Below are 72,089 nucleotides of genomic sequence, written 5' to 3' on the forward strand. Positions count from 1 at the left end.
ATGATCACCGATTCAAACTTTCCCATAACTGCAGCCACATCACAAACTACAGCCGCAAGTTCATGATGAGGGTTAGGGCCTGTAGTCAGCAGCATTGTCCTCAAGGACTGAGCAATTGTTTCCACCTCAACCTTCTTGATCCTTAGATCATTAGCAATTGAAAGGCCATCATTAAGGGCATACAGTTCTGCTGCGAGAGGAGAAACTGCTGAATATTTGCAGGAGACACCCACATACCAAGTCCCATCAGATCTTCTAAGAACACCCCCACCTGAGGAAATAGCTGAATTCATCCATGCTCCATCGGTATTGATCTTGATATACCCCTCGTTAGGAGCTTCCCACTTCAAACTTGAAGAACTCCCAACCACTACTTTACCCTTGTTTTTCTTATCCTCCACCTGGGAAATATGAAAAGAGAATTGAAAATCCACAAGGAATTTAGTAAACAAAGAAAATGAGCTAATTGTCTTATTTTCAAAGACCATATCATTTCTTTGCAACCAAATATGCCATAAAGCAGTGACAAAAATTAACTTCCATTTATTGTCCAACCCCAAATTATAATTTAACCAAACTTTCCAATTTTCATTCTTGAAAAGCTTAAAATCAAAATTCTTGGGTTGATACACTCTTGCGAAGATGTCATTCCATAATATTGAAGAAGTAAAATAGTCACGAAATAGATGAATGTGAGTCTCATTATATAAATTACATCTAGAGCAAACTGGGGAAATTAGAGGCATATAAGAAGAAATAGTATCAGCTACTAGCAAAATAGCATGCGTACAATTCCAAGCAAACATTCTATACTTAAAAGGAGCTTGTATTTTCCACAATGATTTCCATGAATTAATATTCTGGGAAACAGAACAAGAATCCTTAAGTAAAAAATGATATGCTGATTTTATTGTAAAGATTCCACTTTTGCTAAGATCCCAAGTAATAAAATCATCCAAATCATGAATTTTAGAGAAGGGAGTAGCCTTAATTTTAGGAATAATATCAGGTGGCAAAAGATGTTCAATATCATTTAAGTACCAACCACCATTTCTGATAATATGAGCAACACCCCAATGACCATTAGAGTTAGGAACTTCTACATCCATGATAGTATATAAAGGAGCATTACCCACCCAATGATGAAACCATAGAGAAGTGGATTTCCCATTCCCAATTCCAACCCTTAAACCCGAGGCTAACAACTCCCTCCCTTTTAAATATCCTTCCAAATTTGTGACTGAGAGGAGTTAGCATGACAATCAAAAAGGGCACTATGTTTTAAATATTTTTCATTCAAAATCCTAACCCATAATTTCGATGGATTAGTTAACATAGTCCATCCTAATTTATCCATAAATGCAATATTCCACAACTTAAGTCTTCGAATGCCTAATCCTCCTATTTCCATTGGCTTAGTGACATGACTCCACCCTAACTTTGTGGTATATTTTGTCCTATCAACCTTGTTCCATAAAAATTTCCTACAATGCCTTTCTATATCCTCACAGATTGAAACAGGTAAAAGACTTGTTTGCATCAAATACACTGGAAACAAAGATAAGACTGATTCAACAAGACTGCACCTTCCTGCCAAATTAAGCAACTTAGATTGCCATCCCTTAATATGATCAAAAGTTTTATCAAGAAGGCCAAAATAGTCACTCTTTTTTAGCTTATTAGGATTAATCTGAACACCAAGATATTTACCAAAAGAAGTTTAAACTGAAAAATTAAATTCTTGTGTTAGATCTTTCCTAACATTAAAACACATTTTTTTGGGAAAAATTACAGAAGATTTGCCTTGATTAACCTTAAGACTAGAAATGTTACCAAAACTGTTTAAAACCTCCATGATTATTTTAATATTGGACTTAGATGCTTGGCCAAACAAAAAAACATTATCGGCATAAAAAATATGTGAAAGATGAATAGAGCTTGTTACCTTGACTGGTTTCCATTGTTTTTGAAGCACTTTTTCCTCAATCATTAAGGATAAACGCTCAAGACACAGAACAAATATGTAAGATGACATTGGATCACCTTGTCTTATTCCTCTTGACGGTCTAAATTCTGATGTTATTTCTCCATTCCACAATACAGAAATTTGTGGAGTAGTAATACAGAATATGATAAGTTTGACAAAATTAGGAGGGAAATTAAAACCAATAAGAGTTTCCTCTATGACATTCCACTCCAAACTATCATATGCCTTGGTTAGGTCTAACTTCAAAGCCATTATATTTTTTTCTTTTTTTGCTTTATTAAATAAATGTGTCATTTCTTTAATAATAATAACATTATCCTCTATGCCTCTTCTTTTCAATAAACTTGACTGTAAAGGGTTTATTGAAGCAATAGTTATTTATTGATTTTTTTTTCTTCTTGAATGTATGCTAATTTGTTGTTAATATATAATAATGTTCATGTTATACTTCGTATATACCAATGTTGGTTTCTTGAATGTACGAACATTAGGCACTAAGAACAATTTTGTGTACCTTTTTTTTACTTGATTTATGATTTTTTTTTTTTGAAAGCTATGATTTTATATATATGTATACGTGTATATTGGTTTTTTTTAAAGCTATGATTTTATATATATGTATACGTGTATATTGGTTTTTGGAAAAAATATAAAAGAATTAAAAAACTCATAGTTTGATTCCGGCTTGAACCAAACAGTAACAAAGGGAATCAATGAGTAGTTCATTCCGTTTTCTGGACATAGCCAAACGACAAGGCTAAATTTGGGGAATCCATTCCTATCTCTTTTATTCCCTTTCTTCATTCCATTCTGATTCCCCTGTGCGAACCAAACGGCCCCTTAATGAGTATTCAATGATGAACTTTTATAGGTGGATATTAATTATGTATATTAAAAGTAAAAAAGTAATAGCCCAAAAAATGAGAAAAGAAAAAAAAAAAGGCTTTTGGGGGATGGGTAATTGGATTCTTACCACTGGGCTGCGAGGAAGTATGTTAAATATTGCTACATGCCTATGTAGTGTTTAATTTTAAAAAGGTGTATAGAAAAAAAAAATCTAATCACACCTTTAATTTTGCTTTGGATTATATATATATATATATATATATATATATATATATATATATATATATATATATATATATATATATATATATATATATATATATATATATATCATGGTCAAACAAATAAATAAGTAAGATTTCCTTTGGTCTAGATCATAAAGTAATATAGTAGCCACAATTTTTGTATGGCCATTGAATATCCTTTCAACAATGTATTATTTTAATAATTTTTTTCGGCAAAGATAATTAAGGATAAATTTAGGAAAAACAATTACCATGATTCAAGGAAACTGTTTTTTTCCCCTAAAAAAGGAAACTATATTTTTTGAAACCATCACAACGTAAGTTTCAATTTTTATTTGCAAAAAAAAAAAAAAAAAAAAAAGCAATTTTTTTGGGGGTAAATAATATTACAGTACGGAGTATTTTTTTTGGCTAATTAGTTTTTTTCAAACTTGAGATAAAAAAGGATACATATATCCTGTTAAAAATATTCCAAAAAATCACCCTCTATATTTAAAAAATAAATAAAAATAAAACAAAGAAAGTAAATTTACCTAAAATCATGCCTCTGAAACGTCTTGTTCAGTTTTTAATTTTTTTTAAAAAAATAAAAAAATATTATTCATCTTCAACCTTTATTCAACTTTAACAATGGCGGATTGCTATTCAAAAAAAATGATGAAAAAACAATTGCGGATGAATCTTGAACTTATATCAAACTCAAGCACAATATAATTTTGACTAATAGTAAAACAATTATTATTATTCGAATCGTTAAATAAATTACTTTACTTGAAAAGGGTGGGGGTGAAGAGACTACAATAAGAGATTATGAACGAAGTTTTCCATTGATTTTGTACTCCATGTATAAAAGGAAAAACGATTATATGAAGCCAAAATTTTAATTACATGATGATCAATTTAATTATGAAATTAAATAAAATATAAGAATTTAATTAATTTTGAACTAGAAGAATGAATGTTGTAGGTTGAACATGAAGGTTTTAGATAATATAGGTTGAAGATGAATATAAGATATTTTTGTTCAATTGTATAAAAGAAGCAAAAAAAAAAAAAAAAAAAAAAAAAAAAAAAAAAAAAAAAAACCTTTTGAACAAATTAATTAACCAAACTAGAGTTAATGACTTGATGACTATTTAATGACTAGACTTGATGACTGTGTAATGAATTGATGACTAGATTTGATGACTGTGTAATGACTTGATGACTAGACTCGATTACTGTGTTAATGACTTGATGACTAGACTTGATGACTGTTTTGTTGAGGTATCGAATTGGACGGCTAAAATTAGTCAATTAAAAAATAAATGGATGAGATTTAATCTCTTACCGTAGTCGTCCATAGTCGTCCGTAGTCATCTATAGTCGACGACTACGGTAGAAGCTTCGCTGAGTTAGAATATTACTTGCAATTTAAAAAATTTTGTAAAGAATTGATGAACCCAAACTTACTTTTCTGCATTTATTGTGAAAAATAGGAGCTGTAAGGAACCAAAAGCCAACAACACCTTTAAAGGAAGATATGTAGAAGTCAGCAGCACCACCAATTGAAGTGCCTATCTTGTCTTTGGATGAGCTAAAGGAAAAAACTGATAACTTTGGTACCTGTTTCTGGAAATAGAATGCTCCTGGGAGTTTTAGGGTAGTAAGGTATCAAGATGTCCTAGAGCTTGTGTCCGATTGTCCAAATGTTTTTCGGCTCTACCTAGCAAAGGTCTGTCTAAGAGCTCCGCCTTGATGTCCGAGAACTCGGCATGCAAAATAGAGAAGGTTAGCTGCCCCGGGGCCGGGAAAGCTCCTCTGATTCTTAAGTCAGCACATGTACTTTCTAAAGAGAGAAAGTAGAGAGAGAAGGTTAGAGAATTAGAAAAAAGTTACCATCATTAATAATTGGAGAGCTATTTATAGATGTATTTTCAAGTGGCAGAAGTTGTACTCAGTTGGACAGATTAGGGGTAAATCCGTACTTTGCTCTGACTAATGATGGGCTGGATCATGGGTATTTTTGTAATTCCAAGTTAATGGGCTTAGGACAATAGACTTGGCCCAAACATTTAGCCCCACACATGATATGGGAACGAGATCGCATGAAGTTTCGGATATCACGCGGAATGAAGATGAGAGACGCTGTCACATAGGCCGGAGTGGATCTTAAGACGTACGCGAGGGCTAAAACAAGCCCCAAGTGTATCTGAGGGCTAAAAATGAGCCCCAAGCAACTTGCAAGGGTAAAAACCAGCCCCAAGCAATGCATTGAAAGTACTTTAATTGAGATGACTGAGCAGTTTTGAGAGCTAAGCTTGATGACGGCTTATGGATAACGGATGGTTTTTCCCTTTTCAGAATATTTTCTTCAGGCTGAGCCCCATGTATATTGCTCAGGGCATGACTTATCTTGATAATATATTGAGAGGTAAGCCTTACGCTTAGCTAAGAGCCCATTTAGCTAAAGATACTGATATGGACCACCCTTTTTCCATTTCAACAACACGTATCCCTCTTCCTTTATTTGTCTTATGCAAATAATTAAAGTAGTTCACTTTTTCTTTTAATTCCTGGAAAACTTGTTGTTTCTCTTTGAAAATATCAATCGGTTTGCTCGTCTGTTGGAGGTCTGAAGTCTTGGTAGGCCTAGCCAAGAGAAGAACTATTTTCTTCTGTTTTAAATTGTTGTATTCGAGAAGATAGATTTGAGGGCTTTGAATCATCAAGCCTAGCTCTCGGATTTTCAGGCTATAATGTTGTTTTTTGGAATGCCGAACGGCTGAGGGGTGGCGCCCAGCCAAGCAAGCCGAGGGGGGAGCTGGGTGTAGCTTTGCGCTCGGGTTACTAAGATCCCAGGGCTTTATATGTTGTGCGCTCGACTTCGTCACATAGCTGAGGCGAGGGAACAAGGCCGAGCTGAGGGATTTTGTAAGTGGTATGAGGCCTAGCTGAAGGGTAGGATGAGAGATTAGAGCTAGGAGGAGCTATTGTGTGAGAGGTGAGATTTTCTTGAGTTGTAATGAGTAGGCAAGATGAGTGGAGGGAGGAGATGAGGGAGTAGACTTGTTGAGGGCCCATAAATAAGCATGCTGAAGGCCTTGAAGGGCTTGCTGAGAGGGTTGCTTGGTGTGCTGCTTCCAAGCTGGGCCCTCGGATCCAAGTACTTGGTCTAAAATTTCATTTTTTTCATTTCAATTTTTTTTTTTTAAATATATCGAAAGGTAGGCCGAGGTATGCTTAGTTGAATGCCGAAAGCCTAGGCCTACATTGTCCGAGGGCATTGCTTGAAGGAAAGCCAAGGGAAATGAGCTATTTTTTTTTTCTTTTATGCAGATAGACTGAGAGCTTGGGTGTTGAAGAAGAAAAAGTCAAGAGCTTTTATACCCTGGGCAAAGGTACTCAACTGAAAATAAAAAACCCAAGAAGCTTATACTTTGGGTCAAGGTCGGTGCTTTGAAAAATAAAAACCCAAGAAGCTTATACTTTGGGTCAAGGTCGGTGCTTTGAAAAATAAAAACCCATGAAGCTTATATCCCGGGCGGAGATAATTTGAGAACAAAACCAAGTCCTTTATACCCCTAGGCAGAGGTACCTAATAAATAAACCAAGTACTTTATACCCCATGTCGAGGTACTTTTAAAAATATCCCCAAAACCTTTATACCCCAAGAGGAGGAAGGTGGAGCTGAGAGAATGACTCAATAGGCTGAGCGGATGGAGGCCAAGTTGATAGTGTTACCCAATAGGCCAAGCAGAGGGAGGCCAAGCTGAGAGAGTAAATCAATAGGGCGAGCAGAGGGAGGCAAAGCTAAGAGAGTAACTCAATAGGGAGAGCGAAGGGAAGCCAAGCTGAGAGAATAACTCAATAAGCTGAGCAGAGGGAGGCCAAGCTGAGAGAGTAACCTAATAGGCCGAGCAGAGGGAGGCCAAGCTGAGAGAGTCATAAAGTAGGCCTAGTGAAGGGAGTTGAGGGCCTCTTCTAGGCTGAGAGATGGCGAGGGCTTGGCTTATCATGCTGAGGGTCAAGCTCACTCGAGGCCGAGGGCCTTGCTTCAAATACCAAGAGTGTGCTCGATTTGGGCCAATAATAAATTAATGTGCAAAGCAAAGACACGGCCAAGCTAAGATATTATTGAATAGGATGAGTGGAGGGATGCAAAGCTAAGAGAGTGATCATTAGGCCAAGCAAAGAGAGGCCAATAAAAGATAGGCCAAGCTGAGAAAGTCATTGATTAGGCCGAGCTGAGGGAGGCCAGTCTAAGGGAGAATTACTAAATAAGTCGAGTTGAGGAAGGCCAAGGTGAGAGAATGATTGAATAGGCCAAGTGGAGGGAGGCCAAGTTGAGAGAATCACTTGAATAGGTCAAGCGGAAGGATTAAAGAGCCAACTTTAGGCTGAGAGATGTCAAGGGCTTGACTCGCATTGAATAGATCTTCCAGCCTTGATGTTTTAACATTTAATTTTCTTGTGATGCACTTGGATATGTTATTTGCACTTGGCATCATCCCTTATATGTATGAGACTTTTATTCTGACTTTGCAATTGTAGGGAATAATTTCAAGCTTTAATCCCACTAGCTTGAACCCCACTTTGATCATACACTTAAGTACGGTGGCGTCCAAAAGGGAAGAAGATAGAGCAAAAGAGTCGCCAACAAGTTTTAGGAACTTGTAAACCGTTCACAGGGTGAAGGTTACACCCCTTAACGATCCAAGAGATCGTCATCTCCATAAGGTCTAGAACCAAATAAGGGTTCGGGGATGAAGGTACAAATCCAACCTAAAAGAGATTGAACCTGCCCTAATAATAGGCCTCTACTTTATTCAGATCGTATTCATGTGCACTTTTTAATTAACATGCAATCAATAGGATTAACCCTAAACCTGTTTATCTATGTTGGTTGAATATTAATGCACAAATAAATCTATTATTGGCGATCACTTGAAATTATAATCAAATTAACCCTAAACAAGATTATTAATTATCTTATTAAGCGTGATTACAAATACAAAATTCCCTTTAATCATGCAATAAAAGCCGTGATTAAGCAATAACAATAAATATCAAGCAACATAATAATCATAACAATAATTATAATTATAATCATAATCAATAATAATAGCAATAATATCATCATAATCCATAACCATTATAATCATAATCATGTCCATGTTAAAGCATAATAAAAATAGCAAGATCCTAGGCATGATACTAACAAGATTAATAACAAACCCTAGCATGTCACTAAGCATTAAAAATCAAATCTTTAGCCCTAACATGTTACTAACAATCATAAATATTAGGAAGAACATAGGAAGCATCATAACAATCATATTTAATATTAAAATTACCCTAGACATGATACTAGGAATATCATAATAACAATGTAAACATGATTTCTACATCATAATATCAATTAAAACCATTAAAGCACTTACTTTGATGCTTCGTACCTCTTTCTAATAACAAAATACACACGTTAGTAATTTCAAGGAAAATAATAAACAAACAATCAAATTAAATAATTGAAATAAAGATTTGGGACCAAACCCTCAGAAATTAAACCTTTCACGTCTAGGGCGAAGGCTACTTCGAATATGGCTAGGTGTTTCTAGATCTTGCAAATGCGGAATTTTGTTTTTGAGAAAAGGCTAGTTTAGAAAAAGAGAGAGAGAGAGAGAGAGAGAATAATCAAGAAAATCTTGATGAGAGTTGGTGAATGAAAATGGAGTTTTAATACGTTATTTATAGAGAAAATCAGCCAAAAAGATAAAATTAACAAAATAGAGTGACGCACAAAAAACAGAGCTGGCGCAAGCCCTGGCGCCAGGCACCAACACTAGCGCCAGGCGCCAGTGGCTAGCGCTAGACGCCAGGCCTGGTCCCAAGGTCCAATGCCTGGGGTCAGGCGTCAAGCCTGGTTTTAACGTGTTTTTGAAAATCAGATAAGTTTGCCGTACTGGAAGATAAAATCATATAATTTCCTCAAAAATGCTATTTGATTTTGATTAAACTCTGAAAAGTCAACAAAAGTCAATTTATCAATGCTAATTGAATTAGGAATGAAAAGAACCTTCTAGAAGAATCTAGAAGACTAAAACCATTCCTAATCGCATTAGGAATGATAAATCATATTAGGCCCTCCCCTAGATCATTGGGCCGTATATAAGGCTCAAACCGGGCCCAGTTTGGTAAATTGACCATAACTTCCTCAATATTCATCGGAATTGGGCTTATAATATATCGTTGGAAAGCTCTTGTGAAGCCCCATCCAACTACACTATTAGTGGACCCATATCATTGACCAACTAAACTGGATTGGCTGTTTTCTTAAAATAAGTTTTCAAAAACAGAGAGAAGAGAAAAGAAATAAAAACTTCCGCAACACTAGACCTTCCACACTTTCACTTCATTCGATTATCATTCAACGTGAAAGGTACTCATCACCGGGTTTGGTTTTGGGGAGACACATTTGGGTGTCTACAGAAGCCCCCACTTTGACTGAGTTTGGAGAAACGCAAGTTTCGAAAACGAAAGTCAAAGTAGCGATAGGGACGGAGAATGATTTAGAACGTTCTGCGATCCTAAATCACTCTTGTAACGCCGATACCTGCAAACTAGCGTTAGTTAAATAGATAAAAGAGTTAAGAAACGCGTATCTTGCAACGTCGAGCACACGTCTCTGAAAGTAACCGATTCGTTTTAATGACCTCCTGCAAGCCAAAGAATGCCATCCCGCTTGAAAACCGCTACGCCTGTAACTGCTTCCAAATTTGGAAGATTGCTTCGCCTTAAACGATCCTTCTCCGCTTTGATAATATTCCACGTCCAAGGGAATACCATCGAAGATTGCTTCTCTTGAAACAATCCTCAGTTGTTTGTGACAACTCTCCAAAATCTAGGGAATGCCACCTTGCTGTTTCGATGTTCACTCATCTCTAAACAAAGAGCTTCTTTTGGATATGTTCACGCGTCTCTGAACAAAGAGCTTCTTTTTGATATGACTCCAATTTCCGCTGTGATAGTCTTCAAAAAGATCACTGCTTTTATCCTTAATGCTTTTATGCTTGTACGTCGGCGCTTTGTTGCTTGTGAACCAGTATGTCGACAATCCTCTTTTATTTGGGAATAGTTGCCAACACAACTCTTGTATGATGTATGACAATCCGATTTAGGGAAAGTTGTCAATGTCATGTAACAATCCATCCTTGGAAACGTTGCCACGATGAAGCGACAATTCGTATCTGGGAAAATTTGCCAAAATCTAATTTTTGGGAAAAGTTGCTAATGCTTCATAACAATCTTTCATAAGAACTTTGCTATGATCGACAATCCACATCTTGGAATATAACTATTGAAAGCAATCCACCTTGGAAATTTTCCATTGCTATGCAACAATCCTTTTAGGAAAATATTGCCACACTTTGCAATCCGTGTCTTGGAACATTTGCAAAAAAGAGTCGACCGACAATCCACTTCGGGAAAATTTTCCATTTGATGAAATGAATGACAATCCACGTTGAGGAACCTTTGCCGAAATTTATGATGAGTAGAGACCTACGACAATCCTTTGGGAAATTTTTTTCATAAGGAACTGGGTGTATGACAATCCAATCTCGGAAAACTTGCCAATCGAGCCGATGAATGTATGACAATCCGAACTTGGAAAAACTTGCCAATAAGGAAGGAGCACGACAATCCAGGCTTGGAAACTTTTCCAGACATGACAATCCAATCTTGGAAAACTTTGTCGTTTAATAAGAATGCGCGACAATCCATATTTGGAAATATTGTCGTTTAAGTGCTTGCTTTTGAACCGATTGTAATGAGCCAGTGTTTTAGGCGCTTAAGCTAAGTGTGACGATTTTTTGCCAGGTCAATCACGTACTACGATTGTAATGAAGCCGACTACTAATCATGTCAATTTGCTTATAGGGGCTAACTGGCGTACCAAGGAACCCAAAATTTCTGCATGAGGTCGAAATCACCTTTTTGAGAGGCTTCGAGCTCTGTCGCTGCTGAAATATCTCTGGAGCCAAGAATTGGAGTAGGGTCTTCCCTATTCTGCTGCACCTGTATTTATTTTAGACTATAGAACTTTGCCAATCTCTTTAATTATCTTAGGGTTGACGTAAGGCTTAATGTTGCTTGACTCATTGACTTGACACGACTCAAGGTATAAACTTGATTCACTATGATTGACTGACTCGAGGTTGACTCGACTCGAAGTAAAATGACACGTGTGACTCGTGACCCGTGTGTGCATAGTGTTGACTCAATGTGACTCAAAAATGCCAAAAGAAAAAAATTTCCGTCATTTTCATGGAGGGTACCGACTTTATCCCGGAAAAGAAAGACGCGAAAAATAATCGAAGTTTTGAAGGTGCATGTTGAATGAGCTTAGTCAAATGTTATTTGATACTATCTCTCAAGGTGCAAGGATTAATCCATCCTTGGATATCTCAACTGTTGACTCAATGATGAAAGCATTTATGTAACTTAGGCACGGAGGCTAAGCACTTCATACTTCGTGATGCAATGATGATTATGATTGATGAGTGATGTTTATATGACAAGCTTCATCGTTAAGATTTCATGAAAAAGGGTTCCTAAGGGAAGTATATTTGGTCATGTATCTGTGCAATGTGTGATAGTGACACTAAAGCTAGGCCGCAAAGGCTAAGTGTGTGGAGAAAATATTATTGAAAAGAGTTAATGGTGGTGACTCTTAGGCTAGGTAAGCTAATGATATAAGGATCAAGCCCCCAAGTCTAGCTCTAAGTGAATAGGGATGAGCATTGGAGATCCCTTGATATGATCATGGTGTAAGTGTGTGAATGTGAATATGAATGCATTTTTTATTACGGCCGCACCTCAATGTGAGGTTGCCTACGTATCCGTTAGGAATCAGGTCGAACGTAGCTCTAGCCGAACCTTGCACAAGTGTGTATACCTCAAAAAGGTCTTTAAGGGTTGTAACGTGGTTAGGCTAAAGGTTGAAGAAGAAGGGGATAAAGGCTCAAAACCCTAGATAAGCCCGCAAGGTGTGCAACCTTGCTTTTGAATCTTTGTATTTTTATGCTTGAATTTCTATTATTTTTTTAGCTCTTTTATCTTTTGCTTCAGCATCTATTTTATTTTTATAAGCATGGGTAATCCCGATCATGCGGTCTATCACTCACTTGGTATTCATGTTTCTCAGGAACGGTACCGAGCACTCGATAAGAGACGCAATCTGAGACGTGTTCTTATCGAAGATATTTTCATATCAAAGACATTGGAACACTTACCCTTTTGTACACTTGTATTTATTTTTCTGCTTTTTCTTATTTTTGCTATTTTAATTTTTTTTGAATCACTCAAGTCTTTTTTAGAATTGCATAAGTTGCACACCATCCCATCCCAAGGTTAGGTAAATATGGGTTGAAAAAAGAAGGGTCTATCGTTAGACGAGGCTCAAAGTGGTTTATGAAGAAAGGATTGCATATTTGAAAAGTGAAAGGAGATATGATGTGGCTACAAGGGGTGCCTCAAATCATTGGTATACCTTGTACTTAGTTCGACATGGTTTTTTTTTTTTAATGCAATATAATGAAAAGGAAATAAATGCTCATTTTTATTAAAAGAAAAGGGAAAAGAAAGAATCTACAAAATTAATCTAAGGGAAAGGAAAAGGTGTCTATGCTAGACTTATTGGGGAAAGGAAAGAATGAAAAATAAATAGAAAAAAGAGGTCACGAAATCTTGTCGTTGAAGCTCGCCTCTATCTTGTGTTGTTTGCTCCGACATCATCTAGTCTTCTCGCTAGCTAAAGGCAATGGGATCTTATTTGCTTCTATGAGATCTTGAATGAGGTTTTGAAACCTGTAGCATTCATCAATAGTATGACCACGCCCTCGATGGTACTTGCAATAGGAGTTTGGATTCCATCTCGAAGATCAATTTTCTGGTGTTGGATCCTCGGTAGGGCCAATAGGTTTGATTAATCCTCGATCATAGAGATGATCGAAAGCAGCATCGTAGGTCATTCCAATGGGTGCGAACTCTCGCCTGGGTTTCCTTTTAGATCCTTGATTGTCCATGGCTAAGACATCATTATGGTCAAAGGTACTAACATTATTACTAGAGTGGGCGTTTTCGGAAGAAGAAGGATTTTCGTTCTTCTTTCCGTTCCAGCCACCGTGGTTACTATTGTTAGTAGTGTTTTGGGTGTTTTTGTCCCTCGGGAGAGTTACAACACGAAGACTGGTCCGGGGTGAGCTGTACCTGCAAAACAAACGAAGACACCAGATGGGTGGTGCTCCGCCTCCGACGCAAAAGTTAGAAACTTGAAGGGAGAAAAAGGTGCAGAAATTTAGGTAGGGATCTGCTCGGATTCCAAGCTCAGGATGTCTCTATCAAAGAGTAAATGTGTAATAAATGATCAAAACGTCCCCTTAAAAAGAGGGATATCTCCCTATTTATAGGGTCTTTGGGATTTGTGCCCCTGATTAGGTCACTATACCCTAATCAGTGGTGGGCTGCGCCGCTTTGCGGCTTTTCTCGGGATTTGGGCCTGAAGGCCGCCTTTTTTCCCTTATTTTCTGGAGTGACACGTGTCAAGCAGAGATTGGTGCACTTTGGGCCATCCTGAGGCTGACACGTGTCGTCCTCTGATTAGACCACGTGGCGGGGTAAAATTACCCTAAGCATTTGCCCCTCACAGATGTGACGTGGCACGCCACATGGCTTTTGTGACATGTGTCACGCTCCGATTGGCGGTAATTTTACCATTAAAGAGTAACCGTTCACCTTCCGGGTAAATTACGGAAATGCCCCCGTTTTTACCCTCTATATATAGTCGTTTACCCTCATAATTTTGGTACGCTTATAAAATTTTTTATAGAGAGAACTTTGAGAGAGCAGACGTCACCCGTTTGAGTCAGGCGCAAGCAACAAAGCTCGTCTTCCAGAGACCCAGCCGGACCCGCCTAGTTTCAGATATCTCTTCAAAAGGTACCGTCTCTGCTTCTTTCAGCTCTTTTTCTTTTTTCACCGCTTGTACATATTTCTTGCAATAAATGGATGCATCACCAACACACACGGCACAGCCTAGGTTAGAGTCCAGCCGGTCACCAGGGACGACTAAGTCAAGGACTTGGAGTGTCGTCTCGGGGTGTTGGGACCACCCTTTGCCTCAGATTCCGACCAGTTACGTGTCTGTGCAGGACACAATGGCTCGGATAAAGCAGACGACAACTGATCCAAATTACAAGAGCGAAGGCTCAGGCGGCCAAACGCATGAGGGAGAAACGTCTGGTCAGGGAGGCCAGACGGCTCTGGAGAGATCCCCTCCGAGCGCCCCTTCAACTCCTGCTGATTCCTTCTTGGAGGAATGCGACCAAGGCGGCGACGAGGCCGCCTCTGCCCCCTTGAATCAAAGTGAGGAGGAGATGGAGAGCGACAGCTCCGCCTCTACCTCTGAGAGTAGTGACGACTTACCCCCGCTTCCGGATCGCGAGGAGGAAGAAAGGAAAAAGTGGAACGAGAAGGATGATCCCTTCAACATCCACGTCTCCTCTAAAGACCGGATCCAAATGGAGGAGAACTTGAAGAATTTCACCCAAATACACCCGCTAGGAGACGGGTATAGAATCCGGGTGTCGCCTTAGAATAGCACCATCGCCTGGGAGAACGATGAACAGAACGCCAACATCTATTTTGGCTGTTATGAGGCGGCGTTCAAGGCTGGTCTCCGCTTTCCCCTTCACCAGACGGTGAAGGCAATTTTGAGAGGCTACGACCTCGGAATCTGGTAACTTACCCCCAACTCTTGGACAAACATTCTGGGGTATGTTGCCGCCTGCGAGTTTTAGGGGCTTAACCCCGGCTGGGAGGCTTTTGCGAGTATGAACTATCTTAGCAGAAGCCTAGGCGGCTGGAGGGCGTGGTACACTCTATCCACGCAGCCTCAATATATGATGACCTTGGACAAGGTCTCGAAGTTCGATGGCTGGAAGCACATGTTCTACCTGATGTCAGCCCCAACCAGACGGGAAAATTATGAATTCCGTCTGTACAATAAGAAGCCCGACTTGTTAAGCAGGAAGTGCGCTCTTCCCCGGATCCCAGAGGAAGATTTTAACAAGATAATTGAGGCAAACTTTTTCGGCCTCACAGACGCAACTCTGTCAACCGGGAAACAATAAAAGTTCCCAAGAACTGGATCCCCAAGAGCGCCTGGTTCAGGGATGAGTGTTTCCTAGCCGCCTGCGGGCTAGGGCACATGTTTACAAAACGTATGCGCCCGAGTTTATATCCGTCTGTAGTAATTTTCTATCGGAATTGATTTATGATATTGAACAATTTCTTTCTTTTTGCAGAAGAAGCATTAAACATGTTGTAGTCAGAGAAAACTCCCAAGCGGTCTTCTGCAACCATCCGCAAAGATCTTGCGGAGAAAGTTGCGGCTGAGGTCAAGGCCAAGGTATCAAACGCCTGACCCTTTCACAAATTGATCCTTTAAAATCATTTTTCCTGGATGCTAACCTTAACTTTGGTTATTTTTGCAGGGAGGAGAGGTTGGAAAGTCGTTTGAGAAACAACTCAAACGGGCTAGGGAGGAGAACCCTGCCATTCTCAACAAAATAAAAAAATCCACCTCTGCATCAACTCCTGGTGCCTTAGCCGGGCATCAGCAGATGCGGATAGCGGGGTGACTCGAGAAGGTAGGCAGCAGCCTGTGCCTTGATCTTGTCTACCCCTTATCGGCAGTCGCGGGGTTCACCACGCCTGTAAGCGGTTCCCGCTTGGCCGGCTCTGAAGGTAAGAACCCTTTTGAATCCCCGCTTGAGCTGGGGTGGCCTTTACGGGTGAAATCGCACTCTTAACAGACGTCATCTTCAGACGGCCGACAACAAATAGGTGTCGCCTTAGTCTCGCACTCATCACGTATTGATTGTGGTGCAGATCAATCTCCCCGCTGGCTAGACGTCTAGAAGCATGCCAAGGCCATGCTGGAAGCCGTCCGGAAGAGGGATAAGGAAAATATCCCTAGGATAGAGACGTTCAATCTTGAACGCATTCTATCCCTTCTGGCTGAGGTAAGACACTTGTCAATCCAATTTTGTTTTTTCCAAGTGTTTTATCCCGCCTGCCATACTTATACCGCCTGTCTTTTTGCAGGCCATGCTGCGGGTGGACGGACTCAAACGTCCTTATTCCCGCAAACGGGAAGAGGTAAAAAGGGCCAAGAAGTCCGCCATAGACGCTGATAATATTGCTTTACACTCGACTATCGTAAATGAACTTGAAACTAAAGCAATAATTATGACACAGGCGTCTAGAATCCAGCAGCTGGAGTCAGATCTGAACACGGCCAATCAGCGGGAGACGGATGCTGAGACGGCTAAGAAGGAGGCGGAGGAGGCCCAAAAGAAGGCGGACGAGAGCGCCAAAAAGGCTGGTGAGGCGCTCAAGAAGGCCCAGACGGACCTTGGCACACTTAAAGGTGTTTCCGAAGAGAACACCAAACTGAAGACCAAGGTTCAGAGGCTGGAGAAGGAGGCTGCTCAGGCTCAGATAAACTTTGCAGCAACCCTGGAGGCGGAGCAAAACCGCCTTGTTGCTGAGAGTGACGCTGACAATGACGCCCGGATGAAGATCACCTGGGCTGCCCTGTACCCGGACGTGGATTATGGCGTCTGGGCATTGGCTCACAGGTACGCCGAGGACGTGGTGTACTTGCGAGAACAAGGTGAGCCAGAGCCTGCCTCTTTCGAAGCCTGGGTCAACTCCAACAACGAGCCGCCCGCGCCTTAGCTTCCTGGTCCTAGTGAAGCACGGGAGATACCCGCAGATGATGAGGAGAAGGAAGACCGGGAGGCACCGTCTGCAGGCCAGAAGTGACCATTTAGCGGCAGTATGCCAATCTCTGCTTTTTTTTATTTTTTCTTTTATTCAGCGGCTGTATGCCAAAACTTGCTTTTTCCGGCCTGCGTGCCGAGTATCCTTGTATTTACAGGCTGTGGAGCTGTGTTAATTAACAATTTCTTTCTTCCGCACGGGGTCCGGTTAACATTTTAATCCACTACTACCGTTTGGTTTGGTGAACTTTATTAAATGCACCGACTGAGTCGGTGTTTATCATTTTGCATCTGAATTTTTATTTTGTGCAAATTTTTATTTTTCATTTTTGCCTAACTTATCAAAAGCATGCGGCGATTTTTCATTTTTGCCTAACTAATCAATAGTCCGGCTGTCCTTGCCCCTGGACGGCTGTGTGGTTGGTTTCAAGTGGAGTTGGTTGATTGACTTGAAAACGTCTGATGCTGTAAAGAGCATGATATGTTTGCAAGTCGATTAATCACAATAGTGATTGCCCCAAACCAAGTGCACAGCCGTACACCAACAAGCGTTCCAGTTACTACACAGACGACGTTTGTCCGTCTAGGTTGAGATTTCATAGCCATTGAACAACTCTTTTGCCCCAATTGGGGTGGGAAGTGCAATTTTGGAATAGATAACCTAAGTGAAACCTTCAGCCGGTGACCGACTGATGCCCCATGGCATCCGGTATTCGGCAACTTGATCATTCTTCACAGGTCATTTTGGTTAGACGGCTATGAGTTGACCAATTAGGTCGTTCAATCTTTGTCGTCTGCATGGGTACGTAGAACCGACAAATAGTCTGTTCTCTACGACGATTGCACCCGGAGGGGTGTCGCCGGACGCCTTTGTCCATGTTGGGATAGGCGATTTTATAAAATGAGCAACCATCCGGCCATTTTAGCCTCTGGTCTTGTTTGAGACCGGTTGTATAGCCACTAAACGTTTTTGTGCTTAGTTTTTAAAGTATTGAATTTACACTAAGTATCGAACTCAGTTTTTTTAAACAAACGAGTCTGTCTGGGTATTACCCAGGCGGATAAGCAATTATTTAATCTTACCAGGTATCAAACTTGGTTAGGTAAAAGAAAAATTCGTCTGAGTATTATCCAGGCGGATAATCAGACTTAGTTAAATGAACAAAGTATCAAACTTAAATAAACACGCGATCCGAATATCCGAGTATTACCAAGGCGGTCAAGCAAAGGTAACCTTTACTAAGTATCGAACTTAGTTAGGTAAATTAAAAATCCGTCTGGGTATTACCCAGATGGGTAATCAAACAATAACTCAATTTTTCAAACAAAGTCTGAATCTTCATTAATTGACTCACTGTTTACAAAAAGTTTACATTCTCAGAAGTAGTACTTTTTTAGATTGTCTACATTCCAAGTTCTAGGCAGGCGCCTGCCGTCTGGAGTTTCCATGCGGTAGGTGCCGTCCCTTACTTCTTCATATATCCGGTAGGGGCCTTCCCAATTTGGGGTTAGCTTTCCCTCCATTTTTCGTAACACTAAGTCGTCAACTTTCAAAGGACGCTTGTGTACTTTTTTGTTGTAGGCTCTCGTCATTCTCTGACGGTAAATCTCATGACGCAAGGCGACATTGCCCCTGTGTTTTGGGAGTGAATCCAATTCCAGGCGCATTGCTTCCAAAATTGCCTCTTCATCATATAGCATGACTCTAAGAGTCGGCTCGTAATCTTCGATGGGCAAGACGGCTTCAGCACCGTAAACCATGAGAAATGGGGTTTCACTGGTTGCCCCCTTTGCTGTTGTCCGGATGGCCCATAGGACATGGATTAACTCTTCTGCCCATAAGCCTCCGGCTCTTTCTATTTTCTTCTTAATGCTGTCTGAGATGAGTTTATTGAAGGCTTCAACTTGGCCGTTTTCTTGGGGCCGGCCAACGGATGCAAAATAGCTTGAGATCCCCTGATCTCCCAACCAAGTTTTTAGCCGAGGCATCTCGAACTGGGGACCATTATCAAACACCATAGACATAGGTACCCCATACCGGGTGATAATGTTTTTCCAGATGAAGGAAATCACGTCTGAGGTTTTGATGTTTTTAACCGCCTCAGCTTCTACCCACTTGGTGAAATAATCCACAGCCACTAAGATGTAGCGCTTTCCGCCTGGAGCAAGCGTGTAAGGACCTAAATTGTCCATGCCCCATTTTGCAAACGGGATTGGGCTGTGGATGGCCATCAGATCAGTAGCCGGACGGTGAATGAGTTTGCCAAATTTTTGGCACTTGTCACATTTCTTCACCAACTCCTTGGCGTCTGCCTCAAGAGTGGGCCAAAAATAGTGTCGTCTGGCTCTGACGGCTAGGGACTTGCCGCCTATGTGAGAGGCGCAGAATCCCGAGTGCAAGTCTTCGAGAACTTCTTTCCCCTTTTCTGGGGTGACACACTTCAACAAAGGCTTCAGAAACCCCGCCTTGAAGAGTTCTCCATCTTTCAACTCGAATCTTGCAGCTCGCTTTTTCAGAACGCCTGCTTCCTGTGGCGAATCAGGAAGTGTGCCATCTGAGAGATAGGCCCGGATGCCATCCATCCAGGTAGAGCTTCGGTCCAGAATTCCAACGGGATCCTCATAGATGCTTCTCTTTTCCAAAACTTCCCAGAAGACTGACCGAGGCGTATCATGGCAGGCGGAAGACGCCAGTTTTGACAATGCATCCGCCTGATTGTTTTCCGACCTAGGCACCTGATTCAGCCGGAATTCCTCAAGTGCCTTGGTCTCCTCTTTGACTGCCTAAAGATATTTAATCATAGCCGGATGAGTAGCCTCGTAGCTTCCCTCATACTGGCTAACAACCAGTTGAGAATCAGAGTAGGCGTCAATTTTCATAGCCCCTGCCGCCTTACACATGCGAATACCGGCTAGCAGGGCTTCATATTCCGCCTCATTGTTAGAGGCCTGAAATTTAAAGCGTAGTGCATATTCAAATCTGTCCCCCTCAGGAGACTCGTAGTTTACGCTTGCACCACAGTCGTTCTTTGTAGAACTCCCGTCTAAATACACTTTCAAAACCTGATCAAGATTATCCGGAGCCACCGGACGGGTCATTTCAACAATGAAGTCGGCAAACGCCTGACCTTTCACTGCCTTTCTTGGTTCGTAAGTGATTTCAAGACTTTGCATTTTAATAGCCCATTTCAACATCCTCTTGGATGAGTCCAAGGTAGACATTGGCCGCTTGAGTGGCTGGTCGGTGTAAATCACTACCGGATGTGCCAGAAAGTAGGGCTTCAATTTTTTGAAAGCCATATACAGAGCAAGGCCAAATTTTTAAACCATGGGATACTGGAGTTCAGCATTTTTAAGAACATGGCTAATGAAGTAGACCGGGAGCAGCACGCCGTCTCGCTCAGCAAGGAGAACGACACTGAGGGCATGATCTGAGACGGCTAAGTACATGTACAACGTCTCCCTAAGTAAAGGACTGACCAACCTAGGTAGAGAATGTAAATGCTCTTTCAACCTCTGGAATGTCGTCTCAGCATCATCCCCCCATTCAAATCTGGTCTACTTTCTGATTGCTTGGAAGAAGTAGAGGCACTTGTCGCCTGACCGGCTGAGGAACCTCCCCAGGGCGGCAAGACAGCCGGTAAGTCTCTGCACTTCCTTGACAGAACGGGGTGACTTCATGTCTATCACCGCCTGTATCTTTTCAGGGTTATCCTCTATCCCCCTTTGATCAATCAGGAATCCGAGAAACTTCCCAGACTCAACACCAAAGACGCATTTCTTAGGATTTAACATGACCTTATGCCGCCTGAGGGTGGTGAATTTTTCTCGGAGATCAGCAAGGTGATCCGTCTGGAGCTTGGATTTGACTATCATATCATCAATGTACGCCTCCACATTCCTCCCAATCTGATTAATGAATACCGTATTAATCATTCTTTGGAAAGTGGCAGGCGCATTTTTCAAGCCAAACGGCATCACAGTATAACAGAATAACCCCTGATCAGTGACGAAGGCCGTCTTCTCTTGATCTTTCTTCCACAGGGGCATCTGATGGAAGCCGGAGTAGGCATCCATGAAGCTCATCAAGGCGTGACCGGCTGTAGAATTGACCAGACTGTCGATCTTTGGAAGCGGGTAACTGTCCTTTGGACACGCCTTGTTGAGGTCTGTGTAATCAACACACATGCGCCAGGTCCCATTCGGTTTCTTAACAAGGACCACATTGGCCACCCAGTCGGGAAAATTACAAGGCCAGATGAACCTAGCGTCTAGCAGATTTTTGACTTCGGCAGCTGCCGCCTGACTTCTTTCCTCACCGTGGTTTCTTTTCTTTTGCCGGATGGGCTTCTTTTTAGGATCCATGGCGAGCTTGTGGACAGCAAGATCCGGGCTGACGCTTGGCATCTCTTCCACTTCAAAGGAAAAAATGTCTTTGAATTCCTTCAGCAGAAGGTGCAAGTCTGCACCCAAAGTAGCATGAGCGACCGTCCCAACCTTTACAGTATGTTCCGGACGGCTGTCATCCAGAACGAGATCAATGCTTTCACCAGCCGGTTGGGGACGGAGCTCATCTGAGCATTCATCGGTCAGTGATTGCTATTTTTTCTCCTTCTTCACCTCCACCAGCAGAGGTGCCTTTCTTTTCTTTCCGGCTGCTGGTGGGGCAGGTGCTGGATCAGCATCCTTGACATTGTCAAGGTCAATTGGTTCCTGATCTCCTGGGGCCACAGTGTCCCTGACGGCTGAGAGATAGCACTCTCGGGCCGTCTTCTGATCCCCATTCAAGGAACCAACAGAGCCGTCATCCCTCTCATATTTGATGAGCATCAGAGACGGGATGATTACTTCCTTGGCTACGTTGAGGGTTGGCCGGCCAAGGATAATGTTGTAGGCGGTCAACTCCTCAACGACCAAGAATCTGACGACAATATGTCGTCCCTAGCCTTTCTCTCCTAGCCGGATGGGCAAGTCAATTCTTCCGGCTGGGTAAACCATCCCACCCCCAAAACCAACCAAGGGGTGGGTGACCGGATGCATGCTGCTGACATTGTATTTCAGCTTTTGCAGGCACCGGAGGCTGATGATGTCAGATGAGCTGCCGGTGTCAATAAGGATCCGTCCAACCAGCTGGTTGGCAACCTTACATTCAATGACAACTGGGTCGTCATGCAGACGGCGGACGCTGCCCCTATCCTTCTTATTAATCAAGACGTCTGGGAAGGAGACGCTTGCAGACGCCTGCTCATCCTCATCCTTGTCCATCTTTCAAAGATGGCTTTTGGTGCCCCGGATGGTAGGGCCACCACAAGAAAATTCGCCTGCTATTGTGTAGACCGACTCCTTATCGGTATCCGAGCTACTAGCAGGTTGGGGGGTAGTCTTGGAGGACTGACCCTTGTTTTTCTTTTTTTCCCCGGCTGGGGACTTTGAAATGTAGGACTTCAACAACCCTTTGTCAGCCAGACGGTCCAACGCCCGCTGAAGACTGAAGCAGTCGTTGGTGTCATGGCCAACCTCCTCATGGAACTGACAAAATTTATTTTTGTTTCGTGACTGGACAAAACTCTTCATAGGATTCGGCTTCTCAATGGACAGCCGGTCCTTTACCTCCATGAGGATGGAATTGCAGTCTTTGTTAAACTCGTACTTGGAGACGTACGGTTTAAACTCTTTCTTTTTCTTCTAGGACGGCTGGTCAGAGTCAGTAACAGCCCAGACTTCTTTTCTTTTCTTGCTCTCTTCTTTGTTTTTGGCCGGCTGAGCAGACCGGCTGTCTTTCGGTTTGTCGGACTTCTTGGAGTCCGACTGATTACCAGGCGAGCAGAGGTCGGTAGCTTGAATGTAGCTTTCCGCCTCCCTCAAGGCCGCCTGTAAGGTGAAAGCCCCTTTTCTGACTAGGTCGAACTTAAAATTCGACCTGTCTCTTAGACCCTTAAAGAAGTCTGTAAAAGCTACCTCGTCAGACAATCCTTGGATCTGAATTCTGATCAGATTGAAACGCCTGACATAGGAGCGCAGCCCTTCTCTCTCTCCCTACTTAACAGTGCTCAAATCAAGGCTTGTTTTCTTAGCAGGGATGTTCATTGAGAAGTTGGAAGCAAACAGGAAGGCGAGCTTCCTGAAACTGTCGATGGACCCGGCCGACAAGTTGTCAAACCATTATTGGGCGATGCCCTTCAATGTAGCCGGGAAGCACCGACACCAAGTGGCGTCATCCAACCCCTGTAGATACATGAGGTTGGTGTAAGCCATGAGGTGGTCTTCCGGATTGGTGGTACCGTCATAGGTACCAACCAACACATTCTTAACCTTGGATGGCTGAGCCGCTTCGGTTATCTCCCGGGTGAACGCAGAAGGCTGTTCACCCAGGTGTAGCAGACAAAGCTTCCAGTCCAATGGCTGGACATTTGGATATGCCGCCTGACCTCCAAAGAGGGCCGGCTGCATAAAGTTAGGGGATACTGTCCGTAAGCCTGAGTAGGCACGTACGGTACAGCTCCAATCATGTGAGGGCCAGAATGGACGGTATTACCGCCTGTCTGACTCTCATGCAAGGAAGATGCATTCCCGGCAAAGGTATTGTTGAAGCTGTCTGGAAAGTTCGACGTTGAAGCCGACTCAGACAGCGACTGGTTTCTCTTCCGGTTAATGATCTCCCGGGCATCAAGAGTTGATTTTTTACTTCTCACCGGCTGTTGAGTCCGGCGGGAGTTATTGTTATTCCCCTTGGGGAGAAGAATTTTTGACTAGTCAATGGTCCCACCTGTCTTCTCCTTTGGATGGGGAGTTGGCTGCCGATTTTTTTACTGACTTCCCCTTTTCCAGAGGAGTCTTCTTAGCCGACTGACCTCTACTTGGACCAGCCCGGCTCTGGGTGATCAGCTCTTTAATTTCACCCTTGAAACTCGTCATGAATCTCATGAGCTCGTCCCGAGTGACAGGCGCTGATCCAGCTGTCGTTTGGGTTTCCCCTTCCGGCTGCCCAAGGGCTCTACTTGCACCCGCCTGGGAGGCACCCCGCTCCAGAGTCTCCTGGGCCGGATGCGCTTGATTCTGAGAGAGCCGTCCTCGGCTGTAAAGGTTTCGACCTGAGGATCTTCATCCTCATAGTCTGTAAAGACTTCTGGGTTCACCCAGACGGTTAGGGGGTGGTACAGACTCTTGAACCATCTTCGAGGTACTCTCCCCATAGACAGCGCCAAACGTTTTGGGTGTTTTTGTCCCTCGGGAGAGTTACAACACGAAGACTGGTCCGGGGTGAGCTGTACCTGCAAAACAAAGGCAGACATCAGATGGGTGGTGCTTCGCCTCCGACGCACAAGTTAGAAACTTGAAGGGAGAAAAAGATGCGGAAATTTAGGTAGGGATCTACTCGGATTCCAAGCTCAGGATGTCTCTATCAAAGAGTAAATGTGTAATAAATGATCAAAACGTCCCCTCAAAAAGAGGATATCTCCCTATTTATAGGGTCTTTGGGATTTGTGCCCCTGATTAGGTCACTGTACCCTAATCAGTGGTGGGCTGCGCCGCTTTGCGGCTTTCTTGGGATTTGGGCCTGAAGGCCGCCTTTTTTCCCTTATTTTCTGGAGTGACACGTGTCAAGCAGAGTTTGGTCCACTTTGGGCCATCCTGAGGCTGACACGTGTCGTCCTTTAATTGGACCACGCGGCGGGGTAAAATTACCCTAAACAAGTAGCTTTTTGCTTTGCGAGGTCGTCTTCGATCTCGATACCTATGTCATAGACGACCTTGAAAGTATTCAAGTTGTGTTGATATATTAAATGTTTCGAATACTTCTCTTGGAGATTCTTGATAAACGTCCTCACAGACTCCTTTTCGGTGGGGACCTCAATCATCTTAGCGGAAGTTTCCCTCCATTTATTAAAGAAAGAAGTAAAACCTTCATTCTCTTTTTGTCTTAGAATCTCAAGTTGTCTATGGTCGGTTTCAACTTGGATATTGCACTTGTACCTATCAATGAAAGCGTTTACTATCGAATCCTAGGTAGAGGTTTTCTCTTTGTCAAGGGAGAAGAACCATTGTTGGGAAACGGTTTCGAGAGATAGTGGGAACAGAGAGGGGAAATCCTTCTTATCGATTCCCTTAATGTTCATTATAGTTTCGAAAGCTCTTAGATGAAAATAAGGGTTATCAGTTGCCTTGAATTTAGGGATGTCAGCGGCGTTGAACTTATGCGGAAGAAGTTCCTTGTCCAGCGAGACCCCTTGTGAACTCATGCCCTGAAATTTATAGTCACTAGATAGCTTGCTTAGACTCTCTTGCATGAGACTCATTTGTTGTTGCTTCACGGGATCATCGATCTTGAGTGTGAGTAGCTTCAGTGTCTCAGTCACGTTAGTCAATTGACTCCTAAGTTCATTAATTCCTCTTGAGTTGCCATTATCTTCTTAGCCTTCCTCTTTTGACGAATCGGTTTATCAAAACGTGAGACTTGAACAAAGAGGTTGTCCTTGATTAATCGCCCTTCTTTCCTCGACCAAGTACTGTGGAAAAGGAAATTGGGGATATTTATTGTTAATTATTTGACTCAAACTTCATTCAAAATGCAATGGATGGAGGAAGTGAAGAAATATTGGAATAGAATGTGAAAAAAAAAAATATGATGGAGGTGGAGGGATATGAAGAATTAGGAATAGAATGTACCCCCCAACTCAAATGACGGAAAAAAACCGACTCATGCATGAACCTAATACATGGTCATGGTGATGTGTACTCAAAGTGTGTGCTAAGACTAGTGAATGTAGGTGACATGTTAAGACTCGTGTCATGACCATGTGGCTAGACTATGTGACTAGACTCAAGCAAAGACTAAGTTAAGACTTCACGTATATGCATTAAACTGGACAGACTGTGGTATTTTAGTCATAACTTTTTATCTGTGACTTTTATTTGGATGAAACCAACGCCAAATTAAAGATAAAACTCGGGGCTACAGATCCATAGGTTGTACGACTCTTAGTTCTTCCTAGAACTCCGGCTATGAGCAAAATAAGTTGACGTTTGTGCAATATACGGGAATAAAAATCCGGGTTGACTTAAAGGAACTATGACTCGATTTTATGTTTATTTATTAGTTCAAATTAATTAATTAATTAATTAATTAAACAAAGTCCTTTAGTCATTAATCAATTTATTTGGTCTTAACACAAGTCAAACAAACGGTTAAGAAAACATAGAATATATGCACAATAAATAATGCACAATTAGTCAAGTAGGCACAATATGATGCAATGAGTTCGCAACCTAACCATGGCTCTAGTTCTCTAAAGTTCGGGATATGGTTTAGTCAATAGAGGGTCCATGGTTAATTGTCCGGATGCACCGCGCAGAAGCCTAACCATGAAGGGTTGGCGCGAGTGGATGGGACACCGCGAGCTTTAGAAAAAACTCGCTTCCATGGTTTGGTGAATTCAACATCTCAGATGTACCCTTTGTTGCACGGAGCGTTCAATCGGGTAGATGGAGCATGAATTCCCAAAGGGTTATGTCCATATGTAGAACACATATGGGTTTCAGAAAAGTGAGAAAAATTCAATCATGAAGTAGGATCGAGCAAACAATATGAAAAACCGGTCGAAATTAGAACGCATATTTCTGCCTCGGTATTGGGGGAAATTGGCGCCCGCAAACAGAGACTGGCGCCAACTTTTAACTGTAGCGCCTGGCGCCAATACTGGCGTCTAGCGCTACGACTAAAATGCTGGCACCAAGCTCTGGCCCCTGACGCTACTTCCCACATGCCTCAGCAGCTTTCTGTGCTCGATAAAATTTTCCAGTTTCGCGCGGTGTTATTTCGGTCCTAGTTGTGAAAGATATTTCTCAAATTTCCTACGTGTAAAATCCTATGTTTTTAACTCATTATGGATGGTCGTTCCAATGAGATCTATTTTATGCATATGACAATAATGTTAATCATCCACTCATTCTAAATCATTGCCGAAACAAATTCAGGAATTTAAATAGAAATCCTACCCAGCGGAGTCGCCAAAAACTGTAGGGAATAATTTCAAGCTTTAATCCCACTAGCTTGAACCCCACTGTGATCATACACTTAAGTACGGTGGCGTCCAAAAGGGAAGAAGATAGAGCAAAAGAGTCGCCAACAAGTTTTAGGAACTTGTAAACCGTTCACAGGGTGAAGGTTACACCCCTTAACGATCCAAGAGATCTTCAACTCCATAAGGTCTAGAACCAAATAAGGGTTCGGGGCTGAAGGTACAAATCCAACCTAAAAGAGATTGAACCTGCCCTAATAATAGGCCTCTACTTTATTCAGATCGTATTCATGTGCGCTTTTTAATTAACATGCAATCAATATGATTAACCCTAAACCTGTTTATCTATGTTGGTTGAATATTAATGCACAAATAAATCTATTATTGGTGATCACTTGAAATTATAATCAAATTAACCCTAAACAAGATTATTAATTATCTTATTAAGCGTGATTACAAGTACAAAATTCCCTTTAATCATGCAATAAAAGGCGTGATCAAGCAATAACAATAATTATCAAGCAACATAATAATCATAACAATAATTATAATTATAATCATAATAAATAATAATAACAATAATATCATCATAAATCATAACCATTATAATCATAATCATGTCTATGTTAAAGCATAATAATAATAGCAAGATCCTAGGCATGATACTAACAAGATTAATAACAAACCCTAGCATGTCACTAAGCATTAAAAATCAAATCTTTAGCCCTAACATGACACTAACAATCATAAATATTAGGAAAAACATAGAAAGCATCATAACAATCATATTTAATATTAATATTACCCTAGACATGATACTAGGAATATCATAATAACAATGTAAACATGATTTCTACATCATAATATCAATTAAAACCATTAAAGCACTTACTTTGATGCTTCGTACCTCTTTCTAATAACAAAATACACACGTTAATAACTTCAAGGAAAATAATAAACAAACAATCAAATTAAATAATTGAAATAAATATTTGGGACCAAACCCTCAGAAATTAAACCTTTCACGTCTAGGGCGAAGGCAACTTCGAATATAGCTAGGTGTTTCTAGATCTTGCGAATGCGGAATTTTGTATTTGAGAAAAGGCTAGTTTAGAAAAAGAGAGAGAGAGAGAGAGAGAATAATCAAGAAAATCTTGATGACAGTTGGTGAATGAAAACGGAGTTTTAATACGTTATTTATAGAGAAAATCAGCCAAAAAGATAAAATTAACAAAACAGAGTCTGACGCACAAAAAACAGAGCTGGCGCAAGCCCTGGCTAACTGGCGCCAGTGGCTAGCGCCAGGCCTGGTCCCAGGCGCCAATGCCTGGGGTCAGGCGCCAAGCATGGTTTTAACGCGTTTTCGAAAATCAGATAAGTTTGTCGTACTGGAGGATAAAATCATCTAATTTCCTCGAAAATGCTATTTGATTTTGAATAAAACTCTGAAAAGTCAACAAAAGTCAATTTATCAATGCTAATTGAATTAGGAATGAAAATAACCTTCTAGAAGAATCTAGAAGACTAAAACCATTCCTAATTGCATTAGGAATGATAAATCATATTAGGCCCTCCCCTAGATCATTGGGCCGTATATAAGGCTCAAACCGGGCCTAGTTTGGTAAATTGGCCATAACTTCCTTAATATTCATCGGAATTGGGCTTATAATATATCGTTGGAAAGATCTTGTAAAGCCCCATCCAACTACACTATTATTGGAGCCATATCATGGACCAACAAAACTTGGCTGTTTTCTTAAAATAAGTTTTCAAAAATAGAAAGAAGAGAAAAGAAATAAAAACCTTGCAACACTAGACCTTCCACACTTTCACTTCATTCGATTATGATTCGACGTGAAAGGTACTCCTCACCGGGTTTGGTTTTGGGGAGACACATTTGGGTGTCTACAGTAATATATTCATGCCCCCCGCTTTATATTTTTCTTAGTTGGCTTGCAGTTTGCTCTTCTTGATCATTCTTCATGAACTTTGAAGTAATGAGGGACATTAACACTTTAGAGAGGGTTTGGCATGCCTCTATCTCAAATATTTTGATATTTCAGGGTTAATGAGCCCCATGTCGAAATAAGGGCTGAGTAATATTGAGATAGGCTAAGGGATATACGAGCCCCAAGTTAAAATAATATATATTAACGGTATGCTATCTCTAACATTGAGATAGGCTAAGGGCTAAACGAGCCTGATGTTATGATAATGAGTTAATGATATGCTATCCCAAATCTTGAGATAGGCTGAGAGATTAATGAGCCTCTTGTCATAGATGAATAATAAATAGGTCATTTCAACTCTTGGGTTAAGCTGAGGGCTAAACGAGCATCTTGTTATAGATGAATAAGAGGTAGGACATCCCAACCTTTGGGATTGCATGTTGGGGCTAAAAGAGCCCTTTGTTATAGATGTATGAGATGAGCATAAATCAATTGACTTATACCCCCAGGCGGAGGTACTTTGAGAAAAAAGTCAAGAAGCTTTATACCCCAAGCCGAGGTACTCTTTCAAAATAACCCTAAGAACTTGATACTTTGGGCGGAGGGAGGCCGAGCTAAGAGTGTGACTCAATAGGCCAAGCGAGGGGAAGCCAAGCTAAAAGAATGATTGACTAGGTCAAGTTGAGGTAGGCCAAGTTGAGAAAGTTATTGACTAGGTCGAGCTGAGGAAGGCCAAGCTAAGAGAGTCATTGATCAGGCCGAGCTAAGGGAGTTGAGGATATCTTCTATGTTGAGAGATGTCGAGGGCTTGATTTGACATGCTAAGGGCCAAGCTCATTTTAGGCCGAGGGCGCGACCTTTCTTAAAGTACCAAGAGCGTGCTCAAGCTGGGATAATTAGCCAAGAGCTCGATATGCATTGTCTTGTTAAAAATGCCCAAGGTTAAGGGGTGACATAGATAACCGGAGAGTTGAGCCTAGGATAGTGAGAGATGTGGTATGCCTAACTTTTTAGTTTATCACAAACCCATGAGAGTTTTCTTATGCTGAATGTTTTGTCGGCTTGAATTGATAAATATTTCTAACTTTTGAATTTAGCTGATGTTGTAGAAGCTAGTTCTCAGGGTGCGTCTGACTTGCATTGAAGAGATATTTCGGCCGAAGTAAGCCTCTTCATGAAAATAGATGAAAGGTATTCTATTCCAATCATAGGGATAGGATGGGGGCTAAACGAGCCCTATGTTATTATTATAAGGGAGGTACGCTCTCCCAAACCTTGAGATAGGTTGGGGGCAAAACGAGACCTTGTTATGGATGTTTGATAGGTAGGTCATCCCAACTTTTGGGACAGGCTGAGGAGAAGAACGTTTTCCCAAACCTTGAGATAGGTTGAGGACTAAACGAGCCCCTTGTTATATGTATGAGAAGTAGGTTATCCCAAATTTTAGGATAGGCCGAGGGCTAAACGAGCCCTAAGTTATAAATATATGAGAGGTACACTATCCCACCTTTTGCGATAGGCCGAGGGCTAAACGAACCTTTTGTTAATTTAGTGATTCGCCATGACATTATCTCAAACATTGAGTATAGGCTAACATCTTGCCCCAAACATTGGACCAAACTTGTTATTGATAACTTTAGTTAGCGACCCGGGGTGTCCTATATCCAGGGAAACCCGGTGCTTTTTGATAATAGCTCAGCTGAGTAAGCTCTTGAGTGCTTAGAGCTGTTGGTGGCTGATTTTTCTTCTTACAATGATGCTCTATTAAAAGAAAAGATCTCCTAGTATTGACTACTATTTCCCCTAGGGCATCATTGTAAGATGAGAGTTGCTCAAACATAAAAACTTTTAAAGCAACCATTCCAAGCATGTCGATTTTTGGCTCAACCATATAAATATTCATGATTGAAAGGAAGGAGAGTTGAGATCCTTATCACTTGATAATTTTGAGAGAAATACCCTTAAGTGAGTGACCTCCTTTATCTTGTAAAGTTCATCTTCAAGAGAGATGCTTGCACCTTAGCATTATCCTTAACTAGGTATGCTAAGGGATAGGTAGAAGCATAGCCCCTCGGCTGGGCATGCCAAGGGCTTGATAGAAACATATCCCTCTGCTAGTGTAGACACATATTTGTGTCTCCCCAAAACCAAACCTAGTGATGAGTACCTTTCACGTCGAATCATAATCAAATGAAGTGAAAGTGTGGAAAATCTAGTGTTGCAGTTAGTTTTTATTTCTTTTCTTTCTCTCTGTTTTTGAAAACCTATTTTGAGAAAATAGCCAATCCAGTTTGGTTTGTTCCATGACAAGGGTCCAATAATAGTGTAGTTGGGTCAAATTTGAAAATATCTTTCCAACGATATATTATAAGCCCAATTCCGATGAATAATGAGGAAGTTACGGCCAAATTACTGAACTGGGCCCGGTTTAATCTTTATATGCGCCCAATGATCTAGAGGAGGGCCATATATTAATTTATCACTCCTAATGCGATTAGAATTGATTATAATCTTCTAGATTCTTTTAGAAGGTTCTTTTGAATCCTAATTTAATTAGCATTGATAAAATGACTTTAGTTGACTTTTAGGAGTTTTATTCAGAACAAAAGAAGTGTTTTAAGGAAAATACAGTTTTTCCCTCTCGTACGGTTAAATTTTATAAAAATAAGAAAAAGCGTGGAAAACTGATTTGCAGCGCCATAAGAAAGCTTTGTCGCCTGGCGACAGAGTGCAGCGTCTAGCGCTAGGCCCAGCGTCTGGCGACAAATCCAGCGTATGGCGACAGGCGCGTTGTTGGCGACAGCGACGTGTTTTATTCTTTTCAAAACTCTGATTCTTTTTTATCATATCCGGCTGATTTTCTCTATAAATAGCCTCCTAAAACCTCCGTTTTCAATCATCAATTCCATCACCAACTCTCATCAAGAATTTCTTGATATTCTCTCTCTTTTCTAAACTAGCCTTTTGCACACAAAATTCCGCATTCACAAGATCTAAAAACACCTAGCCAAGTTCGAAGTTGCCTTCGCCCAAGACGTGAAAGGTTTTAATTTCCGAGGGTTTGGTCACAAATCTCTTTTTCAATTATTTAATTTAATTGTTTCTTTATTATTTCCTTGAAGTTACTAACGTGTGTATTTTGTTATTAGAAAGAGATACGAAGCATCCAAGTAAGTGCTTTAATTAAGTTATTGATATTATGATATAGAAATCATGTCAAATTGTTATTATGATTCATAGTGTCATGTTAGGGCGTTTTGATCTTCCTAGTATCATGCTTAAGGTAATAACTATAATTTCTAATATCAAATATGACAATTGTGATTCCTGCGATGCTTCTATTCTTTCCTAATAGCATGTTAGTATCATGTTAGGGTTAAAGCTTTGATTTTTAATGTTTAGTGACATGCTAGGGTTTGTTATTAATCTTGTTAGTATCATGCCTAGGATCTTGCTATTATTATGCTTTAACATGATTACCATGGTTAATTTTATAATTATTATTATAATTATGATTATTATTATGTTGCTTGATATTTATTGTTATTGTTTGATCACGCCTTTTATGCATGTTTAAGGGGAATTTGTACTTAAAATCATGCTTAATAAGATAATTAATAATCTTGTTTAGGGTTAATATGATTATAATTCAAGTGATCGCCAATAATAGATTTATTTGTGCATTAATATTCAACCAACATAGATAAACAAGTTTAGGGTTAATTCTATTGATTGCATGTTAGTCAGAAAGCGCACATGAATACGAGCAAAATAAAGTAGAGGCCTATTATTAGGGAAAGTTCAATCTCTTTTAGGTTGGATTTGTACCTTCATCCCTGAATTACCAGTCATGGTTCCAGACCTATTGGAGTTGACGATCTCCTGGATCGTTAAGGGTGTAACCTTCACCTCGTGAACGGTTTACAAGTTCCTAAAACTTGTTGGTGACTCTTTTGCTCTATCTTCCTTCCCTTTGGACGCCACCATGTTTTAGTGTATGATCACAGTGGGGTTCAAGTTTGGGGTAATGCTTGTAATATTCCCTACAGCTAGGCATGTTGAGGGGTTGATATATGCATAGCCCTCAGCTAGGCATGCCGAGGGATTGATAGAAACATATCCCTCGGCTAGGCGTATCGAGGGGTTGATAGATGCATAGCCTTCGGCTAGGCATGATGAGAATATGATAGAAGCTTGCCAAGGAAGAGATAGGAGCATAGCCCTCGGCTAAGCATGCCGATGCAGTTCATAGAAACATAGCCTTCGACTAGACATGCCGAGGAGATGATAAAAGCATAGCCCTCGGCTAGGCATGTCGAGTCGGTTGATATAAGCATATCCCGCGGCTAGGCATGTCGAGGAGATGATAGAGGCATAGCCCTTGGTTAGGCATGCCAAGGCGGTTGATAGAAGCATGGCCTTCGCCTAAGTATGCCGAGGAGATGGTAGAAGCATAGCTCTATACTTGGCATGCCCAGGCAGTTGTTAAAAGCATATCCTTCGACTAGTGATGTGTCTATTTTATATAGTATTTTACCCCAATCCCATGGTCATAATTAGTAGTGTTTTTGGCTCTTTAGAGCCACTTTTAGTACTAATTGGTGTTTTCTAGTGTTTTCGTAGATTTGGTTGACTTTTGCAGGGATTTGCACCTTTGGAGCATTTTCCCGATATAATATGGAGCAATCACGAGCATTGTAGAAGCACGACCAGATTTTATAGCCCAGGGCCGGTTAGAGCTATCGAACCGATGATTAAGGGCTCGTATAGGTGATACCGGGGCATTTGGACCGAGTATTCTAGACTCGAGGAGGAAACCCAGGTTGGCCCGAAGAATTGGAGCCCAATTGTAGTCCAATTAGTGGCCCAAGAGAGCCGCCCGGGCGGGAGAAGCAAAGGTCGGCGCCCGGCCGGGCGCGAGATTTGTACTGACGAGCAAAAAGGCGCGCCTGATCGGGCTGTGCCTTGCCCGATCTGGCGCGTGTAATTATTAGGAGACGATTAGCGTCGTTTAAGTTTGTTTTAGTTTAGGATTTATACGGAGTATAAATACTCCTCCGTAAAACGATTTTAGCATACTTCTTAATATTTTCTTTACTCTCTTAATTGTTTTCTTAGATTTTCTCTCTCTTATACTTTTGTTCTTAATCCATTCTTAATTCCAGATTTATTTGGTAACTATTTCTCTTCTCTTAGTCTTAGTTTTTTATTTTACTCCTTTGATCATGTCTTGCTTTATTGTTTTGATTAGTTTAGTTTCTATGATGTGTGAGTAGTTCTATTTCTAGGGTTTATGGGGATCCATAAATAATATGAAGGGGTAATTTATTATTGTTAATTATCAATGCTAGATTAATTTCCTGTTGATTGATTTAATGCTTTGTGACTAGATTAGGCCTGATCTTTTATGCATGAGTTTGATAATATTAATTCGAGATTTGACAGATGAGAATTGATGTTTAGGTCTAGTTTCAATAGAAAGGTTAATTTATAAATGGTTAGGTTGAGATTCGAAAGATGAGATTTAATACCGGTAAATTAATTATGTGATTATAATACGTAGCGAAAGCCCTTTATAATCTGAGTAATGTATGCATTGATGAATGATTATTATATTCTACCCTGAAATATTATTTATTGGTGAACCTATCCCCTAGATCCTTTACTATATTGTTTTCTCCCTATTCTTAATCTTCGTAGTTTAGTTTCATATTCAAATTTATATATTGGTTACATCATAATCTAGATTATATTAGTTAATTAGGAATAGAAAGACTCGTTTCTTTGTGGATTCGACCCTACTTCCCTATTTACATTAGTTAGAGGATTTAGGTATTACTTTTGATTTGGGGATACGACTTTACCCTGTCAACTAGGCATGCCGAGGAGATGATAGAGGCATAGCCCTCGGCTAGGCATGCCGAGGCGGTTGATAGAAGCATGTCCTTAGCCTAGGTATGTTGAGGAGATGGTAAAAGCATAGCCCTATGATAGGCATGTCGAGGCAGTTGTTAGAAGCATATCCTTCGACTAGGCATGCCGAGGAGATGATAGAGCTTAGCTCTCAGCTAGGCATGCCGAGGCGGTTGATAGATTCATAGACCTCGGCTAGGAAGGTCGAGGCGGTTGATAGAAGCATATCCCCCGGCTAGGCATGTTGAGGGGGTAGCCAGGCAAGCCGAGGGGATATGCTAGCAGACTAAGGGGGTAGCCAGGCAAGCCGAGGGGGTATGCTGGCAGGCCGAGAGGTAGCCAGGCAGGCCGAGGGGGTAGCCAGGCAAGCCGAGAGGGTAACTTGGCAAGCCGAGAGGGTATTCTGGCAGGCCGAGGGGGTAGTCAGGTAAGTCGATGGCCTTGATGTTGGATGGGGCATGCCGAGAGCCTAATGTAGACTAGCTGGGGGCTTGACTTGCCCATGATTCTTAAATTGTTCATTTCATTTGAGTGAGTTGTAACATGATAAGAGTTCAACTTGTATAAGAGTTTGCCTCTAATATTTTCCTCGACTTCATGCTTATTCCGAGCTGAGAGAATCGGAGCTTTTCTGGTAGTATCTTGATATGTGCTGCGGGGACGCCTAGTGTTCACCATGACTTTTTGTTAGCAATCCCCAAAGACGGCGCCACCTGTTTTTGGAAACTGAATGCTCCTGGGAGTCTTAGGATAGTAAGGTATCAAGATGTCCTGGAGCTTGTGTCCAAATGTCTTTCGGCTCTGCCTAGCAAAGGTATGTTTGAGGGCTCTGCCTTGATGTCCGAGAGCTCGGCCTGAAAACAGAGAAGGTAAGCTGCCTCGGGGGTGTGACCCGGGAAAGCCCCTCCGATGCTTAAGTCAGCAAATGTACTTTCTAGAGAGAGAAAGTAGAGAGAGAAGGTTAGAGAATTAGAAAAAAGTTACCATCATTAATGATTGGAGAGATATTTATAGATGTATTTTCAGGTGGCAGAAGTTGTACCTAGTTGGACAGATTAGGGGTAAATCCGTACTTTGCTCTGACTAATGATGGGCTTGATCATGGAGGGATATTTTCGTAATTCCAGGTCAATGGGCTTAGGACAATGGACTTGGCCCAAACATTCACAGTTCCAAAGCATTAATTGGCGAAGGTTCCGATGGAAAAGTGTATTATGCTGCTTTAGAGAATGGGAAGGCAGTGGCTGTGAAAAAGCTTGATGTTTCCCAAGAACCAGAGTCCAATGTTGAGTTTTTGACACAGGTGGGATTTACGGCTTGAAACTGCTAGTATGGAGTTTTACTTTTAATACCTATTAGGCTTTCGGCCTATTCTGCCAGTTATGTTTTTTGGTTCTTGTAGGTTTCTAGATTATCAAGGTTGAAACATGAAAATATTGTTTAGTTGCAAGGCTACTGTGTAGAGGGAAACATGCGGGTGTTAACTTATGAGTTTGCTACCATGGGATCCTTGTATGATATTTTGCATGGTATGGATAGTTACCTGGATTCACAGTTTTGAAATTCCTTATTGGACTGTTAAATAATTTGAAAGATAGTGTGAAATGGACTTTGAAAGCAATATAGGAAATTAGGAATCATCTTATTGTAGGCAGGAAAGGCGTGCAAGGTACGCAACCTGGTCCAGTGATCGACTGGATGAAGCGAGTAAAAATTGCTGTTGATGCTGCAAGGGGATTGGAATACGGAATACCTTCATGAGAAGATTTAACCTGCTATTATTCACAGGGATATTAGATCTAGTAATGTCCTCTTGTTTAAAGATTTCAAAGCCAAGATTGCAGGTTTTAATCTTAAATCAGGCTCCTGATATGGCTGCTCGTCTTCATTCCACCAGGGTTTTGGGCACCTTCGGATATCATGCACCAGAGTAATTTTTTGGCGCCTTAAAAATCTTAGTCAGGTGTCTAACCATTGGGAGAGGGGGCAGGAAAAGTGTAGTATGAACACACTAGTTCTCTGAGTACTATATGATAGCTGGATCACAACTTACTTATATCCTGAATTCTATTTGTGAAAGCACCCTTTAGGCTATATAGGTGGTGTAACTGTAGTAAATTGTGAAGTTGACTAATGTATATTCTTCTTCATTTTTCTTGTGATATCGACCGTTTACTTTGCTTTGTTTATAATTTCTCAGGTATACAATGACTGGACGTGCAGTTGACGCAAAAGAGTGATGTGTTCAGTTTTGGTGTGGTTCTTTTGGAGCTTTTAACTAGCCGCAAACCCGTTGATCATACCAAGCCTCGTGCTCAGCAAAGTCTTGTTACTTGGGTAAACTCTTTATTCCTTTTTGCTGAACCTGTGCAAGAGCATTTGAGAAATGATGCTTGTTTTGTCCTCGGCATGCTTAGTGTCTTGTTGTCCCATTAATAGCTAAAATATATGTTTGTCTTTGCTCGCAACTCCAAGAATTAGTGAAGAGTGTGTTGACCCCAGATTGAAGGATTACCCTGCAAAAGGAGTTGCTAAGGTTTGTTTCTTACCTTTCTTCTTATTTCCTTCTTCTCAGTTCTTCAACCTGCTAATTGCTGACATGATTGAAGAAAATTCCTAAATTTGCAGTTGGCTGCTCTATGTGTTTAATATAAAGGTGAATTTAGGCCTGATAGAGTATAAAACATATTTCTGGGCCTCAACCATTAGCTTAAACTTTTGGTTGAGTTGGTCCTCTAACATGGTATCAGAACCAGCGTGACACAAAGGTCACGGGTTCGAATCTCATCCACCCCTCCTTCAAAGTGGAATTAATTTGCATCAGGTATGGGTGGGTCTGTGTTGCATCCACATTTCAACCCCAAAGGGCCTTTCATAAGAGGGGGAGTGATAGAATATAAAACATATTCCTGGGCCTCAACCATTAGCTTAAGCTTTTGGTTGAATTGATCCTCTAACATGGTATCAGAGCCAGCGTGACACAAAGGTCACGGGTTCGAATCTCATTCGCCCCTCCTTTAAAGTGGAATTGATTCACACCAGGTATGGGTAGGCCTGTGTTGCATCCACATTTCAAGCCCAAAGGGCCTTTCATGTAAAGGGGAGTGATAGAGTATAAAACATATTCCTGAGCCTTAACCATTTGCTTAAACTTTTGGTTGAGTTGGTCCTCTAACAAGGCCAAACATGAGCATCGTTGTCAAAGCACCCCAGCCGTTACTAAAGCCACCATCACCTGCACCAGTTTCAGCTCCGGGAGCAACTTAATACAGAGAAAAATTACTGTCAAATTCATCACGTTGATTGTGTTAGAAAAATTCTTCGACTGTTTGGTTTCTCCTGTTTCTGGACTAATGGCAGGCTTTTGTTCATCAGCATATAGCCATGTATATCCCGATTTTTTTTATTCGTTCCTGAGTTTGTTTGGATTTACAAAAAAAAGAGTTTGATGTCTCAAATATCCGTTGCTGAGTCTTTTTTGTGCTTTTACGGATTACTCGACTATTTGTCGGAGAAGAATAGCTAATGTGATCAAATTCAAAATTCGAAAACGTCAATAGACGTATACTTTCTTGCTGTATCATTTTTTCCTCATCCCCAGCGTATACTCATTACTCGTATTTATTTCAGTCAAGTCTTGAATGGTTGTTGAGACTACTTGATTATTAAGGAACATCGTAGAATATGTTATGCAAAAGTCATCTACTTCAAATTTCCGCAACTTCTGCTAGCTTCCTAACTGTGTTCAATCTAGTCAACTTTGATTAGACCAATTTTTACTTTTTGCTTTAGTAAAGATAAAGCAAGCTACGGAGCATGGTTTGAAATTATAGAAGTGTTCTTTACATTTTGTTAGACAAATTGCTAAGAATTTGCATTGATTGAAGGTATGCAGTTTTAATGTATAAAATTGACCACGTAATTTGATGGAATAAATTTTTTAAAAAGGTTTTAGATTTGTCTTGATATGGACTTGGTAGGATTCCTTGATGCACCATTTTAATTAAGCATATACTCCATATGTATTATTTAAGAACTCTATGCATAAACAAGGGACAATATTGCAATGGTTACAATAATTTTGTGACTACTATGAGTATAACTTTTAAATCATGGTGGTATATTTTTCCTCCATGCTGAGTTGAGGCAGTTAGTTGACTTGAAAAAATAAAATGAAATTAACCTTTAAATTAAAAATTAAAACTGCATTATCCCCTTCCTTTCTAGATTGCATTACTCCATTGCTTACCATGAATTCATTGTTTTCATAGGTATCCGTACACAGCAGAAATTAAAACAGTATATCTGTCAAAATTCCACCATTGATCATCTACTCTTCTATATACCTTTTCTTCCATTTTCTGTAATCTAATGCTTATGTTATTCAATCTAATAATGTTGTTTCATCATATAATTTGAATTCTTAATGTTTATATTATATGAGTATATGTGTGGAAATTAATTCTCAATCTTCTATCAATGGAGGAACAGTTATATGGTTAAGCCATCATTGGTTTTTTTTAATTAATTGGTAAAAGCAGGTTTTTTTTTAATTAAAAAAATTATGGTTAACTAATTGAATGGATAAGATCTCCTCTAAATATGAAGGGTCTAGATTAAAAAGAATATCGTGGCCACAATTTTAATGCAGCCATTGAATAGTATTTCCTTTCGTTTTTTTAATCACAGCGTTTGAAAATTTTTATACACATATTTGAATTTCTTTAATGATTTGTAAGTGCAAAAGTATATTAAAGTTATGAAATGTGCATTGATGAGGATAAATTATGAACGTTGGATTTTTTTATAAAAAAAAACAAAGTATTGAATTTATATACATAACATTAATTTAAATACAAATGAGATTTAGAGCCGCTCCTTTTTTTCTTTTTCTCTTTTCTCACTCCTCTCTCATCTCGGGTTTTCGTTTTCTTGGCCGTTTAGGTTGAAAATAGTCTAATTTTTTTCCGTCCCTTTTTCTTTAATTCAATTTAGCTTTTTGTTTTGTTTTAAGTTTTGGTTTGTTTGTTTTGTTTTTTCCTCTCCATTTGTGAGAGTCTGTCCCAATTTTCAGGGTTTTTCCCAATTTTTGGGTGATTTTTTTTAAGAATTTTTTTTTTGGAATTTTGATTCTCATCCATTGATTGGAATTTTATTTTTAGGGTACTTATAAGAATTGGGAAGGTGATTTGGATTCCTATGGGTATGGGATTCGTCATCAACTGGTCAATCAAAACAGGTGTCAACTTGAAAAGATGGAAAAACATCGAAAATCATTGCTCGCGTCAAGTTTGAAGTGGTGGAGTATAAGCTATGCTATTTTAGTTCATTTTAAAGACATCGAAAAGTTATGATATTTTCTCTAAATCTATAGTTTATAGATCTTTATTATTGTAGATGTCGTATGACTATTATTTAATGATATTATTATATTCCGTTCAAAATAAAAAAATATTACAAATTGTTATAAAACAAGAAGAAATATGAGAGATAAGGAGAGAATTAATCTATATATCTTATTCCATATGATGGCAAGGTATATATATACACACAATATAATTAGGGTTTGATTGGATAAGAATATAAATCTTAGATCTAGATTCTTCTGGAATGATACAAGGGAGGATAATGGATATCCACAAATATTTCATAACACTCCCCCTTGGATGTCCATTATCGAAGACTGTGCCTCATTAAAACTTTATTAGGAAAAGCCCTGTGGGATAAAAACCTAATGAAGGAAAAAGAGTACAACATTCTTCGTAATACGCTCAAAATGCTGCCTCGTTAAAAACCTTACCAGGAAAACCCAAAATGGGACAAAAACCTTGGTTAAGGGAAAAAGAGTGCAACGCGTAATTTCTCCCCCTGATGAATACATAACTTGAGGTCTTCTAATGCAATGAATCCAATATAGTTGAGAGTCTTCTCACCTGACGCAGAATAGTATCATTCCTTGATTTTCGATCCTCCCAAATCTTCAAGTCTTTACGCGAACAAGTGAGTCTTCATATCATCAAACCTATAACAATAATACATATGTTTGTCCACATTTCATTCGAAATCTTTGTTTTTAGTTACCTTAACCATTATACTTATGCCTTCTTCTGGGGGCCGTGAATAATAGAAATTGATGATCATTATTATTTGATTAAACATTCCTTATTAATAATATGGCAACACATGATATTATTAATGTTGATTTTGCAATCTTGTATGAAATAATTATATAACACATGTAATTATATACATTGATCATGGTTCTCCTAGACCATGATAAAACAGTCTCACGCATAATTATCTTGTTGATTCTTTAGAATATTTACAATTGACACGATAGTTCTCTTTCATATACAAATAGTAATTCTCATTACTATACTCAAACTTCAGGCTGAGTTGTCAATGATTTAGTCACATAGACTTAAATTTTAATAATAATTACAATATTCAAAATATAAATTTTATAGGGCCGGATACATAAATGTGTCGTACATAAGTTCTTCAGGAACTCTTCTTCTTACATGACTCATAACATGCAATTAAATAGGCGTCATCAATAATCCCATCACAATTATAAGCCCATTAAAATATAAATATCTCTTTCTCATTTTCCATCAAAGTTGTAAATATGTCTTACTATACATAGAATGAATGAACATTGACAAACACCACAATTATTGTATAGAAAGTTATGCATGCAATATGAGATATAGAAAATATGATAACATATTAAATAAATTATACAATAAGTAATGCATCTAACAACTTCAAACATATGTAATGAATAATCCAGTAACCAATGAACTCACACATGCATATGAACATACATAGGACTCGAAATAATGCAAGACACTATACATTGTGGATTTTAAAATCCATATTTATTGGACTTTTGGTCCATGATAAACTTTAATTATTATCATTATGTCGACACTAAAATAGACATATATTCCAGATCCCTTATTCACTAGTCCATTATATCATGCATATGCATATTATTTATCAGTTCCATTCTGTACTGGTATCATAAAATTTCTTTAATGTACATTTTGCATGCTATTTTACTATGATATCTAAATACATTTCTTATTAGGTACCATCATAATTTTCTTACATCATAGGTCATCTATTGTAGTAATTCAGATATCTACACAACTTCAAGGGTATTTCATACACCTGTTATTAATATATTATTACACTATTAAAAGTGTCAACTGCACTATCTTGCCATATATCACATCTGTTTTGGGTGTTTTTGTCCCTCGTGAGATTACAACACGAAGACTGGTCCGGGGTGAGCTGTACCTGCAAAACAAACGGAGACACCAGATGGGTGGTGCTCCGCCTCCGACGCACAAGTTAGAAACTTGAAGGGAGAAAAAGGTGCAGAAATTTAGGTAGGGATCTGCTCGGATTCCAAGCTCAGGATGTCTCTATCAAAGAGTAAATGTGTAATAAATGATCAAAACGTCCCTCAAAAAGAGGGATATCTCCCTATTTATAGGGTCTTTGGGATTTGTGCCCCTGATTAGGTCACTGTACCCTAATCAGTGGTGGGCTGCGCCGCTTTGCGGCTTTTCTCGGGATTTGGGCCTGAAGGCCGCCTTTTTCCCTTATTTTCTGGAGTGACACGTGTCAAGCAGAGATTGGTGCGCTTTGGGCCATCCTGAGGCTGACACGTGTCGTCCTCTGATTGGACCATGTGGCGGGGTAAAATTACCCTAAACATTTGCCCCTCACAGCTGTGACGTGGCACGCCACATGGCATCTGTGACATGTGTCACGCTCCGATTGGCGGTAATTTTACCATTAAAGAGTAACGGTTCACCTTCCGGGTAAATTACGGAAATGCCCCCGTTTTTACCCTCAATATATAGTCGTTTACCCTCATAATTTTGGTACGCTTATAAAAAAAATTATAGAGAGAACTTTGAGAGAGCAGACGTCACCCGTTTGAGTCAAGCGCAAGCAAGAAAGCTCGTCTTCCAGAGACCCAGCCGGACCCGCCTAGTTTCAGATATCTCTTCAAAAGGTACCGTCTCTGCCTTTTTCAGCTCTTTTTCTTTTTTCACCGCTTGTACATATTTCTTGCAATAAATGGATGCATCACCAACACACACGGCACAGCCTAGGTTAGTGTCCAGCCGGTCACCAGGGACGGCTGAGTCTAGGACTGGGAGTGCCGTCTTGGGGTGTTGGGACCACCCTTTGCCTCAGATTTTGACCAGTTACGTGTCTGTGCAGGACACAATGGCTCGGATAAAGCAGACGACAACTGATCCAAATTACAAGAGCGAAGGCTCAGGCGGCCAAACGCCTGAGGGAGAAACGTCTTGTTAGGGAGGCCAGACAGCTCTTGTTAGCGAGGAGGAAGAAAGGAAAAAGTGGAACGAGAAAGATGATCCCTTCAACATCCACGTCTCCTCCAAAGACCGGATCCAAATGGAGGAGAACTTAAAGAATTTTACGCAAATACACCCGCTTGGAGATGGGTATAGAATTCGGGTGCCGCCTGAGAATGGCACCATCGCCTGGGAGAACGATGAACAGAACGCCAACAACTATTTTGGCTGTTATGAGGCGGCGTTCAAGGCTGGTCTCCGCTTTCCCCTTCACCAAGCGGTGAAGGCAATTTTGAGAGGCTACGACCTCGAAATCTGGCAACTTACCCCCAACTCTTGGACAAACATTCTGGGGTATGTTGCCGCCTGCGAGTTTCAGGGGCTTAACCCCGGCTGGGAGGCTTTTGCTAGTATGCACTATCTTAGCAGAAGCCCAGGCGGCTGGAGGGCGTGGTACACTCTAACCACGCAGCCTCAATATATGATGACCTTGGATAAGGTCTCAAAGTTTGATGGCTGGAAACACAGGTTCTACCTGATGTCAGCCCCAACCAGACGGAAAAATTATAAATTCCGTTTGTACAATAAGAAGCCCGACTTGTTGGGCAGGAAGTGCGCTCTTCCTCGTATCCCAGAGGAAGATTTTAACAAGATAATTGAGGCAGACTTTTTCGGCCTCACAAACGCAACTCTGTCAACCGGGGAAACAATAAAAGTTCCCAAGAACTGGATCCCCAAGAGCGCCTGGCTCAGGGATGAGTGTTTCCTAGCCGCCTGCGGGCTAGGGCACATGTTTACAAAACGTATGCGCCTGAGTTTATATCCGTCTGTAGTATTTTTCTATCGGAATTGATTTATGATATTGACCAATTTCTTTCTTTTTGCAGAAAAAGCATTAAACATGTTGCAGTCGGAGAAAACTCCCAAGCGGTCTTCTGCAACCATCCGCAAAGATCTTGCGGAGAAAGCTGCGGCTGAGGTCAAGGCCAAGGTATCAAACGCCTGACCCTTTCATAAATTGATCCTTTAAAATCATTTTTCCCAGATGCTAACCTTAACTTTAGTTATTTTTGCAGGGAGGAGAGGTTGGAAATTTGTTTGAGAAACAACTCAAAGGGGCTAGGGAGGAGAACCCTGCCGTTCTCACCAAAATCAAAAAAATCCACCTCTGCATCAACTCCTGGTGCCTCAGCCGGGCATCAGCAGATGCGGATAGCGGGGCGACTCGAGAAGGTAGGCGGCAGCCTGTACCTTGATCTTTTCACCCCTTATCAGCAGCCGCGGGGTTCACCACGCCTGCAAGCGGTTCCCGCTTGGCCGGCTCTGAAGGTAAGAACCCTTTTGAATCCCCGATTGAGCTGGGGTGGCCTTTACGGGTGAAATCCCACTCTCACCAGACGTCATCTTCAGACGGCCGACAATAAATAGGTGTCGCCTTATCCTCGCACTCATCACGTATTGATTGTGGTGCAGATCAATCTCCCCGCTGGCCAAACGTCCAGAAGCACGCCAAGGCCATGCTGGAAGACGTCCGGAAGAGGGATAAGGACAATATCCCTAGGATAGAGACGTTCAATCTTAAACGCATTATATCCCTTCTGGCTGAGGTAAGACACTTGTCAATCCAATTTTGTTTTTTCCAAGTGTTTTATCCCGCCTGCAATACTTATACCGCCTGTCTTTTTGCAGGCCATGTTGCGGGTGGACGGGCTCAAACGTCCTTATTCCCGCAAACGGGAAGAGATAAAAAGGGCCAAGAAGTCCGCCATAGACGCTGATAATATTGCTTTACACTCGACTATCGTAAATGAACTTGAAACTAAAGCAATAATTATGACACAGGCGTCTAGAATCCAGCAGCTGGAGTCAGATCTGAACACAGCCAATCAGCGGGCGACGGATGCTGAGACGGCTAAGAAGGAGGCGGAGGAGGCCCAAAAGAAGGCGGACAAGAGCGCCAAAAAGGCTGGTGAGGCGCTCAAGAAAGCCTAGACGGACCTTGGCACACTTAAAGGTGTTTCCGAAGAGAACACCAAACTGAAGACCAAGGTTCAGAGGCTGGAGAAGGAGGCTAGGCTCAGATAAACTTTGCAGCAACCCTGGAGGCGGAGCAAAACCGCCTTGTTGCTGAGAGTGACGCTGACAATGACGCGCGGATGAAGATCACCTGGGTTGTCCTGTACCCGGATGTGGATTATGGCGTCTGGGCACTGGCTCACAGGTACGTCGAGGACGTGGTGTACTTGAGAGAACAAGGTGAGCCAGAGCCTGCCTCTTTCGAAGCCTAGGTCAACTCCAACAACGAGCCGCCCGCGCCTTAGCTTCCTGGTCCTGGTGAAGCACAGGAGATACCCTCATATGATGAGGAGAAGGAGGACCAGGAGGCACCGTCTGTAGGCCAGAAGTGACCATTCAGCGGCAGTATGCCAATCTCTGCTTTTTTATTTTTTCTTTTATTCAGCGGTTGTATGCCAAAACTTGCTTTTTCCGGCCTGCGTGCCGAATATCCTTGTATTTACAGGCTGTGGAGCCGTGTTAATTAACAATTTATTTCTTATGGACGGGGTCCGGTTAACATTTTAATCCACTATAACCGTTTGGTTGGGTGGACTTTATTAAATGCACCGACTGAGTCGGTTTTGATCATTTTGCATCTGAATTTTTATTTTGTGCAAATTTTAATTTTTCATTTTTGCCTAACTTATCAAAAGCATGCGGCGATTTTTCATTTTTGCCTAAATAATCAGTAGTCCGGCTGTCCTTGCCCCTGGACGGCTGTGTGGTTGGTTTCAAGTGGAGTTGGTTGATTGACTTGAAAACGTCTGATGCTGTAAAAAGCATGATATGTTTGCAAGTCGATCAATCACAATAGTTATTGCCCCAAACCAAGTGCACATCCGTACACCGACAGGCGTTCCAGTTACTACACAGACGGCGTTTGTCCGTCTAGGTTGAGATTTCATAGCCATTGAACAACTCTTTTGCCCCAATTGGGGTGGGAAGTGCAATTTTGGAATAGATAACCTAAGTGAAACCTTCAGCCGGTGACCAACTGATGCCCCGTGGCATCCGGTATTCGGCAACTTGATCATTCTTCACAGGTCATTTTGGTCAGACGGCTATGAGTTGACCAATTAGGTCGTTCAATCTTTGCCGTCTGCATGGGTATGTAGAACCGACAAATAGTATGTTCTCTACGATGATTGCACCCGGAGGGGTGTCGCCGGACGCCTTTGTCCATGTTGGGACAGGCGATTTTATAAAATGAGCAACCATCCGGCCATTTTAGCCTCTGGTCTTGTTTGAGACCGGTTGTATAGCCACTAAACGTTTTTGTGCTTAGTTTTTAAAGTATTGAATTTACACTAAGTATCGAACTCAGTTTTTTTAAACAAACGAGTCTGTCTGGGTATTACCCTGGCGAACAAGCAATTATTTAATCTTACCAGGTATCAAACTTGGTTAGGTAAAAGAAAAATCCGTCTGAGTATTATCCAGGCGGATAATCAGACTTAGTTAAATGAACAAAGTATCAAACTTAAATAAACACGAGATCCGAATATCCGAGTATTACCCAGGCGGTCAAGCAAAGGTAACCTTTACTAAGTATCGAACTTAGTTAGGTAAATTAAAAATCCGTCTGGGTATTACCCGGATGGGTAATCAAACAATAACTCAATTTTGCAAACAAAGTCTGAATCTTCATTAATTGACTCACTGTTTACAAAAAGTTTACATTCTCAGAAGTAATACTTTTTTAGATTGTCTACATTCCAAGTTCTAGGCAGGCGCCTGCCGTCTGGAGTTTCCAGGCAGTAGGTGTCGTCCCTTACTTCTTCATAGATTCGGTAGGGGCCTTCCCAATTTGGGGTTAGCTTTCCCAGCTCATTGGCCCTACCGGTTGCCTCCATTTTTCGTAACACTAAGTCGTCAACTTTCAAAGGACGCTTGTGTACTTTTTTGTTGTAGGCTCTCGTCATTCTCAGACGGTAAATCTCATGACGCAAGGCGGCATTGCCCCTGCGTTCTGGGAGTGAATCCAATGCCAGGCGCATTGCTTCCCAATTTGCCCTTCATCATATAGCATGACTTTAAGAGTCGGCTCGTAATGTTCGTTGGGAAAGACGGCTTCAGCACCGTAAACCATGAGAAATGAGGTTTCACCGGTTGCCCCCTTTGCTGTTGTCCGGATGGCCCACAGGACATAGATTAACTCTTCTGCCCATAAGCCTCCGGCTCTTTCTATTTTCTTCTTAATGCCGTCTGAGATAAGGCTTCAACTTGGTCGTTTGCTTGGGGCCGGCCAACGGATGCAAAATAGCTTGAGATCCCCTGATCTCCCAACCAAGTTTTTACTGAGGCGTCTCGAACTGAGAACCATTATCAAACACCATAGACATAGGTACCCCATACCGGGTGATAATGTTTTTCCAGATGAAGGAAATCACGTCTGAGGTTTTGATGTTTTTAACCGCCTCAGCTTCTACCCACTTGGTGAAATAATCCACAGCCACTAAGATGTAGCGCTTTCCGCCTAGAGCAGGCGTGTAAGGACCTAGAATGTCCATGCCCCATTTTGCAAACGGGATTGGGCTGTGGATGGCCGTCAGATCAGTAGCCGGACGGTGAATGAGTTTGCCAAATTTTTGGCATTTGTCACATTTCTTCAACAACTCCTTGGCGTCTGCCTCAAGAGTGGGCCAAAAATAGTGTCGTCTGGCTCTGACGGCTAGGGACTTGCCGCCTATGTGAGAGGCGCAGAATCCCGAGTGCAAGTCTTCGAGAACTTCTTTCCCCTTTTCTAGGGTGACACACTTCAACAAAGGCTTCAGAAACCCCGCCTTGAAGAGTTCTCCATCTTTCAACTCGAATCTTGCAGCTCGCTTTTTCAGGACGACTGCTTCCTGTGGCGAATCAGGAAGTGTGCCGTCTGAGAGATAGGCCCGGATGCCATCCATCCAGGTAGAGCTTCGGTCCAGAATTCCAACGGGATCCTCATAGATGCTTCTCTTTTCCAGAACTTCCCAGAAGTTTGACCGAGGCGTATCATGGCAGGCGGAAGACGCTAGTTTTGACAATGCATCCGCCTGATTATTTTCCGACCTAGGCACCTGATTAAGACGGAATTCCTCAAGTGCCCTGGTCTCGTCTTTAACTGCCTGAAGATATTTAATCATAGCCGGATGAGTAGCCTCGTAGCTTCCCTCATACTGGCTAACAACCAATTGAGAATCAGAGTAGGCGTCAATTTTCATGGCCCCTGCCGCCTTACACATGCGAATGCCGGCTAGCAGGGCTTCATATCTCGCCTCATTGTTAGAGGCCTGAAATTTGAAGCGTAGTGCATACTCAAATCTGTCCCCTTCAGGAGACTCGTAGATTACGCCTGCACCACAGCCGTTCTTTGTAGAGCTTCCGTCTACATACACTTTCCAAACCTGATCAAGATCATCCGAAGCCACCGGACGGGTCATTTCAACAATGAAGTCGGCAAACGCCTGACCTTTCACTGCCTTTCTTAGTTTGTAAGTGATTTCAATACTTTGCATTTCAATATCCCATTTCAACATTCTCCCGGATGAGTCCAAGGTAGACATTGGCCGCTTGAGTGGCTGGTCGATGTAAATCACTACCGGATGTGCCAGAAAGTAGGGCTTCAATTTTTTTGAAAGCCATATACAGAGCAAGGCCAAATTTTTCAACCATGGGATACCGGAGTTCAGCATTTTTAAGAACATGGCTGATGAATTAGACCGGGAGCTGCACGCCGTCTCGCTCAGCAAGGAGAACGGCACTGAGGGCATGATCTGAGACGGCTAAGTACATGTACAACATCTCCCTAGGTAAAGGACTGACCAACCTAGGTAGAGAATGTAAATGCTCTTTCAACCTCTGGAATGTCGTCTCAGCATCATCCCCCCATTCAAATCTGATCTTCTTCTTGATTGCTTGGAAGAAGTAGAGGCACTTGTCGCATGACCGGCTGAGGAACCTCCCCAGGGCGGCCAGACAGCCGGTAAGTCTCTACACTTCCTTGACAGAACAGGGTGACTTCATGTCTATCACCGCCTGTATCTTTTCAGGGTTAGCCTCTAATTCCCCTTTGATCAATCAGGAATCTGAGAAACTTCCCAGACTCAACACCAAAGACGCATTTCTTAGGATTTAACATAACCTTATGCCGCCTGAGGGTGGTAAATGTTTCTCTGAGATCAGCCAGGTGATCCGTCTGGAGCTTGTATTTGACTATCATATCATCAATGTACGCCTCCACATTCCTCCCAATCTGATTAATGAAGACCGTATTAATCATCAGTTGGAAAGTGGCAGGCGCATTTTTCAAGCCAAACGGCATCACAGTATAACAGAATAACCCCTGATCAGTGACGAAGGCCGTCTTCTCTTGATCTTTCTTCCACAGGGGTATCTGATGGAAGCCGGAGTTGGCATCCATGAAGTTCATCAAGGCGTGACCGGCTGTAGAATCGACCAGACTGTCGATCTTTGGAAGCGGGTAACTGTCCTTTGGACACGCCTTGTTGAGGTCTGTGTAATCAACACACATGCGCCAGGTCCCATTCGGTTTCTTAACAAGGACCACATTGGCCACCTAGTCGGGAAAATTACAAGGCCGAATGAACCTAGCGTCTAGCAGCTTTTTGAATACGGCAGCTGCCGCCTGACTTCTTTCCTCACCGTGGTTTCTTTTCTTCTGTTGGATGAGCTTCTTTTTAGGATCCACGTTGAGCTTGTGGACAGCAAGATCCGGGCTGACGCCTGGCATCTCTTCCACTTCAAAGGCAAAAATGTCTTTGAATTCCTTCAGCAGAAGGTGCAAGTCTCCACCCAAAGTAGCATGAGCAATCGTCCCAACCTTTACAGTACGTTCCGGACGGCTGTCATCTAGAACGAGATCAATGCTTTCACCAGCCGGTTGGGGACGGAGCTCATCTGACCGTTCATCGGTCAGTGATTGCTATTTTTTCTCCTTCTTCACCTCCACCAGCAGAGGTGCCTTTCTTTTCTTTCCGGCTGCTGGTGGGGCAGGTGCTGGATCAGCATCCTTGACATTGTCAAGGTCAATTGGTTCCTGATCGCCTGTGGCCACAGTGTCCCTGACGGCTGAGAGATAGCACTCCCGGGCCGTCTTCTGATCCCCATTCAAGGAACCAACAGAGCCATCATCCCTCTCATATTTGATGAGCATCAGAGACGGGATGATTACTTCCTTGGCTACGTTGAGGGTTGGCCGGCCAAGGATAATGTTGTAGGCGGTCAACTCCTCAACGACCAAGAATCTGACGACAATATGTCGTCCCTGGCCTTTCTCTCCTAGCCGGATGGGCAAGTCAATTCTTCCGGCTGGGTAGACCATCCCACCCCCAAAACCAACCAAGGGGTGGGTGACCGGATGCATGCTGCTGACATTGTATTTCAGCTTTTGCAGGCACCGGAGGCTGATGATGTCAGATGAGTTGCCGGTGTCAATAAGGATCCGTCCAACCAGCTAGTTGGCAACCTTACATTCAATGACAACCGAGTCATCATGCGGACGGCGGACGCTGCCCCTATCCTTCTTAGTAATCAAGACGTATGGGAAGGAGGTGCTTGTAGACTCCTGCTCATCCTCATCCTTGTCCATCTTTCGAAGATGGCTTTTGGTGCCCCGGATGGTAGGGCCACCACAGGAGAAACCGCCTGCTATTGTGTAGACCGGCTCCTTGTCGGTATCCGAGCTACTAGCATGCTGGGGGGTAGTCTTGGAGGATTGACCCTTGTTTTTCTTTTTTGCCCCGGCTGGGGACTTAGAATTGTAGGACTTCTACAGCCCTTTGTCAGCCAGACGGTCCAATGCCCGTTGAAGACTGAAGCAGTCGTTGGTGTCATGGCCGACCTCCTCATGGAACTGACAGAATTTATTTTTGTTCCGTGACTGGACAAAACTCTTCATAGGATTCGGCTTCTCAATGGACAGCCGGTCCTTTACCTCCATGAGGATGGAGTTGCAGTCTTTGTTAAACTCGTACTTGGGGACGTACAGTTTAAACTCTTTCTTTTTCTTCTGGGACGGCTGGTCAGAGTCAGTAACCGCCCAGACTTCTTTTCTTTTCTTGCTCTCTTCTTTGTTTTTGGCCGGCTGAGCAGACCAGCTGTCTTTCGGTTTGTCGGACTTCTTGGAGTCCGACTGATTACCAGGCGAGCAGAGGTCGGTAGCTTGAATGTAGCTTTTCGCCTCCCTCAGGGCCGCCGGTAAGGTGAAAGCCCCTTTTCTAACTAGGTCGAACTTAAAAGTCGACCCGTCTCTCAGACCCTTGAAGAAGTCTGGAAAAGCTACCTCGTCAGACAGTCCTTGGATCTGAATTCTGATCAGATTGAACTGCCTGACATAGGAGCGCAACCCTTCTCTCTCTCCCTGCTTAACAGTGCTCAAATCAAGGCTTGTTTTCTTAGTAGGGATGTTCATTGAGAAGTTGGAAGCAAACAGGAAGGCGAGCAACCTTAAACTGTCGATGGACCCGGCCGGCAAGTTGCCAAACATTGTTGGGCGATGCCCTTCAATGTAGCCGGGAAGCACCGACACCAAGTGGCGTCATCCAACCCCTGTAGATACATGAGGTTGGTGTAAGCCATGAGGTGGTCTTCCGGATTGGTGGTACCGTCATAGGTACCAACCAACACATTCTTAACCTTGGACGGCTGAGCCGCTTTGGTTATCTCCCGGGTGAACGCAGAAGGCCATTTGGATATTTGGACATTTGGATATTTGGATATGCCGCCTGACCTCCAAAGAGGGCCGGCTGCATAAAGTGAGGGGGATACTGTCCGTAAGCCTGAGTAAGCACGTACGGTACAGCTCCAATCATGTGAGGGCCAGAATGGACGGTATTACCGCCTGTCTGACTCTCATGCAAGGAAGATGCATTCCCGGCAGAGGTATTGTTGAAGCTGTCTGGAAAGTTCGACGTTGAAGCCGACTCAGACAGCGACTGGTTTCTCTTCCGGTTAATGATCTCTCGGGCATCAAGAGTTGATTTTTTACTTCTCACCGGCTGTTGAGTCCGGCGGGAGTTATTGTTATTCCCCTTGGGGAGAAGAATTTTGGACCAGTCAATGGTCCCACCTGTCTTCTCCTTTGGATGGGGAGTTGGCTGCCGATTTTTTACTGACTTCCCCTTTTCCAGAGGAGTCTTCTTGGCCGACTGACCTCTACTTGGACCAGCCCGGCTCTGGGTGATCAGCTCTTTAATTTCACCCTTGAAACTCGTCATGAATCTCATGAGCTTGTCGCGAGTGACAGGCGCTGATCCAGCTGCCGTTTGGGTTTCCCTTTCCGGCTGCCCAGGGGGTCTACTTGCACCCGCCTGGGAGGCACCCCGCTCCAGAGTCTCTCTGGGCCGGATGCGCTTGATTCTGAGAGAGTCGTCTTCGGCTGTAAAGGTTTCGACCTGAGGATCTTCATCCTCATAGTCTGTAAAGACTTTTGGGTCTTCACTCAGACGGTTAGGGGGTGGTACAGACTCTTGAACCATCTTCGAGGTACTCTCCCCACAGACGGCGCCAAATGTTTTGGGTGTTTTTGTCCCTCGGGAGAGTTACAACACGAAGACTGGTTCGGGGTAAGCTATACCTGCAAAACAAAGGCAGACATCAGATGGGTGGTGCTCCGCCTCCGACGCACAAGTTAGAAACTTGAAGGGAGAAAAAGGTGCGGAAATTTAGGTAGGGATCTGCTCGGATTCCAAGCTCAAGATGTCTCTATCAAAGAGTAAATGTGTAATAAATGATCAAAACGTCCCCTCAAAAAGAGGGATATCTCCCTATTTATAGGGTCTTTGGGATTTGTGCCCCTGATTAGGTCACTGTACCCTAATCAGTGGTGGGTTGCGCTGCTTTGCGGCTTTCTCGGGATTTGGGCCTGAAGGCCGCCTTTTTTCCCTTATTTTTTGGAGTGACACGTGTCAAGCAGAGATTATTCCAATTTGGGCCATCCTGAGGCTGACACGTGTCGTCCTCTGATTGGACCACGTGGCGGGGTAAAATTACCCTAAACAACATCTTTATTTTGGAACCGATTATACAATCTTCACTTCAGGTGTAGTGATTCAAGTATACACAATTGGCAAGCTTTATCTCAATGTGCAACATATCTTGATAACATATGTGTTATTTAGATGAAATACTACAAGAGGGGGGTGAATTGTAGTATGGAGGTTTCTAGTCACTTTTTGCGGAAATAAAAGAAACTAAACGAAAGTAGAGAAATAGTGCAAGAGAGATTTTACGAGGAAAACTTCCTAGGCCAAATAGAAAGTGAAAAACCTCGACCCTAAGGGATTTTGACTCAAAACATTCCACTAAAATAGGCCGACGACTCTGTTACAACCTATAAGGAACTTAAGCCTCTATCGAGTTCCTCAATGAACCCGATTTCCCCAATCAACTAATCACTCGATCAGTTGATCACTTTAACTCTCTCTAACTTAAGACTTCACTCAAAGCCTAACTCGATCTTTCTCTTTCTCTCAAACTTCACTCAAAGCTTTCTCTTTCTCTCAATACAAAGAACTCACTCAAGTTCTCACCCCAATACAAGAGTTCACTCAAACCCTTATAAATTCCCCATTACAAGAGTTCACTCAAACCCTTGAACAACTCTCAAATACTTATAAAAGATATAATGTATAAAACTAATATGTTGGACAATTTGAGATTTGTAAGGAACTTGGAATCTAGAGGAACTGACTCAAAAACGTGGAGAGAAAATATAATTCTTTTCTGCTGCTCTTCCACTTGAGATATACGCTAATTTGGAATGACTCACTAAAGTCAGACAAATTGAAACTAAAACTTAACTCTCCTTTTATAGCATGCATAAGACTTGACCACTACTCCCACTAAATCCTCCACTAACAATCAGTTCCCTTATTTTTAGGTAACTGCCAATTACTTGGGCAGTAGAGAAACGTGATAACGTGGTAGTCAAAGTCTTATGCACTACGTTGAACGTGGAGTAAAATCAGGAAAACTGATTTCTTTGGAGAGAAGATAAAGTAAGCAGTTAAAATTTTATTTGATGAAAAAGATATTTTTGTAAAATAATATTTAAGATATTTATTTTCCAAAAACAAAATAAAATCTTTTTGTAAAATAATATCAAAGATTTATTTTCCAAAAACAGTAGAAATCTTTTTCGAAGACTAATTTTATCACATTTAAAAACTTTATCTTTTAAAGAAAAATAACTAAATATAAAATCATTCATAAAAAGAACGTTACTTATTTTTCTTTGACTGACCCATAAGGAACTGACTGGTCACCTAGTTCCTTCCAAACTGTCAGACTTAGTTCCTTCTAGACTAAAGCTCCAATTTAGTTCCTTAGGCTTGTTCTATACAATTTCTCTTGTCCAACATACTTACATGATTCTTAGAAAAATATACTCCTATTTTTCTGTCGTTTTCATATTTTTCTGATGAAGCTTCTAGTTCCTTGAAAGGAACTTCTCTTTGTTTGTTCCATTGAGGAACTGCTTCTTGTTCCCTTCGTCGAAGAACCAACTTCTAGTGCTTCTTAGGAGTTGCATATAAAGTCTAAAAGAACGTTTGGACATTTAGACTTCTTCTCTTTGTGTTCCCTTGAGGAACTCTTCTTTTTGTGTTCCCCCGAGGAACTCTTCTTCTCCTTATGTTCCCTTGAGGAACTCTTCTCTTTATGTTCCCTTGAGGAACGAACTCTTCTCTTTGTGTTTCCCTGAGGAGCTCTTCTTTTTGTGTTTCCCTGAGGAACTCTCCTTCTTGTGTTCCCCTGAGGAACTCAAGCATGATTCATACTTTGTAATCTTCAATAATGATCTAATTTGTAATCAACATTCTTCATGCTTCATGGCCTGTTCATGCTCATCTCAATACACGTATTAGTTAGATAATCATCATTTGTTATCTATCATCAAAAACTAACAACAATATGGACGAAAGTTGGCTAGAAAATATTTCAAATTACATTATATATATAGGGATCATCAGTTTAATTAATTTTTGCCAAGTTACTCCAATTCTTCCCCTAAGTTGGTAAAATATCTCATATATAGGGGCATCACAATTCTTCACTAACTTAGTATACAAATTTGCAATAAAATTCATTTCATGGGAGGATCATAATCAACAAAATTTATCTCTCATAAGAATTATATTAAACAAGTTTTATCTTTTCTAGAGAACAATTTTTAAATCATTTCTTCATTAGCTATACAGTGCATAACGCATATGTATTTACTATAAGATCTTTCATAATTTGTTCTCTTTAGGAGATCAATAATTCAACATCAATGGGGAGACATATGTTGTGCAGTTGAATTTCCTTCTTTTCTCATTTCTTATGTGCTGACATATAATAGCCCCAATCAAAGGAATTGTTATATAAGCATAAATCACTTGCTTATAATTCTAATAGGTGGTGATCTTCTGGATCTTTAAAGACTTAAATAGTGTATTTGGTGAGCTTCTGGTCACCTAATAATTGACAATAATATATAAGTTACTTTGGTGAACTTCTAGTCACCCAATACTCTTTTATATAAGAAATCAAAACCTAATAACTCTTGAAATTTTCATCAATACAAATTATTATGAATCACAATCCAAATATAGCTCAATCTCAATATTATATCTTTCCATTCAATTCATTTTATATATCTAACATTGCGAGAGAATCAGCACATTATCAAATAAAACTTCAGGTTTCCATAACGGGTAATTATTAAACCCGGATGACCTAATTTAACTATCACATCCAATCACTTCTCTAAATTTGAACTCTGGTCAGTTTTCCAACACTAGTGATCACTTTATTAAACGTACTTTATACATGGACATGAATATGATGTGATATTAGAACACTAACATGTGTTTCTTTATACTATTGGCAAGACAATCAGCTAATATTTGATCCAATATTAACTCATACTCTGCTGGAGTATAATCTTGATACATGCTAACCTTGTTGGACATTTTATACTTTTTTGGAGTATTTTAGAGATCTATTCAAATGCATCACCTCGTCAAATTATTGTCAATAATTGCTCCTTTCCTATTTGAAGTTTATTTGGAACTCATTGGGCTATCATGCTACTGACGTTCTTTAGGTTCATTAGATCATTTATAGCCGGTATATAGTCAATGACATTTATTCATTTCCATCTTCAGGATGGTATATATCATTACAAAATATTTAATTAACATGTGGCCACTTCATTATATTATATAAATCGTTGATATTTAGGTTAATGTATGTACCAAATAAACTGACCAGCAATATATTTTATTATTTGTGTGCAAGGATTACATAAAATAATAGAATAAATACAACAACATTTAAATCTCTTCCACCTTTTAAGGCATAAATTCTTTTACCAATGCATGTATCAAGCATAATAAAATACTCTTATAAAAAACTCAACTCGTAACTCTTGTCCAATAATATTAATCTCTTATAAGTATGAGCATAATAAATATATTTTGTAAGTAAGTTGCTCATAATGTCATGATTAATTTCTTAAACTCATAACACTATTTCTTGTTCAAATGGATATTCTTATGAATATTTTTTTTCATGAATAATATAATTAAAAGAACATCATGCAAATATGCTTATTAGTTTTTTTTTTTTTTTTTTTTTTTTTTTTTTTTTTAATCATGCGATTTCTCACTCACTTCTGGGAATGAGCTAGTGAGTCTAATTAGCTATCATTCATCAATTTGATCTCAGACAGAGTTTTCTATTAAAAAAAATATTCAACCAAAAGAGAGATACATCAACTCCTTATTTATATATTTTAACATGATGGATAATCTAGTCAACATACTTTAGAAACTATATTAGCTATTTCTGTTTTCATAATATTATTGAAGGTCTTTGACCCTTGCTTTCATAAATTTAGGTTACTTCAGATCCATTGTATATACAAAAATTACATGTTCAAATAAATTCATTTTTATAAACCAACTTCATGTAGTCATATGATATCGTATATAACTAAATTCAATCATACATTAATCAATATTTCAGCATTATAAGCATGTAATTAATATTAAAAAACAAAATGTGAAACTTCAAGTCCCAAAAATGGGGATGGGAATGAGTATTAGCTTGAAAGTTGACCATTTCATTAATTATATGTCGGATCTCATATTATCATCACTTACTATAATTTATCAATCAACTCCTTTTCCATCTAATTAACGAAATAAATGAATAAAATAAAACAAGATGGAATACGATTAACATAATTCGAGGTCAACTAGAAAAAATCTATATAGTCAATTAAGTATGTGACATCATGCATTCAAATATTGCAATCTCAATCAAAAAGATAATTAAAAACAATACTATCTATCATCAAAGAGCTAAATCATACTCATGAATTATATTTCTTGATAATGACTTTAAATATCTTAAAGCAAATCTTCATATGGTGAATGAGATTATTTCGTCACCCACTTACAAGTAATTACATTCATAAAGTACAAGCAATATTGATCATCTTTAAAGACTTCATTGCATTTTCATGAAAATTTAGTCCACAAAGTTTAATCCATACCCATCAAGTTAAAGTCACTTAATTCAATCGGAGTTAAGCTCTTTTAACAGCTCAATAGACTTAAAACCCAATAAGTATTCTCCATAACAAAACAAAACTAGTGTGATTCTCTTTAGTAGTGAACTTAACTACCAAACGCATGTCATCTATCTTAGGGAGTATAAGGTCTAAACATGCCATTTAAAATAAATACTATAAATGAGGACTTATTAGTTTGGAAACCACTTAGATAAATATATTTATCATAAAATATCATAAGTAATTGATATTCTTAAGATAAAGCTAATCAAGTTTGATAGCCCTAACACATAACAAAAATCATACAATAAAGCTATCAAGTTTGATATTGTTAGAATACGTTTATCATATACGAAGTATTCTATAAGAATTTATATACATCTTATTTACTAATTTAGTTAGTATATGAACTTTCCTCAGTGTTAGCAAACATTTAGCTATTTTAATGTGTCAAAGATAGCTGTCAAACATTATCTTTTAGTAGCTTAACTTTTAGCTTGTAATTTGTACATATATTCACTAATTAGCAATATAACACTCACGAAATAAATCAATTTCTTTCATGGTATAAGATACGGTTACGATTCTAAAATCATCAAACAAAATTATAATATGGATATGTTAAAATGACATAATTTATTTACTATTCCTTACATTAATCCAAATACGGAGTAAACAATATGAAGCAACCAAACTTATTCAAGATAAAACTAGGATTAATCTCAAAGTCGATCAATCAAAACCAAGAAAATTATTAATCCGACCAGCTTTGCAAATAAATCTATAATTGGTACTGTAATACGGAGTACAAGGTAAATTAACGGAGATGGAAAATCAATCATCATCATATATGTGATAAATACACTTATAACCACTTAGCTAATTTGCATATAGATATGTTACACTTCCACTACCATCAAATTACCTTTTGATAAGTCAAATTATCACATCATACAAGCGTAAAATAAATATATTAATACTTGCTTATCGAACAATTAATATTAATAACTCAACGTAATAAGTTAAAAAGAATTGGATCTAATAATAATACATATAAATAACTATTAAACAAAATTGCAGAAATAAGATTCCAGACTTCGGAACTATACAGTTTTGCATCCGAAACTATATTAAGAAAAGGATTTAAACACTACAATATCAATCATGCATGTTACAAGATAATTAACCAAATCGTAATATAGTTTTGTGGTAAAGTTGCTAGTTAATTATGTCATGTTAGTGGGTGGTAGGTTTATTAGAAAATTGAAAGCAGAAGAATATAAACCAAACTAATCTATTGTGCAGATGATCAATTGTACTCACGATACTCAAGAAATTCTATAACATAATCAAAATAGGGGTGACTACATACCTGATCACGGATGAATTATATATGCGTCGTAATGTAACTAATTCGATCAATTATATTGAGTTTTGGTGCTGATAACGTGCTATAGAGCAAGAAGAAATATGAGAGATAGGGAGAGAATTAATCTATATATCTTATTCCATATGATGGCAAGGTATATATATACACAATATAATTAGGGTTTGGTTGGATAAGAATATAAATCCTAGATCTAGATTCTTTTGGAATGATACAAGGAAGGATAATGGATATCCACAAATATTTCATAACACAAATGAAATTTTTTGTGACAGTGTTTATAAAAAAGAGAAAAAGAAAAAGAAAATCACCAAACCTGGCCTCAAAATGGGCCATAATACAATAGCATTTATAGGGGTAATCCATCCCACCCAAATAAAGAAGATGTAAAAAAAAAAAAAAAAAAAAAAAAAAGGCAAATTGAACAACTTTGCTAAATCAATTACACCAATCTCCAGTAAACTGATAACCCCCTTTCAGCTCTCACTCGCCATTTAAGGCTCTGGTATCTTTCTATTCTACACTCCTTTATTTTACTTACTTTTTTTTTTTTTGTAATTTTCATGCTTATTTCAATTTCAACTCTATGTTATTTTAGTTCATTTCACTCTGAAATTTTAATCTAGTATGTTCACTCTGGTATGTTATTTGTTTAATCTAGTATAATTCTGGATGTTCTTGAGAAATATGGTGGTAATTTAGCTTTGGCAGTGGTGTTAGTGGTGGTTGTGAGGTCTTCAGTTTTACATATAAGGCAAAAGAGAAAGAGGTAAAATTGTAATTTGATGCATCAATTTCTTGGAAGGAATTCTGCTAGATAGTTGATTTAAGATTAGGGAAATTCCCAGTATTATACATTGATTTATATTATAAACAGTGATTGTTGATCCAATGCTTCGGGTGAATCCAATTCCTTGGGTGTGATGGATAGTGAGTCACTTGTATATATGATAATGAAAATAGTTAGTTAAGTAGTAATCCGATAATATAAAGGGGAGGCCGGGAGGGATTAATCTCCTATACTGTTTGTTTATGTTTCAGTGTTTGGAGCAGTGTATCTGAATTTTAAGTTGAGCTCAGCTCTCTAGTGATGAAAATGCTTGGTTCTGAATGTAATTGGTGTAGACCATTTCGTAGAGATGCTTGTTGTTGTTTGCCAATAACAATGTATGGGTTAAATTGTGAATTTTCCATGTTTGGCATGGAATTGTTGATCATTTCTCACACTGCTTTTGTCCACATGTAAATGCTAATAAATCTTAAGTAGTCAAATACTTATGTTTTGCGTGTTTAACATAATCTCGTACCCTTATAAATTTATAATGTGTTGGGGCTCTTATACTAGTTTAGTCTTTACAAAATTTAGCTGGTGGATTGGTGGTAATGGAAGAGGTGAGGGTGTAGAGAAATCTGGGGGAATTGAAATCCTGTGGGGTGTGATGATAGTGAAGTAATACTTGTAGATGATAGTTAAGTGATCCCGATAATATGAAAAAAGTTAGTTTAGTAGTATTCCTGATAATATAAGGTGGAGGAATTATAATACTACGTATGAAAAAAGTTAATTAAGTACCCTTATACTGTATCTGTTTCGGTGTTCAGAGTAGTATATCAGAATTTCAAGCTAAACTCTCTAGTAATGAAAAGGCTTGGTTTTGGATGTAATTGATGCATACCATTTCATTGAGCTGTATGCTGCTATTGTTTGCCAATAATCTGTGGATGATATTGTGTATTTTTCACATTCGGTTTGGAATGTTGATTGTAATCCACACTGGTTAATACTTATGTTTTGTGCTTTCGACATTATTTTGTAGCCGTTTTTTCAGCTCTGGTTCTACAGACAATTTGTTTTAATTGCTGCATATTGTGTTGGGGCTTTTATACTTGTTTGATCTTTACAAGATTTAGCTGGTGGATTGGTGGTAAGCTAATGGAAGAGGTGAGAGGATTTAGAAAAATCTGGGGGAATCGGAAATCTGTGGGGTGTGTGGAATCAGTGAGTCGTTTGGGGTAATTCCGTACAGAATATTAGAGAAATGAGACCAAGAATTTTCAAACTAAATACAACAGTTAACAGTTATGAAGATTATTGATTTTCTTGTGGTCTATTGTACCCCCAAAACAAATAGGCCCCTGTTTCTTCAGCATCTCTATTTTGACTGTTAGCCATTTTGGTGCTAGCTCGTAGTATTTACAGTAATGCTGTAGGGCTCTTAATTTCTAAGTTTGGTCTTTCAAAATTTTGCTGCAGGAAAATTGGCAGAAACAAGCTTGGAGCTGTATTCAGTGATGGCCAGTGTTCTGTTTTCACCAACATTTCACGGCTCAACTATCCGAACCAGCACAGAAGTTAAAAGGCGTGATCATAAACTTGGCAGAGTTTGTTGTGTAAAGGCAATGAGAGTAGAGAAGTCTTTGGAAGAACTTTATCAGATAAGGGTAGAAAGAAAAGTATCTCCTAAGAGATTAGATGAGCTTGGTGTATCAAGATGGTCAGTATGGAAGACCGGAAAATGCAAATTGCCCTGGGACTGGCATGTGGACCAGCTTGTCTATATCGAAGAGGGAGAGGTTAGAGTTGTTCCGGAAGGGAGCAAAAAATATATGAGTTTTAAGGCTGGTGACCTTGTGCGCTATCCCAAGTGGTTCGAGGCTGACCTGTGGTTCAATGACTTTTACCAGGAGCGTTATAACTTTCGAGCTTATGGTGATGACTAGATGTAAGATTTTTCGGATTCATATAGTGTATGATTTCAGTAAAATTAGGATATATATTGCTAATTAGATGTAAGAATTCTCTGTTTTGCGACAATTTTGCAACTGCACGACTGAACACTTCAATTTCGCACTTTTAACTGTTCTAAGTTCTAAGAAGATAATCCACATTCTCGAGTTAAAAAAGAGAACGTGGATTATCTTCTTTACGTTATGCCACTTCTAACAATACCTCCTCAAGATATCTCCTGACGAGCCATTTGAAAAAAAGTCATTGGTTCCCCATGAATGTTGAACACCACTCGATGAAGCCTCATTCATAGAACTCGAAGTCAATTGTTGAGTACTATCATAAATCTTTGAAGCATCTGGGATGGCGGTGAGGTAGCGCATCTCATCATTTTGATTGTACTCATTATTTGTATCATTATCTGTAAATTGACCAAAAATAAATGATTAATAATTAGGAAATGTCAAAAAGCAGGCACAAAACACGTATTTTTTTAGTTTGCAAATTTCTAACAAAATAAGGTAAGATGTGTACATATTATTGTACGTTCATACGGAGTTTGTGATTGATTATCATCACAAGGAACGTAGTTAAGCAGATCTTCAATTTCCCATGAACGCGTACGTTTAACACCACTAGACAAAGCCTCATTCATAAAGCTTGAAGGCAGTTGTTGAGTACCATTGTCAAGTACCATTGAGATATGGTTTCTCATCTCATTATTTTGATTGTAATAATCATTATTTGTATTATCTGTAAATTGACCGAAAAAAGATATGATTAATAATCAGGAAACATAAGAAACCTTTTTTTTTTTTTAGGAAAAAAACATAAGAAACCTTGCACAAAACACGTATGTAATAGTATGTTTTTTTGTTCGCAAATGTTTTTTTTTATTAAAAAAAAAAATAAAAAAAAAATAAAAAAAAAAACCGTACATATTGCACCTTCATGTAGAGTTTGCATTTGAGTAACATCATAACGTATGTGGTTATGTGTGTCTTGAAGTCTCGTGCTAACCTCTAGGATCGATAACGAATCATGATAGTTGTTTGGATCGGGATGAGCTTTCATTATATAGTGATAATGCTTCTCCAAAGTACCGGGTTTGAATTTTAAAACGTGCGGACTGCAAGAAAATTATTAAACCAGATCGATCATATATGGTATACTATACTAATGTATTTGTTTAAAGTTAACATAAATTTATAAGTAGAACATGAACCATATATTTTGTATACCGTACGGAGGAAGCTTGGTTGTCTGTGAAATCGAAAGATGACTCCTTCCAATCTGTATGTTTACAAAGAGATGGTGAATCATTTTCGACAAAAAGTGAGGGTTTGTTGTTTAATTAGTTATTAAAAAATAGGTAATATAAGTATGAATAACATCCATATAAGTAACGTATATATAATTAAGTGTGGATCTACAACTTTATTATCTCCATAATTTGATCTATTTATATATCTAGTAATTGCACATGACGAAGACAAAAATCTTCCAATCCCTCACTTGTCTGAGACAAGTGTGCAATATTCAAATTCCTTAAGTCAATATGTGTCGATTTGATAATATGATTGCATCACATGTCTAGATCATATTAATCTACAAATCATTTCTTGAAATCTGAGTTCGAATTACAAAACCAAATGATTACTAAGTAATACAATTGAACGCGGCCACGTATTTTCTGAATTCTCCCTCTTCAAGCGGTCATGACACGTTCCCTAATTAAATAGGTAGACTCAATTCAATCTTATAGCAATAAAGCTCCCACTCAACTTTTGAAGTAACCCGGAAACATCCTTAATTATAACAATTCTTTCAAAAAAAAAAAAATAATAATAATAATTGGAAAAAAATGTGGAAGATATTACATAACATGCCACAGGCGTCACAAAAGAGTCAAATGTCAATCAATATATAGCCACTTGCACACTACACAATTTTATTCGGATGCATAAATTTGGCATACCAATCATTCAACATGATGCGAATATAGGAGATGCAAATTCAACTATATAAGCACAATAGCGCAAAGATAGTATGGACATAGTGCGACATCATATACCACTTCGAATTTGGAGGGCTAATCAATCGGATAGCGACAATGAAAGTGATAACAACCAAGATCAAAGCAACAATGAAGATGATGAAAATCACAATCATATGAAAGTGGATGGTTAATTCACCACGATGTTAGACTCTAATCTAATTATGTTCCTATTTTGATATGCGATTGAAATAATTTGAAGATGTTAAACTGTTGTCTTTTATCTTTCTACTATTAACATATGTTATATATGGTACACATTTATTTAAGTTTTCACTCACCTAAATCAATGGTATACGCACTTAATAATAATAATAATAATAATAATAATAATAATAATAATAATAATAATAATAATAATAATAATAATAGTAATAATAATAATAATAATAATAATATAATCCTTAATAATCATAATTATTATTATTACTGTTATTATTATAATTATTAAATATTAATTATTTATTATTATTATTATATAAATGTTATTATTATTATAATTTAAATTAATTATTATTATAATTATTAAATAATATTTATTATTATTAAATACAAAATTTTAATAATAATATTATTATTAAATAATAAATAATTATTATTAAATATTATTTTTTAATAGTATTATTATTATTTAATAATAATTATTTATTATTATTATTGAATTGATTAGTATTATCATAATAATTCAATATTAATTATTTTTATTATTAAATATTAATTTATTATTATTATTATTTAATATTAATTATTATTATAATTTTTAAGCAGAGTAGAGTAGAGAAAATTGAAGCAGAGCAAATTTCGGCAGAGTATAGCAGAGCAGAGCAGAGCAGCTCTAAAGAACAGGGCCTATGTCTTTTTTTCCCAGCAAGAGGAATTAGACAAGGAATCCCTCTTTCACCGTACGTTTTTGTCCTTTGTCTTGATCGTTTATCTTGTATGATTCAAGATAAAGTTAATGATAGATCTTGGAAACCTATGAAAATTGCAAAAAAATGCCAATATATCTCATTTATTCTATGCAGATTAGATGACGTGTTCCTTTTTTAAAAAGCTTCTTCCAATAACATCAAATTAAATCAATGATGGAGGTTCTTGATCATTTTAAATGCATTTAAGGTCTATCCATTAATATCCTTAAGTCGTCAGCTATAATGTTAGGAAATCCAAAATCTATTTGTGATTTATGTAATATTACCAATTGTAGGGAATAATTTCAAGCTTTAATCCCACTAGCTTGAACCCCACTGTTATCATACACTAAAGTACGGTGGCTGATAGGTCGTCGTCGAGCCTACCAAAGATAAAAATCTAACTTGGTCTCTCTAATGGGTAGAAAGGGCAAGTAAGGGTCGATCCCACAAGGTCTAAGGGGAGCACTAACAAGTATCGATTTGTGATACGTTAAGTCAAGACTTTTTGGGTTTTGAGTTATAATGAAAAACTACAAACAATAATAAAAAGGATCTTGGGAAGGTATCCACCAATTAAGTCATTCACAAACTAAAATTTAACATACAAAACATAGCAATTTGGAGATAAATTAGGGGAAGTCATCTAAGGCACCCAACTACTCTCTCAAGCTAGATGGATTACTTGAGTTATGAATACAACCTACTCTCGTGGTTACAAAGCATAAAACAAGTGTTAAAGAATTATCACGATGACATAAACATTCCCTTGACTGGAAATTCCTATTCTCATGGCATTTCAAGTCAATTAAGCATAAGGCAGCTAACTCAAGTTTATCTCTCGATCCTTCGTTGAGAAAGCTTACATAAATAGTTCTAGCAATGGCCACTTACAAGAACTAACAATGAAACCACTTAAACTTAACTAATTAACATCCCACATTAGCTAAATCAACACATGCAAACAAGTATTTGTGAATTCATCAATGGTTTCAACCATCCCAAGTAAATAAACTACTCACAAAACATTATAAATTCCAAAACTAAGGGAGTTAACAACTAAGAACATGAATTCAAACACTAATCTAACATAAACAAGTAATTAAACTAGAAAAGATGCAAAAATAAGTAATTAAAGCAATAAAATAAGAGAGAGAGTAAGAAATTCTCATTGATATTGCAAGAAATAATCAAATCTTCAAGTCTTCTTCCTTCAATTCTTCATATTCCAAGCATTCAACAAGTTTTTCTCACTTTCTCTCTCTAAAAAATGAGAGTTTCTCTCTCTAAAAACCCTAAACTAAGATAAAACTACTCTAAGAAGATCCCCCCTTACAAATGAAGCTAAAGGGGTATTATATAACCCCCAAGTAAAAGGACAGAGAACACGAGGAAACGACCCGTCTACAGGTCAGCACGGACATGCCAAAGGTTGCACGGACGTGCAGACCTGTTAAAATACGACCAGTAGCTACTGCCTGACCTTGCACGGACGTGCAGTGACTTGCACGGCGTGCCACTTATTGGCACGGACGTGCAGCTCTTTTCTGGCGAAACAACTTATTTTTGGAAGGTCATAACTTCTTCGATACTTATCGGAAATAGGCATGTGACCAGTCGTTGGAAAGCTCTTGAATGAAATTTAATCTCCAATTTGAATCACTTCAAAATGTTGAGTGGTACAAAAGTTATGGTCAGTTGAAGTTGACCTTAGTGCAAAAATCCTTCCAAAACTTTCCAAAAGCTTTTCATTTCTCTTTAAGGCACTCATCCTTCTTCCTTAATTGCTCTATCAACCAAGCTTTCCCTTCTCCTTGTTCACTCATGCTTGATCACCTCCATATATAGTGCTAAAAATAGCTACGTTACATCAAAAACATTAACAACCCGTGAAGCATGGATGGTACAAAATTTGTATAAAAATAGGATAAATAATGAACTTTGATGTCGAATAATCACGAAAACAAGGTTCAAAAGTACCCTAAAATCATACCAAATAACAAGTTATCAAATCCCCCCAAGCTAAGCTTTTGCTAGTCCTCGAGCAAAACAAACATGTCAAATCAAGAAGGAAGATAACTTGCTAATGATCAAACCAAGAAGAGGTAATAAAGAGGAAACACAAAAACACAAATCCGCATGGTAACAACCATAAACACTTTTAGCACAAGTGAAAAGCAATTTAAACCCCTAAGTTGCCTAAGAGGACGAGTTATTATCTCGTGAGGGTTTCCATTGAGCTTAACCCACAACTCACACAAACCACAACACATCATCAAAAAAAATATGCTTACAATTTCAATGTTTTTTTTTTCGCCCAAGTCAACTCATCGAGATATGAGACACAAGCAAGACAAGTGAGCAACTTTCAAGAATTACCAATCATACAAATGTACACATGAGTTGGGGGTAAAGAGGAAAACTAAGCAAGGTTGCACTAGGATACTTCTTTAAACCTTTTACTAGTTCATTAGAGCACATCTAGATAATCAAAAGTTGCAACAAGTCCTCTTTCGGTTATAAAATCTCAAAATGCAAGTCCACCTCCCAAAATGCACACCCAAGCCCCTTTAACTACACTCTAACTTGGAAATTTTACACAAGAAACATCAAAATAGACAATGTGTGGGAGGCGTCCACAAGTTGACCTCTAATTAAGAAAAAGTGAAAATTTTGAGAATTTTGGAGGAGTTTTTGATCTCCCTTTCATTTTCTATATTTTTTTTTCTTTTGGTTTCTCTTTTTTTTTCTTTTTTTTTTCCAACATTCATTGCCCTCGCCTCTTTTAACTGTGAGCGGCTCTTTCTTTATTCAAAACATGTGGCTTATTATGCCACTTATTACACATGATACAAGTAGAACCAATTCCCTAATAGAGTTTCATTTCGGGGAGGAGAGGAGGCACATCAAGGGCACAAGGGACCGCAATTCGATTCAAACATATCCTACTTTGGGCAAATTTGACAATATCCTATACTAGACGTGCAATTGAGCATTCATTGGCTTTCATTCCATATACACTAATGCAATCAAGATTAATAAGCCTCTAAATGACCCCAATCTAGCATACACCCTTTTAAAAGAACTTTTACTCATCACTCAAGAGTCAAGCAAGCAAATCATATAAGCATCGTCATTTGAGTCTCACCTTGGGTTTTTTTTCCCTTTTAAAATTATGATAAAGAAGAGAAGAAAAAGCATGAATATCCAAATGTACAACTATGAACAAATTCAAGAATCAAACTAACAATCAACCCCCCTTCATGAAAGCGTGAAGCTACCCCCCCCCCCCCCAAACTCAGACGAAGCGTTGTCCCCAATGCTTAGAAGAGATAATCAAGAGAGAGGGAGGGATGGAACGCAATCAATCTCAACAAGTACATCTAGTCCAACATCCATAACTACACGAAAAACCACAACATACAATAAAATCTAGCCCCAAGCCAAACTCTTTAACAAGCAACCAATGAATGGCAAAAATAATTATAAAATCATTAGCTTGAGAAGGGATGAAGAGAGAAAGAGATATTACACAATTTGATGTAAATTTCTTCATAAATTTTTCAAAACTTGGTACAGTATGTTGTGTCTTTCCAATATAGCAAAAACTCCAAAATTCTTGTGAATTTGAAATTATGAGATGTAATTTGGAGTGGAGAGATCATAAAGAGTACCTAATTGAGAATCATTTTCATAAAGCTCGTTAGTTCAAATCATCATACAATTAAAATCCATGCACATCATTATTCAAAAATAAACAAATAAAAAAAGGGAAGAAAATTTGCCTTTCTTTTCGGTCTTTGGCTAGACCTTAGCTAGTGACAAACTCCTAAGGAGCTTATCATATGTACTTGAACACATTTCATAAATTAAAACCAAAAAAATAAGAAGAAAATTTAATAAGAAGAAGAAAAGGATATACATTAATCTACAAAGTTTTCTAAAATAAAAATGAAAAGATCTAAAAAAAGGTCCTAGATTGAAAAGAATAAGGAAAAATAAAAGTATAACTATCAACAAAGCACTTTGGAGATTCATTTGGTAAATCAAAAACCATATCTATATCAAATTCACCAAATTGAGTATCATTGGTTAGAAAATGGTCATGCAATTCATAGAATGAAGTACACAGTGGCTCATGTGAAGTGAACTTGGGAAGAAGAGGGGGGCAAAGGTTTGGAATAGAGAAAATAATATCAAGAGTTTTTGCGAAAGGGACATGAGGCTCAAAAAAAGAATGTTCAATTGGTAAAGACTCAACAATTACCTCACTCTCAACTCTATGGTCCTCATCAAAAGAGGGATTTTCCTCCACTCTAACCCTTTTATCCTTACTTTCCCAAAATTCATCATGAATATCTAGGCTACTCTTTCCAAATTGATAGTTATCCTCAACATCTCTTGAATAATCATCAATATAATCAAATTGAAGAATACCATCAACATTACATTTGGACTTTAGTAGACCTATATCATTAGTGGAATTTAACAAACAATCATTAACTTTGTCATCATTCATAATTAATGGTACATTAGGCTCATTATGCAAATTGATGATATTTGGAAAAATAGGGTCATCAACCAAAGGTTTTTCAAGAAGAGGCTTCTCAAAATTTTCATTTTCATTTATTTGAACCCTAGAAGCTTCACTATAATGATTTATGGATGTACAAGTGTTGTTTATATCCATTAGATTCCTAAACTCTTCACAACCCTCCAAAAAACGTTCTAGAGCAAGCTCTAAAGAAGACTTGGGTTCTTGAGGATGGGAGAAATTTCGAAAATCACATTGGGAAGAGGTGTCAACATTATGCACATTAGCCACATCATAAGGAGTACATAACAAAAAATTGGAATCCAAGAAAAAATTTGGAGAATTTTGACAATTTGCGTCACCAAAACTCGAAACATTAGAATCCAAAACATTATCATCACATTCTTCAAATGAGTTTGCATCATTAAAATGGTCATATGTCTCGTGATTAGCCATCTCCCAATCATAGGTATCTTTGGCTAGCCACTCAAACATACTCCAATTCTCATTAATGGTATTAGACATAAATTGACCTTCGGACATAGATTCAACAACAACTCGCATTTCATCATTTAAACCTTCAAAAAGTACTTCACAAATATCCACCTTTAAAATACTATCACCATAATTATAACCAATATATTCATTAACCCTATATTAATATCTCCAAAATGTTTCATTCTCATATTGGGGAAGGGAAAAAATTGCCATTTATTTCAATGGAAGAAACCCCAAAAATAATTTAAAAAAATAAAAAGAGATGAAATAAAAAATATATATATATATATATACAAAGACCTAGACTCATCTAATCAATACTTAGCCAATGTCAACCGAAGTCCCCGGCAACGACACCAAAATTTGATAGGCCGCCGTCGAGCCTACCAAAGATAAAAACCTAACTTGGTCTCTCTAATGGGTAGAAAGGGCAAGTAAGGGTCGATCCCACAAGGACTAAGGGGAGCACTAACAAGTATCGATTTGTGATAAGTTAAGTCAAGTCTTTTTGGGTTTTGAGTTATAATGAAAAACTACAAACAATAATAAAAAGGATCTTGGGAAGGTATCCACCAATTAAGTCATTCACAAACTAAAATTTAACATACAAAACATAGCAATTTGGAGATAAATTAGGGGAAGTCATCTAAGGCACCCAACTACTCTCTCAAGCTAGATGGATTACTTGAGTTATGAATACAACCTACTCTCGTGGTTACAAAGCATAAAACAAGTGTTAAAGAATTATCACGATGACATAAACATTCCCTTGACTGGAAATTCCTATTCTCATGGCATTTCAAGTCAATTAAGCATAAGGCAGCTAACTCAAGTTCATCTCTCGATCCTTCGTTGAGAAAGCTTACATAAATAGTTCTAGCAATGGCCACTTACAAGAACTAACAATGAAACCACTTAAACTTAACTAATTAACATCCCACATTAGCTAAATAAACACATGCAAACAAGTATTTGTGAATTCATCAATTGTTTCAACCATCCCAAGTAAATAAACTACTCACAAAACATTATAAATTCCAAAACTAAGGGAGTTAACAACTAAGAACATGAATTCAAACACTAATCTAACATAAACAAGTAATTAAACTAGAAAAGATGCAAAAATAAGTAATTAAATCAATAAAATAAGAGAGAGAGTAAGAAATTCTCATTGATATTGCAAGAAATAATCAAATCTTCAAGTCTCCTTCCTTCAATTCTTCATATTCCAAGCATTCAACAAGTTTTTCTCAGTTTCTCTCTCTAGAAAATGAGAGTTTCTCTCTCTAAAAACCCTAAACTAAGATAAAACTACTCTAAGAAGATCCCCCCTTACAAATGAAGCTAAAGGGTATTATATAACCCCCAAGTAAAAGGACGGAGAGCACGAGGAAACGACCCGTCTACAGGTCAGCACGGACGTGCCAAAGGTTGCACGGACGTGCAGACCTGTTAAAATACGACCAGTAGCTACTACCTGACCTTGCACGGACGTGCTTCATTTGGCACGGACGTGCAGTGACTTGCACGGTCGTGCCACTTATTGGCACGGACGTGCAGCTCTTTTCTGGCGAAACAGCTTATTTTTGGAAGGTCATAACTTCTTCGTTATTCATCGGAAAAAGGCATGTTACCAGTCTTTGGAAAGCTCTTGAGATGAAATTTAATCTCCAATTTGAATCACTTCGAAATGTTGAGTGGAACAAAAGTTATGGTCAGTTGAAGTTGACCTTATAGCAAAAATCCTTCCAAAACTTTCCAAAAGCTTTTCATTTCTCTTTAAGGCACTCATCCTTCTTCCTTAATTGCTCTATCAACCAAGATTTCCCTTCTCCTTGTTCACTCATGCTTGATCACGTCCATATATAGTGCTAATAATAGCTACATTACATCAAAAACACAAACAACCCGTGAACCATGGATGGTACAAAATTTGTATAAAAATAGGATAAATAATGAACTTTGATGTCGAATAATCACGAAAACAAGGTTCAAAAGTACCCTAAAATCATACCAAATAACAAGTTATCAGTGGCGTCCAAAGGGAAAGAAGATAGAGCAAAAGAGTCGCCAACGAGTTTTTTAGGAACTTGTAAACCGTTCGCGAGGTGAAGGTTACACCCCTTAACGATCCAAGAGATCGTCAACTCCATAAGGTCTAGAACCAAATAAGGGTTTGGGGATGAAGGTACAAATCCAACCTAAAAGAGATTGAACCTGCCCTAATAATA

General features: G+C 39.3%; 2 protein-coding genes and 1 pseudogene across 2 annotated transcripts in view; 2 read left to right on the plus strand and 1 right to left on the minus strand.

Moving 5' to 3' along the window:
• Positions 1 to 3,056, minus strand: part of LOC110701593 — a 3,700-nt gene extending 644 nt beyond the window's left edge. Inside the window, exons 1-2 of the mRNA XM_021879224.1 lie at positions 1,946 to 3,056; positions 1 to 401 (exon numbers count right to left, since the gene is read on the minus strand). The exon at positions 1 to 401 is cut by the window's left edge and continues 644 nt beyond it. Coding sequence (XP_021734916.1) covers positions 1 to 401; positions 1,946 to 2,281 — 737 coding nt within the window. The 5' untranslated portion in view covers positions 2,282 to 3,056. The remainder of the gene's footprint in view (positions 402 to 1,945) is intronic.
• A 1,225-nt stretch (positions 3,057 to 4,281) lies between these two features.
• On the plus strand, positions 4,282 to 38,055 carry LOC110701537 (annotated as a pseudogene).
• Positions 38,056 to 59,283: 21,228 nt separating this feature from the next.
• Positions 59,284 to 61,982, plus strand: LOC110701594. Its single transcript, XM_021879225.1, has 2 exons — positions 59,284 to 59,636; positions 61,386 to 61,982. Exon 2 carries the CDS (start codon positions 61,424 to 61,426, stop codon positions 61,850 to 61,852), a length of 429 nt encoding a protein of 142 aa, XP_021734917.1. The 5' UTR covers positions 59,284 to 59,636; positions 61,386 to 61,423; the 3' UTR covers positions 61,853 to 61,982.
• Positions 61,983 to 72,089: the final 10,107 nt, after the last annotated feature.

Source organism: Chenopodium quinoa, unplaced genomic scaffold (assembly GCF_001683475.1).
Source record: "Chenopodium quinoa cultivar QQ74 unplaced genomic scaffold, ASM168347v1, whole genome shotgun sequence".
NCBI classification, from domain to species: Eukaryota; Viridiplantae; Streptophyta; class Magnoliopsida; order Caryophyllales; family Amaranthaceae; genus Chenopodium; species Chenopodium quinoa.

What these genes read in the sequence shown, in the direction of transcription:
- LOC110701594 (XM_021879225.1), top strand. Translation starts at nt 61,424, where the DNA reads ATGGCCAGTGTTCTGTTTTCACCAACATTTCACGGCTCAACTATCCGA.